General features: G+C 40.7%; 1 protein-coding gene across 1 annotated transcript; it reads left to right on the top strand.

Moving 5' to 3' along the window:
• The first annotated feature begins 21153 nt into the window (after positions 1–21153).
• On the top strand, positions 21154–22659 carry LOC141617544 (uncharacterized). The gene is made up of 3 exons (XM_074434736.1): positions 21154–21498; positions 21598–22404; positions 22465–22659. The coding sequence occupies exons 1-3, from the start codon at positions 21154–21156 to the stop codon at positions 22657–22659; spliced, it is 1347 nt and encodes a 448-aa protein (XP_074290837.1).
• The last annotated feature ends 49430 nt before the right edge of the window (positions 22660–72089 follow it).

A 72089-nucleotide genomic window follows, 5' to 3' on the forward strand; every position in this document is an offset into this window, starting at 1 on the left:
GCTCTATCGAATTGACCATTTTCAGGGCTTATCGATTGAGTTGTCCTGTACTCGATCGAGTGGAATCGAAGGGTCAAAGCCCTCGATCGAACAAACAACTGTTCTCGATCGAGGAGAATGCAAGGAGAAGGAAAGACTTCTCGATCAAGCCCTTTCAAAGACTTCGATCGAGGTAAATGGCAGAGAAAAGCTTCGATCGAGCTGATTTAAATCACTCGATCGAGTGAAAATGTTGATAATATGCAAGGGAGTGTTCTATTTCCCTTATTCTATTTCATTTCTTCTTCTTCCTTCTTCCTATTTTTTCGCGATAAACTCCTTCAAAATCCCCCAAATCCCCATTTTTCTTCCCATTTTACCAAATTAATTACCCACAAATTTTTCTTTGCATTAATTTCGACCAAAGCCCCTTATTTTCCCCTTTGAATTCGTGTTTCTAGTGGAATTTTACTCGAATTAGGGTTTGCGAAAAATCGGGATTTAATCCGATTATTTGGTGCTTGTTTGTTGATTTTAATTGCATCTCTTCTTGGGTAATTCACAAGTAAGTCCTTCTCCCTATTTCCTATCGTTTAATTGCATTTTTTTCGGCCTTAATTTCGCATTTAGGGTTTCAAAATTTTCGAACTTAGGGAAAAAATCATCTTTTGGTTGGGTTATGTTCTGACTTTAGGACTTACTTGATTCATAGGATGGATAGTAGTTCTTTGCCCGCTCCAAGTTCTACTACTGCTTCGTCTAGCTCTGAGACGGTGGTCCCTGCTGTCACCACCGTCACGACTCCTGTTGTTACTGCGACTGTCACTACTCCCGCTGTCACTGTTACAACTGCTGCTACTGTTACTACTGCCTCTGTACCCTCCGTTCCAGTCCCTTTGTCTGCTCTCGTACCTCGACCAGTTTCTGGCCACGCTCCTGGGCTAGCTGCTGCTGCCTTTGCTGCTTCACGGGCTAAGGGAGGGAGTCCTACTGCTGCTGCACGAGCCGCTGCCCGGTTCGTAGCCGATGACTCTCTGGACTCGCTTCCCGAGTTCCCTCAGGTACAATTCATTAACCCGCTTCATCGTAAGCGTTTTCTGTATTTAATGGACTGTAACATTACCTCTACAAATTTTTTGTGTCGTTCTTCATTGGATAAGTTGGGGATTTTAGAACCCGTGGCTGAACTGTTAAACGGGACTGGGATGACTGGACTGACCACGATGAGAGCGCTCACGTATGAGCAAGTGACACTAGAGTTCTTTAGCTCTTTTACGTTCTCGTCCGCTGCCTATGACACTGACCCGGGCAACTCTTGTATTTCATTTCGACTGTTCAACCAGACCTTCACTTGGACCTTAGATGAGTTTGGGAGGAGGCTAGGTTTGACTAGTGACGACCATCAGGAAGCTCTTGTCTTTACTTTGGCCCACTTTAGCACAGACTCCCTATGACTAGAGGAAGGTGGCTCACGTCCATCTTCCCCCAGCCCGTTACTTTCTTCGTCTCCTTGGGGAGACGATCTTTGGCCATCACGAGCCTAACAACGTTAATAACGTTGAGTTGTCTATTTTAGCGGGTTATTTGAACATTGACAGTGCTGGCCCCTTCGTTCTGAACATTGCTTATCTGACAGCTCAACATTTTAACGTTGTCGGGCAGAAGAGGAAGGGCACGATTTTCTGCGGAAGGTTAGCCTCCTACATTGCCCGTGGCCTCTTCACTGACTTCCCCTGTGGCCTGACACATGTAGATAAGGATGTGTACATAGATATTAACGCCATGTTGGCGATGTTTTGGTTAGCAAAGGACCAACGGACTTGGAAGATCTGTGGTTCCGAGTCCGTGACCTTACCATTTCCCGACCTACCCCGTCTTCACCTTTGACCACTGTGTCGGGTAGGTTACCTCCACCTATACCTTCTTACCTCCTTACACTTGCTCCTTCCACTTCTTCCGCTTCTAAGAAGCGGAAGCGACCTGAGACCGGAGAGAGGTCCACACCGACTCAGGCTAGGCAGACGTCCACGTCCACGACTACGCCTACACCGACCCCTATCCCTACTCCTTCTGTGCCACAGCCGGTTCTGCTGGCTAACTTTGTTCCTCCTCCACCCTTTGAGGCACCTGAGGTCATGGACCAAGGGCGTCGTGATGGTTTGCTTCTTGATATGTGCAGGAGAGTGGCCCGTATAGAGCGGGACCAGGCATTTTCCTTGTTTCCTCTATACGAGTACCACATGAGGAGAGGACGTCCCGTTCTAGATGGCTGGCCACACCCTTCTTTCTACCGGTACCCGGCGGAGGAGTACCCACAGCCGGAGAGTGAGGCGGACACAACTGAGCAGGAGGAGAGGGTCAGAGCCGACCTTGCTGTAGGTCGTCACAGGAAGAGAGACGAGGAGGAGACTGACCCCACCTACACGGTGGCTGACGAGGAGGAGGGGGCTGACGAGTAGCTGCTAGTCTACTCACTTCCCCAGTTTTCTGGCTGGTTTGGGGAAGTTCGCTTATTTTGTAAGTATTTCCGCTTTATTTATTTCCTTTTCATCTCCATTTATTTATTTATTTATTTCATTCATTTATTGGTTGTTTTTATCCCGTTCCCCGTATATTCTGCTGGTGTTTGCTGGAGGACAACGAGGGCGTTGTCCGTTTTGGTTTGGGAAGGGTATTGCATCCTTTGAATCTTCATTTGCATTTGTTTTGCATTCACGTTTATTTTTTGCTTGCATTGTTTGTTTTAATTTCAAAAAAAAAATTACAAAAAAAAAAAATAGAAAAATAAAAAAAAATTACAAAAATATCACGTTTATTTTAGCATATATGTCGAGTCGGAACAGTAGATTTCTGTGATGATATTGCACTGTAAATTGTCATTTCACTTAAGCCTTGCATTAGATTATTATTTTATTAGCTTTGTCAAGCGTATTGACTACGAGTTAACGTTAAAAATACAGCTGAACATATAGACTTGACCTGAAAAATTGGCAAACTACCTTAAAATTTCTAAATTTTTAGAGCTATATAACTGGTGTCATTTATGACCAGTTCATGTAGGAATTGAGAGTAGTATACTCCTTGCATAACATGTTCACTAATTTGCACTTTTATGAAATTTGATTGCTTTTTGCTTGCATACATTCGGGTTTGTGGTCGGGTGTCACATGCAGGGAGGCGCTTGCAATTTTCCCTTTCTTTCGTTTTCACCTATTTAGCTCCACATTAGCCAAACTTATCCTTTTTGACCCAATACTATACCCAAAATTAAGCCTGCCTGTCAAGCTAGTTTAGTGTATTTTGCGGTATATTTTCCATTGATGCGAGTTGGTTTGTTTTATATTATTTGGAGTTGGTAGAAAAGAAAAGAAAGGAGGATATGTCGGAATTGAAAAAAAAAGAGTTGAAAAAAGAAAAAAAAAAGAAGAAAAGATATGGGCAAGAAAATGAGAAAAGAATTATAAAAGAGAAAAAAAAAGAAAAAGAAAAACAGACCGTGTAAAAAAGGGAAATTTGTGACGGTCTTACTCCTATGCATTACTTATATCTTTTGAGGAGTTGTTGTGTATCGGTTAGTGAGTTTATGTGCCAAAAGAAGGGCACTTGAGTTTGATTTTATAATTGGTTAAGAATCGGATTTGCTTAGTATGGTTTTGTTTAGGTGCTAGCTTGGCGCATTACCTCCACATATCCCATAACTGTTTTGCCTTTTCTTACCCATTGCCTCACTGAACCATAACTTTTATAAGCCCTCGGCTGTGACAGACATTGTTTGGTTGGAATGTATGTATGGTGATTAGAATCGTCTATTATTTTTGTTGCAAGCATGTTTATTTGGGTCGTAGTTTAGGTGAGTGACTATTTTCTCTTATTCTCTTACACTTATATACTTACCCTTTGCTTTATGAGAGAAGAGTGACCCGTGAGAGTCCAATTTTAAAGGTCTTGCAAGGTTGACAGTTCAGCTTATTTATAGACATCATACAACTCGTTTGCGCTTGACTGCTGTAGGTTTAAATGTCAGTTTTGTTTGCATTAAACGGTTTAAGTGGACAATTTATAGCTAGCTCTGAGTTTTCTTATCCGTTCCATTAGTTTGCATTTACTTTACTCGAGGACGAGTAAATGTTCGGTTTGGGGAGATTTGATACGTGCAATTTATATAGTCTTTTTAGCCTCTTATTGCACACATTTGCATGTCGTTTCATAAGTTTTGTATTGCAAAATGCCCCGAATAGGCTACTTTGGTTTTGTTTCGTCTCATTTGCAGGAACGGATCTCAAAGTGGTGAAATCGTGCCTTATTCAGTCCCCCTAACATGCATTTATGGAGATGGAGGATTTAGAGCTGAAGTGTTGTGTCTCGGGAAGCGTGAAGGAAGTCCTTAGAAGTTGACCAAACGTGTTCAAGCCGTTTTCAGTGGCTAACCATTCGATCGAGAGCTCTTTTGGTCGATCGAGTGGTTTTGACGGTTCAAGGTGTTCGACCGAGTCCCTGCCGATCGAAGGGTGCTAATCTGGAGGCTCTCGATCGAAGGCCGTTTCTGTTCGATCGAGAGGATTTGATGGGAAGTTACTCGATCGAGAGGTCTCAAATACCTCGATCGAGTACTCTGCTTATTTACACGGGATTTTCTATTCCGTGGTTATCTTAATTAGTCTTTAGTTTGGTTAATAAACGCTTCCCTATATAAGGTGAAGACGTCATTAGGTTAAACTATCTCATATTTTATCACTTTATACTCTATTATTCTTCATTACTCTCAAAAGGCAGACTATTGCTCCTTTCTCTTTTGCTACGTTACTTTGTTCTTATTCCGGATCTCGATTTGTAATCTTTCTTTACTCTTACTTTTAATTTAATTCCTCTTGTTTTCTCTTAATTATTTGTTCCTTAATTTCTGTTTAATCATTGTTATTTAATTTATGCAATATTGTTCCCTTAATCTCTCTATGTTGTCTCTTGCTAGTTCATTCATCGTTATTATTGTTTGTTCCATTAATAGCATGAGTAACAAATTCTCTCTATGTTAGAATTAGGGGAGCCATGGTAGTGAGTTAATGATGTTGTGAATAGGTTAGATGATTAAATTGTGAGAACTGTTTCATTAACAATATAATTGTAATCGTTTAGTTGAGTGCACACTTCTAAACTCGTTAAATTGGTTAAATTCAATCCTAGATCGGAAGCACCTGTTATGAACAGTAGATTACCCTAATGAGGACGGAAGTTAAGTTAGTTGTATTTTAGGGTGGAGAGCGGACCGGAATGACCTTTCCCTTACCCTTCTCACATTAGATCGTCTGAACTATTTATGACTGAGTTATTTAACTGCCATGATGAACCGACTTCCTAGCATATTTCTCTTTATTTGATTATATCGTTTATTTCTCTTATCGCTTAATTTCTCCTGCCTTAATCACTCTTAGTTTAGAAATCAATTTAAAACCCCCATTTGTTACCAGACAGACTTAGATAACAGATAGATATAATAGCCTCCCTGTGGAGATCGACCCTACTTCCGCTAACTTTTGTTAGTTGTCTTAGGTATTTGTTTTTGGTACTAAACGACGATATCACCAGGCTGATGCTTTGGTCAGTCTTGGTTCAAATTTCACCCCTGCCATTTTTGATAAAGTACCTATTGTACATTTACTTGAACCTGCCATCAGCAAGCCTGAGCAAATAAACCCTGTCAACTCTAACAATGACTCTTGGACTAAACCTTATTATGATTGGTTCCTACGAGGTATACTACCTTAGGGCAGGCACGAAGCCAGACAATTTAAAATTAGGTCTTCTACTTATTCTATCATCAATAACACTTTGTTTAAAAGATCTCAGGCTGGACCTTACTTAAGATGTCTTGAACCACATGAAGTCAAGCAAGTACTTCAAGAAATTCATGACGGATATTGTGGCAACCATAAAGGTGGAAGAAGCATGGCAAGCAAGGTACTCAGGACTGGATATTGCTAGCCAACCCTGATGGCTGACTGTCTAGACTATTGTGCAAAATGTGAAGCGTGCCAAATATATGCTCCAATTATCAATCAACCATTAGAGCTACTGCTTTCAATTTCTTCACCTTGGCCATTCATGAAGTAGGGCATGAACATAGTAGGAAAACTCCCAATAGCTCCCAGTCAGAAGGTATTCATGTTAGCCATGACTGATTACTTCTCTAAGTGGATTGGAACATATTCTTTCAGGCAGGTTACTGAGAAGGAAGTAATATCCTTCATCAGGACAAATATCATATACAGGTATGGAGTCCCTTCAGAAATAGTTTGTGACAATGACACTCAGTTTGTTGGAAAAAGAACCAAGGTTTTCTGTGATGAATGGAATATCAACCTGGTAACTTCAACCCCCGGCTATCCAAAAGTAAACGGAGAGGCTAAATCAAGCAACAAGGTAGTTATCAGTTGCCTTAAAAAGAAGCTGAAGAGTAAACGAGGCAGATGGGCTGAAGAGCTTCCATTAGTGCTATGGGAAGACAGGACAACTCCAAAGACTTCAACAGGCCAAACACCCAATTCCTTGGTTTATGGCCGTAAAGCAGTCATTCCTACATAAGTACATGTGCCAACTTCAAGATACAACCTGAACAACATAGAAGCAAACAACAGCCTGATACAGGACAGCCTCGTCCTAACAGAAGAATTGAGAGATGCTGCTAAAATCAGGATAGCATCATATCAATAAACAGTAGCTAAAAGCTATAACAAAAATGTCAAAGTCAGAGTTTTCAAGGAAGGAGACTTAGTTCTACGGAAAGTATTCCCAAACAAAAAAAAGAAAAAACAGCAGGCAAACTAGCCCCTGTATAGGAAGGCCCATATTTAATAGACTCAATCGTCGGGCAAGGAGCATACAGACTACAAACCTTAGAGGGAGAAATGATCCCAAGATCCTGGAATGTAACTCATTTGAAATTATTTCATATATAAATACTCAGAATAATGCAGCTATACCTTGTCCTGACAAGGTAAAAATTCAATTCTACTTATACTAATTTAATATATTTAAATCCCGCATGTTCTGCCTGCCTTATGTGTCCAACATACAAATATTATGTGTATCCTGTATGTAAAACCTATGTGTGTTACCCTGCTCATATATGTCCTGATATAATATTTTAATCCTGAAAAATTATGCATGATCTATTATTACATGAATAAGTCTTCAGGATTGAGGGCTACTCTATTCTATCCCACTACTTTATTTTTTATTTTTTAGTACTCTTTATTTTTGTTGTTGCACCCTGTCGTGCCCAAACGAATGTTGGTAACCCACACCAGATACAACAAATACGGGACCAATCAGGCATAAAATAATTGCCTAACCCAGCTATTTGCTGCACACCTCTACAACGGCTGGACGCAGCACTGTGATGGGTAAGAAGGTGAAAGATCCTGACGACACGTCCAAATGTCCTCCAGACAGGCCGAATACCAAGCCCTCCAGCCAGGCAGGGTACATAAGCCCTTCAGTCAGGCCGGATCCCACCCACTTCAATCATGACAGGAAGAAAAGCTGCACATAATTGAAGATTAAACACCGAATTAAAACACAAGACAAGTTAACATGTTGAAAAATTATATGATAGGTTAACAGGTTGAAGAATTATATGACAGGTTAACAGGTTGAAAAATATTCTTAACAGGTTAACAGGTTGGAGAAAAATTTATCAGGTTAACAGGTTAAGAAGCAGTAACGTCAGAAAAATAACAAACCAGAAAATATAAGAGCAAGCCAGAAAGGCAAACTTGCTATGATTAATAAGCCCTCACCCCCTTGGGCAAAGGCAGTGAAATGTTTAACTTGTCAGGGATACCCTCCATGACAAGGGGAACCAAAATACCAAATTGTCTGATCAGGGACATCCCCCCTGGATGGGCAAAAAACTACCAAAATATTGAATTATTATTTAAAAATTACTGCTTCTCCTGGGATGCAGCATCAACAACATCTCCTTTGGCCTCCTCAACATCCTGATCTTCCTGCTCCCCTGGAGACTCCACTTCCTCCTCTTTACCGAGGTTGTGCAGGTTAGGATATCTCTTAGCAGCAAGGGCCATTTCAGCTTCAGGGTTCCATTTTGCCCTAGCCTCCACTGGTTCAGACATAGCAGCAACCTTCCCCTTGACAAAGAAATAGAAGACAACATCATCAAGCTTGCCCTCCAAGTCATCCTTTTCAAGATTGAGCTCTTCATTCCTTTCCAAAGCCTCCTGCAGCAACTGCTTGCTGGACCCAGCCTCAACCTTGGCAGCATCACGCTCAGCCTGCGCTCTCTTCAAATCAGCCTTGGCAGCAACCAGGTCAGCCTGAGCAAAGGAAAGCTCAGACTTTAACTTATCAACATTAGAGTTGAGCATATTAGTCCTAGCCACCAATGAAGAAGTCTGATAAGCAGTGACAAGACAGACTATTGCCGCCTGACCAGGAAAAAAAGAGAAATGTTAGAAAAAGAATTATAAAAATAACCAAGAAAATAACCCAAAAGAAAACTCAGGATACCTCTCCTAGGGAACCAATAGCGTCAGTCACAAGATTGACAGCATGATCCACCATAGCAACCGCCTTGGTAGAAGATTCAATAGGGTCCATTCACACCATTAGAGGAGAGTTGGAGTCAGAAAATTCCTGGATCTTTTCCTTAGCAGCTTCCAACCTACCTGCTTTAGCCTTCACCTCCCTGATAGGAGGAGGAATACCAACCTCTTCCTGCTTCCTCTTGTGAGCAACAAGACTAGCCTCAGCAGAAACATCAGGAATAACTAGAGCAGCTAGAATATCAGTCAGGTCAATCGGTTTATCAGCCTCAGTACTAGGACCACCACTACCCTGAGAGTCTTCTTCCTTAACTTGGGCAAGCCTGGCATACGACATGGTAGCTACAAAATGAGGAACTGCATGATGCGTGTCCTAAATATGATGTTTTACACCCCATTTTACACGCATTTCAGAGCTCAATTATGTAGTTTAAAGCTACTATTTGCCCCATTTCGTCTACTTTCGTATTTTTATGTAATATTGCAGATTTATGCGGAAATGAGTAGATATTGAGCTAAATCCGTCCCCGAGTATCTTGCATTGCATTTGACGTGAAGTATTTACTTAAGGAACGAGCTTGGTGCGCATTTCGAGGCCTGAAAGATAATTTTATGAAGAATTAGAAGCGGACTATTAGCTAAAGCAGTCGATCGACTGGCTTCAATGGTCGATCGACCAACCCACGACTTACAGAAGCTACTGTTCAGTGATGACCAGTCGATCGACCGGTCACAGTGGTCGATCGACCACACCGCTAATCTGCGTGAATTAAGAGATCGAGAATTAAGAAGCCCGTTGTGTATTATGTTTAAGAAAGAGTGTTACGTTATATTCCTATATAACGTAACCGGACTTTATTCAGTTTTTATCAAGTTTTACCATCAGTAATTAGGGTTCTAAAGATTATTTCGTATTCAATACAGTTTACTTTTGCATTTGGTTTTTGAATCTCTATTCTGCAATTCTTTGCTCCTGTTTCTCACGGTACTTCTTTGTTCTATTATTCAGTTTTATTGCTTTATTTCGTTCGTAGTTTAGAATTGTTAGAGTAGTTTCCCAAAAGCCAATTTATCGTCTTATGTTAATTCCTTGTTTCGTTAGTTTAATCATGCATTCAATATCTTTATTCGTTAATTTCATTGTTGTTTTCGTCGTAGTCATGAGTAGCTAAACCCCTTGTGCTAGGATGTAGGGAATCTGTAGAAGCAGGCGGCATTAGAATAGTAGACCCGAATTGCGCCTTGGTCGATCGACTGCCCATCTTGGTCGATCGACCGGCCACGTGAGATCACCTTCGTTTTAATTAATTAAATTGCTATGTTTGACGAATCGAGTGCCCGCGACTATTTGAATGCCTAGGATTTGACCGACCCGATAAAGATCGAAAGATAGGGAAGGGAGATAGCCTACCTAATTGAGACGACTAAATTAATAAGATCGAGAGATGAGTTAATTTATCCTTTTTAGTCACTTTTCAGGACGAAAGTTAGTATTAGTGATATTAGGGACCTGTAGCGAGATCGAAAGATGCTACCTGTAAGAATGGACCGAGAGGACTTCTTATTTTCCCGTCTCACGTGTTTGTTTTAGACCTACCTAGTATACTGCCGCCGAAACTATAGTGAACCGACCATCTTAGCACCCTTTTAATATTTGTTTTCATCCGTTTATTTAGTTTACTTTTCTTTTATTTCTTTAACTATAGACCAAATCAAATCAAATCCCCACACCGTTACTCTAAGACTTAAATTAGACAACTAATAATTGCATCGCCTCCCTGTGGTTCGACCTTGTTACCACTAGCTTCTGTTAGTTTAAATAGGTATTATAAATATTATCTTTGTTGCACACAACGACGGGCATCAAATTTTGGCGCCGTTGCCGGGGAGGCAATTGTTTAAAATTTTTAGTTGTTTTTATTTTTAGTCTTTCTATTAGTTTAAGGGCCATCTGTTCCTTAAACTATTCTCATATTCTTCTTGTAGTTTCTTCTTATGCGCAGGTCACAGGGTGGTGAATTACTGCCGTTTAATCCAGTGATTGAGAAGACTTTGCGTGAGTTGAGACGATCATCTAGAGTATTGCCGACAGAGGAAGAGCTGAGTACTCTGTTTAGTTACTATGAGAACGCTTTATTTGAGGAGGATCCACCTTCATCTCCTGTTTCTACTTCATCAACTGAGACCGTCACATCTCCTGACATGGCTGAAGAAGCGAGTATAGCCAGTCACTCTGAGCCGACATCTGAGAATCTCTATAAGGGATTCGCATTACCAGGGACGGACAGAAAATTCGAGCCGAAACCGTCCTATATCAACTTGGTTGAGAGAAACCAATTTGGGGAGCTGCAAATGAAGATGCAGCTAAGCATATGGAGACTTTCATTGATTATTGCTGTTCCATACCCCCACCAACCGGTGTGACCCAGGACCAGGTGAAGGAGACCATGTTCATATTCTCTCTTCGTGATGCTGCAAGGGAGTGGTACAGAGACCTGGATCGAGCTGCTAACGGGATCACTGATTGGAAGTCACTGGCCCTGGCATTCTACAAGAAATACTTCTCTGCCTCAAAGAAAAATGCCATTAGAGCTCAGATCACGAGCTTTAAACAGGGTCCGGATGAGAATTTTCATGAGTCATGGGTCCGTTTCAAGAAGCTGGTGCGAACTATTCCGCACCATGGGTTTGAGAAGTGGAGCCTATGCAATCAATTTTATAATGGGCTTTATGACGATCAGAGGGCTATCCTGGATGCGGCAGCTAATGGAAGATTCCAGGAGAATGTGTGGGAGACTAAGGGGTGGAAAATTATTGATTATTTAGCCACCCATAAAGCTGAGTATGGGAATTCCAGGGGAAATCGAAGGAGAAGTGCTGAATCCCCTTCTGTAGCTGCATTAGAAGCTCTCACGGCGAGATTTGATAAGTACGAGTTGGGAGGAGCTTCAAAAGGAGGGATCTATCATGTGAATGCTGTTTCAGACGGTCCTTTCGTCTGCAAGAGATGTGGAGGGGAAGGACATGTTTCAGACAACTGTCCTAATCCCTATGAGTTTTGTGCTGCCTTTCAACATTATAGGCAGACAAACACTTATTTTGAGCCGAATGTCCATCCAAATTTGAGGTGGAGTAGCCAAAATGTCCTAAATCCGACTCCACCTCCACAAAGAAAGAAGAAAGAATGAATTATGTGCCCCCTCATAAGCAGCAGCAGCCATATCAAAAGCCTCCGTATGTTCCTCAGCAGCAGCAGTCCCAAGGATCTGAATTTGCCGAGTTGAAAAATTTGTTGCTAAAAGAGTCTCAAGCTAGAGAGGCCGGGATGAAGATGTTAGAGATTGAAAAATTTGTTGCTAAAAGAGTCTCAAGGTAGAGAGGCCGGGATGAAGATGTTAGAGAGCCAAATTGCCCAATTGGCTAGCAAGAGTGCAACTCGAGCTCCGGGGCATTTACCGTCGCAGACGGATCAAAAGGAGACCCTTAATGCTATCAATTTGAGGAGTGGGTCCACCCTTGAAGGGCCCGCTATGGTTGAGGAAGCTACTGGAAAAGATGAGGCGGAACCAAGCAAGAAAAAGGCAGTGACGAACAATGGCAAGAAAAACACGATCAGCAGGTATGTCAGTCGATCGACTGACATACCCAGTCGATCGACCAGTCCGCGAAAAGAAACATCTACTGTTCCTGTAGACGTCAGTCGATTGATTGACATTCATGGTCGATCGACTGACGACGCTGCTGATGGTGAGTCTTTTCGTCCTCCAATGCCAAATAACTTGAGGGACCACTTGTTTCGGGGTACGACTACTCCGAAAATATTGAGGCAAGACCCAAATGCTGATGGGTCAGTTCCAGTTCCGAAGTATGACCCGATGACGATTAATGGTTCATTTTTGAGACGGTCTTAAGAAGGGTCAAGCTACAACAAGGAGAAGGTAGTGGATTTTCAGCCTAAATCCACCGATGCCGGCATGAGAGACCTAGATGAGAGGGCTAAGTTACTTCTTTCAGCCCCCTATCCGGAGAGATTGGTGCCGACGAAGGAACAGGTATCGTTTAATAAATTTGAAAATGTTATTTGTAGCTTAAACGTACATGTTCCTTTTCTTGAGTTAGTTAATCAAGTGCCTGCTTACATGAAATTTATGAAGCAACTCTTATCTAAAAAGAAGTCACTTGAAACCGTGCATTCTGTTGCACTAACTGAGGAGTCATGTTCTTATCTGACCCATACTGCACCTCATAAGCTAGAAGACCCAGGTAGCTTTTCAGTCCCATGTAGTATTGGCACCTTTTCTATAGAGAAGGCCTTGTGTGACCTAGGAGCCAGTATTAGTGTCATGCCTTTGAGTCTTGCTAGGAAGTTGAAATTGACTAGGTTTGCAGTTACCAACATGACAGTACAGATGGTTGACCGATCTGCGGTCCAGCCTATAGGAGTCTTAGAGGACATTCTTGTGCAAATAGGAAAGTTCTTTTTCCCTGTTGACTTCGTTGTACTAGATATGCCCGAGGATGCCCACATTCCCATCATATTGGGTATACCATTTATGCACACTGCTGGTGCAGTTATTGATGTTGGTTCAGGGACTCTGACCTTCAAAGTGGGGAAACATTCCATTGTCTTTGCCCAGACGGCTAAGAAGAAAGACCCCATGTGGCCAGTAACTTGTAATACGGTTTCTGAGAAGAAATGTTATTTTGTGCTTCCTGACATGCCTGTTTCTATGCCTGTTTCTGCTATAACGCCTCCGCCCCAGATTGGGAGCAAATTGGAGGACGATTCTTCTGTTTTAGATATTGCAGGAGCTGGTTTGGGGAAGGAAGAGCCACATGTTGCTCCAGCTGTGAAGGAGCCAATCGTTCAAAGAGGCGGTCTAGGATGTCTTAGCTATGACACTGATGAGGAGCCAATCAAAGTGACGGAGTCCGACTTGGATTCTGATGAGCCAGAAGAGGTCATTGATTGGGGAGATGCTGAAGCTGTTGATCCGTTGAGATCTGCGGATGTTGGAGTTGAGAAGAGTGCAGCTGAGAAGATGAGCACTGTAGAGGCTACCTCTTGTAGCCGTGAAGCGAAAGCAAGTGGGCCATTAAAGTGGCCATTCTTGATCAACTATTAGTTGATCAAGACGTTTACAAAACCATTCATTTTGTTGCTTTTGGACCTTTTTAGTGCTTTTGTGTGCGCGAGACTTCGCATTTTAATAAGTTTGCTTCGGATTTTATATACTTTAGACTATTTCTTTGGGTTTTGCGCAATTTTGGGCGCGTTATTGTGTGTATTTGCAGGTTTATAGATCTTGATAGCTCAATTTATTGAGCTAATTCGACGAAATCAGAAGTTACAGCAGGTTTTTCAGTCGATCGACCGGCCTGTGTGGTCGATCGACTGAGCTGCGACTTCCAGGAGCTTCTGTTCCTGTTCACCTTGGTCGATCGACTGGGTGATGTGGTCGATCGACCACCCCGCGCTGCTGTACTTGTTTTCGATCATTCCCCTGCTGTGTTTGATCGATTTGCGGAGTTGAGGGAGTCTTTTCTCCACTTTATTCTCCGACTCATTTCTGTTTTCTTCCGTTTCTTTATTTTACACATAATTTTGCGTTTCAATAATTGTTTTCTCGGATTTACGCATGGTACTTTTGCTTCTTTTCAGGTACTTATTGGTAGCACTGCTGGCTACTGAAACCTCCTAGCTCACGCTGGTTTGGGGTGGTTTCCTTTTGCTACGCTTAAAGTCTTGTGAGTTTTCGAGTTCTTACTTCATGTCTTATGTAGTTAATTTCACGCAAATTCCCGTTTTCCTTTTATTTCATTACATGATTTTGCACAATGGGGACATTGTGCGATTTGATTTGGGGAAGGGTTTTACGTTGCATTTCATTTGCTTGCATTCACGTTTACATTTTGTCTTGAATTGTTGTTTATTTTCTCTTATATATTATATATACAAAAAATTCAAAAAAAAAATTGAAAAAATTGAAAAAATTTCAAAAAATTGCACGTTTATTTTAGCATGTTGCACGTTTATTTTAGCATTTAGGTCGAGTCGGAACGGTAGTATTTCAATGATGACATTGCGTTTTCAGCTGTTTTATGCCTAAGCCTTGCAAATTGACATGTTATTAGTAAAATCATATATGCATAATCTACGAGTTTTCATGACCAGTTTATCTAGGATTGTGAGGAGTACTCCTTAGGAGACATGTTACATAAATGTGCATAAATATGAACTTAATCTGCTTAATACCTGTATGCATTCGGGTTTGTGGTTAGTTGACACATGTGGAAGAGGTCCCCTTTATTCATTTTACCCATAAGCTCCACACTGCAAAAAATAGCCTTTTTGTCCCGTTAACTACATCCTACATTTAGCCTGCCTTTGTCAAGCTAGTAGTTTAGTTGTTGGGATTGTCACTTCATTTTTGGCTGCAAATGCTCTTTTGAGATGATGTTGGGAAGATGAAAAAGGAAGGAAAGGAAGAAGAAAAAAATATAGAATTGAAAAGAAAGAGAAAAAGAAAGAGGAACACATGTGTACTGTAGAGGACGGTCGATCGACTGGCCTCATTGGTCGATCGACTGATGCCCGAGAAGAAAAAGAAAATCAAATCGCATAATTCAAAGTCTTTATTAAATGGCGATTTTTGCTCCCATGTTGCATTCATATCTTATGGGGAGTTGATTAACTGTGGAGGTTGTGAGATTTGTGCTTGCTATTAGCACTCGTTTTATTGGAATTTTGAGCAAGAATTGGATGTTGTTATTAATTTGGTTCCCTTAGTTACTAGCTTGGCTTTTAACTCTGTTTTTGTCCAAATTTATCTTAGCCTCTTCTTACCCATACCTCACATATCCATATTTACCTCGGCATGTGTCATGGTCCATTTGTTTGGTTGGAATGCATATGCACGGTTGTAGAGATTATTTTCATATTAGATTGCAGGCATGTTCTTATAGGTCGTAGTTAGGTGAGAGTCATTACATTTACTTCTTTCTATCTTTACATATATACACCTGTGCTATATTGTGATTTGAGCGACCCGTGAGAGTCCATAATGATGAGTCTCTACAGTTCACGGTTCAGCAGTTTTCAACGACTTCATAACTCGTTTGCATGATTCATATTGCTAATTGATTGTTGGTTATTGCATTAAATTGGTTTAGGCTTTACATGTTGCATTTCGCTCTGAGATTGAACTCGTTCCATTAGGTTTTTAGGATCGAGTCTAGTTCTTGCTTGGGGACAAGCAAGGGTTTGGTTTGGGGAAGTTTGATGCGTGTCCTAAATATGATGTTTTACACCCTATTTTACACACATTTAAAAGCTCAATTATGTAGTTTAAAGCTACTATTTGCCCCATTTCGTCTACTTTCGTATTTTTATGTAATATTGCAGATTTATGCGGAAATGAGTAGATATTGAGCTAAATCCGTCCCCGAGTATCTTGCATTGCATTTGACGTGAAGTATTTACTTAAGGAACGAGCTTGGTGCGCATTTCGAGGCCTAAAAGATAATTTTATGAAGAATTAGAAGCGGACTATCAGCTAAAGCAGTCGATCGACTGGCCTCAATGGTCGATCGACCAACCCACGACTTACAGAAGCTACTGTTCAGCGATGACCAGTCGATCGACCGGTCACAGTGGTCGATCGACCACACCGCTAATCTGCGTGAATTAAGAGATCGAGAATTAAGAAGCCTGTTGTGTATTAGGTTTAAGAAAGAGTGTTACATTATATTCCTATATAACGTAACCTGACTTTATTCAGTTTTTATCAAGTTTTACCATCAATAATTAGGGTTCTAAAGATTATTTCGTATTCAATACAGTTTACTTTTGCATTTGGTTTTTGGATCTCTATTCTGCAATTCTTTGCGCCTGTTTCTCACGGTACTTCTTTGTTCTATTATTCAGTTTTATTGCTTTATTTCGTTCGTAGTTTAGAATTGTTAGAGTAGTTTCCCAAAAGCCAATTTATCGTCTTATGTTAATTGCTTGTTTCGTTAGTTTAATCATGCATTCAATATCTTTATTCGTTAATTTCATTGTTGTTTTCATCGTAGTCATGAGTAGCTAAACTCCTTGTGTTAGGATGTAGGGAATCTGTATAAGTAGGCGGCATTAAAATAGTAGACCCGAATCGCGCCTTGGTCGATCGACTTCCCATCTTGGTCGATCGACCGGCCACGTGAGATCACCTTCGTTTTAATTAATTAAATTGCTATGTTTGACGAATCGAGTGCACGCGACTAGTTGAATGCCTAGTATTTGACCGACCCGATAAAGATCGAAAGATAGGGAAGGGAGATAGCCTACCTAATTGAGACGACTAAATTAATAAGATCGAGAGATGAGTTAATTTATCCTTTTTAGTCACTTTTCAGGACGAAAGTTAGTATTAGTGATATTAGGGACCTGTAGCGAGATCGAAAGATGCTACCTGTAAGAATGGACCAAGAGGACTTCTTATTTTCACGTCTCACGTGTTTGTTTTAGACCTACCTAGTATACTGCCGCCGAAACTATAGTGAACCGACCATCTTAGCACCCTTTTAATATTTGTTTTCATCCGTTTATTTAGTTTACTTTTCTTTTATTGTCTTTAGCTATAGACCAAATCAAATCAAATCCCCACACCGTTACTCTAAGACTTAAATTAGACAACTAATAATTGCATCGCCTCCCCGTGGTTCGACCTTGTTACCACTAGCTTCTGTTAGTTTTAATAGGTATTATAAATATTATCTTTGGTGCACACAACGACGGGCATCATTGCATTAGCAATAAAGAAGAGCCATAACAAAATTAACTAATATACAAGAGAAGCATAGAGAAAAAATTCTTACTGCCAGAAGTTGAGGCACCAAGAGCCTTAACAAACCTGGAAACCTTGGAGAGACCTTCTCCCTTCAGGCAACGAGGAAAACGTTCCACCCCAGAGCAGAATGGCCATGACCTCTGCTTAGGAGGAATGGCCATAAAAGCAGTTACCCTTTCAGAAGGATATTCAGCAGTACTCACCAAATCATCCACTACAAAAGAGGTATACCATGTTAAATATTTCCCGCTTTACTTTAAACTAAAAAAACATGTGCATGACAGGTAAAGAGTTGTAGGATACTTACCAGCAGTACAGGCATCAAAGTTGAGATACACCAGATCAGGCCCAACCGAGTTGGTCCTGATGAACATGTAACCAGCAGCCCAACTTTTATCAGTACCACTATCCAGATTTCTGAGAAGGGGATTAGTCGAAGGCCTAACCTTGAAACTAAACCTGCCAGGACTGTGTGTCCTCAGGGAATAGCAACTCTTCAAATCATCAAGAGTAAAAACCAGTTTATGTTTGTCACATAAAAACTCAATAGAATGAACCACCTTGCAAACCATAGGCATGATTTGATAAGGAGGAATACCAATTTCCTTGACCACCTCAACCATCAAAGGAGAGAATGGCAACTTACAACCAGCCCTGAAAGCCCAATCATGGATACAGAACCAACCAGGACAAGCCCAGTCAGCCCTGATAGGAGGATCCTCAGGAATCCAAACCTCGGCATCAGCAGGGATAATCCCCTTCTCCTTCAGAATTCGCTCAAACTCAGGCTTGAGACGATTGGGAAGAGAAGAATTTTCTTCAAGTGCTTTTGATGGCTTAAATTAAAATTCTTTATGGAAGATGGACACCATCTCCATAACAAGGACAGAGGAAGGATTTTTAGAAGACTCAGGTTTATTTTCAGAAGTGTGTTCAGGGTTATGGACGAAAGGTGTGCCTGGAGCAAAAACCCCTGGTTTATTTTCTTTTCACCATAGTGATAAATTTCTAGTAATTTTTGGGAGTTTGGACGAAGGTTGAAGAAGAAGATTAGAGAAGAATTAGGAGATTTACAGAGAAATTAATCGAATTTTGGTGAAGAATGAAGCAACAGTTAAATAATATTTATAATGGGTGAATATTTATAATGGGTATCTAGAGAAATTAATAATAATAATAATAATAATAGTAGTAGTAGTAGTAGTAGTAGTAGTAGTAGTAGTAGTAGTAGTAACAACAACAACAACAACAACAACAACAACAACAACAACAACAACAACAACAACAATAATAATAACAATAACAATAATAATAACAACAATTAATAACAACAATTAATAACAACAACAATAATAATAACAACAACAATAATAACAACAACAATAATAACAACAACAACAACAATAATAACAATAACAATAACAATAATAATAATAATAATAATAATAATAATAACAATAATAATAATAATAATAATAATAATAATAATAATAATAATAATAATAATAATAATAATAATAATAATAATAATAATAATAATAATAATAATAATAATAATAATAATAATAAAAGAGAGATGAACTTCCTCTCTCTATAACCGTTTTATCTGTAATTCGACGCCATTGCTGCACTTTCTTCTGCTTCCATGGCGAGGGGAAGAGGTCGCCCACCAAAAATTCGTACACCAATAGGATCCTCTCCTATTGTTGATCTCGATTTGGTGTGTAATTCTGTCAACTCTTTCGAATCCCCAAATCGCACTTCTCTTTCTCTGAATGACCTTATAGTTGATGCAATTCATACTTCTGCGATAAAACCTAAATCAGTGTTAACTCGTAGTATAAATCACCGCAATACTGCTATAAATTCTGCTAAACGGAATAATTCTTTGCTTAATAATACAACTGAAGGTACTTTGGGTGCATCCATGGTAGATAAATCTAATTCGAATGTTCCTATTTCTGTAGCTTCTCCTGGAAATGTCCCCATTGTTGTAGTTCCTGCAACTTCTACTGTGATTACTCCTGCTACTGTTGTTTCTGCGGTAACTGATGCTTCTAGTACTGTTGAACAACTTGAACCTGTTTCTGCGGTAACTGATGTTTCTGTTATAAAGTCTGGGGAGGGTAAAACACCTGCTGAACCAACTCCTAAGTTGTTAGAGGTTGTTAAACCTAAAAACCAGATTGGAATGAGCTTATTCTTTCATCAAACTAACCCAGATTCAAATGAAATTGAGGTTAAGTTAGAAGACTTCCAAGAAGAACTTAAGATTTGGCAGTTTACTCTCATGGGTCATGTGATAGGGCTCAAACCTAAATTGGACCAAATGATTGAATTTGTGAACAAAAACTGGGAACCATTGCTACACCAGTAGACCAATATTTTAAGAAGGGTTGGTTCAGTTTTAGGTTTTCAGCTGAGGACATGAATAATGTGTTGAAAAAAGGTCCATGGAAAATGGGTTCTTGTTCTCTTATCCTGAAACAGTGGTCACCATCTTTTTCTACAGTCATAGAGAAGGTCTCTTCAATCCCCATTTGGGTCATGTTCCCTGATCTGGATCCTTATCTTTGGTCTTCTGCTGTTCTCAGCAAAATGGCCAGCAAAGTTGGCAGACCCATGTTTGCTGATATCCCAACTACTTGCAAATTAAAGCTCTCATTTGCTAGAGTGATGGTTGAGGCTGATATTTCCTCACCCCGGCCTGACCTTGTCACTTTGAATACACCCTTTAGGCCATCTGAACAAAGGATTAACTATGAATGGATTCCACACTATTGTACTAAATGTGGGAAAATGGGACACCAGGTAAAATTTTGCAACAAAGGTAGGCCTGCTGGGCCTAAAAAGCCCCAAAAAATGGTCTATAAACCTAAACCTGCTGCTCCTAAACCTTGCCTGCTAGGTGGTAGCTCAGTGATTCAGACTACCAGTAAGATTTCCCCCTCTAAGGCCTCAACTCCTGGCCTGGCAACTTCTAATCAGTCTGTCTCTACTGTAAAGCATCTAGAATTTAGCAAGAAGGGTAGGGTGATGGAGTCTCAAATAGCCTTGAAGAGAGACAAATCACTACTATCACATGATCAACTTGATTCTTCTCTGATGGAAACCCACAACAAATTCTCTGTATTGGATAGCACTGGTGTTACTAAGCTTGCAGTTTCAACTAATGCTTCAAATTTGGATAGTGCCCCCTGCCTGCTAGATGGTACCTCAACTGGTCTGGGAGAAGAGCATGCACCTCTAGCTTCTTCCTCTTCTCAGACTCCTGAAATGCATCAAGAATGCAGCACAGGGGAATAGATGCTTGAGCCTCAAATAGGCTTGAAGAGAGACTCTTCATCGATTGCACAGGTAAATGGTTTGCAGGATAAGGGTGAGACTATTCTCCTTACTCCTGTTATTGCTCACACTACGGAAATTGAGCCTTCTCTGCTAGGTATTCCTTCAGCAGTTCCTAGAAAAGAGACTGCCAATCTGAATGGGTCTGCAGGCTCAAAATGTCCTGGACTAGGCTTGCAGCAACCCAATCATGTGGCAGCTCTCTCTTCTCAGGCTACTGAACTACACTCAGGATGCAGGAAGGAGGATAGGATGCTTGGGACTCAAATAGCCTTGAAGAGAGCCTCTACATCTGATTCCCAATCTGCTTTTGATGCTAGACCTAGCACTGTAGATCATGATCCTGAGCTTAGTGCAGCTGCTCTTAATATTCTGCACATTAAAGAAGAACTCACTAGGGGAATGCAAAAAGGGGACCCTGCTACTAATCTATATCAATGAAAATTGCCTCTTGGAATATTAGAGGAGGGAATGATCCTCTCAAACAAAAGAAAGTATTGGATTTACTAAAGAACCACAAATTGGATATCCTGGGAGTCTTGGAAACAAGAATAAAGAAGAATAAGGCTAATAAAATCATCACTAATAAATTCCATGCCTATAATGTCATTTGCAATTATTCTGCTCATGTTAATGGGATAATTTGGCTGGTATGGAGGCCTAACACTGTTACTATTACTCTTCTGATCATTCATACTCAATTCATTCATTGTGCTGTCTCCCATCATGCTACTTGCAACACTTTCCATCTAACCATGGTTTATGCTAGCAATAATGCCAGGGTTAGAGATGATCTCTGGGCAAATTTGTTTAATATTAGCTCTACTACTAATAGTTGGATTATGCTTGGTGATTTTAATGTTGTTCGTGATGCTCTTTAGAGGGTAAGCAATACCCCTCCTTGCCTGGCAGATATTTTGGATTTCAACTCCTGTCTTCTTAAATGTGGACTGGATGATCTTAATAGTACTGGATGTGATATGACCTGGACTAATAATCAGGATATTGTCACTCAAGTCTGGTCCAAGTTGGATCGAGCTTTAGTCAATACTCAATGGATGGCTCAATTCCCAGCTACTGCTGTTCATTTTCTCCCTTCTGGTATTTCTGACCATTCTCCTAGCCTTGTCAATGTTTTAGAGGACAAGTATGTGGGGCCTCACTCCAGTTTTCTCAACTGCTGGGTTAACCACCCTACTTACCATGATTCTGTTATGAAAGCCTGGCAAACTCCTGTTCAAGGCTCTAAAATTTTTACCTTGTTCAGAAAACTTAAGAATGTTAGAACTCAGATGAAAGTTTTGCATAAGCATAGTTTTTCACAAATTCAACAACGAGTTAAGGATAGAAAAGAGGCTCTTCATGAATGTCAAAGACAAATTCAAGCTCATCTTCATTTGCCTGAACTTTATGCACAAGAGAAGCTCCTTCTGGATAACTATATGAAACTTAAGAGAGCTGAAGGTAGCATCATCCAGCAAAAAGCAAAGGTAAACCATATCTCCTATAGTGATTCCTTTTCAAAGTACTTATTTGCTAGGATTCATGAAAGGAAGCACCAGAAAATAATTGGACAAATTAAAGATAAAGATGGCCATGATAGAGTAGGTCTTGAAAATGTGGCCTTGGGTTTTATTGATTACTACCAGCATCTGTTAGGCTCCTCTACTACTACTCAGCCTATTGATGTTCATTATATTCAATAAGGCTCATGTATTCAAGCTGAGGATTTTGATCTTTTGATAAAGCCTGTAACTGATGCTGAGATTAAAGCTGGTGTGTTTAGCATTGGCTCAGATAAGAGCCCTGGGCCTGATGGTTTCTCTTCTGCTTTTTTCAAAGCTTCTTGGGATTTGGTTGGCCCTGATTTTTGCACTGCTGTACATGTCTATTTCAGATATGGTAGGCTCAACAAGCAGGCAAATGCAACTCTTATCACTTAAATCCCAAAGAAAAAGGTTAGCAATACTGTCATGGATTTTAGGCCTATATCTTGCTTAACTACCTTTTATAAAGCCATCAGTAAGATTCTTTCTACTAGACTTCAAGCTATTCTTCCTAAGCTCATTGGTCCTGAACAAGCTGCTTTCATTAAGGGGATAAACATTCATAAAAACATCAAGATGTCCCAATCTCTGGTTAAAGTTTATGGCAGGAAGTATCTGACCCCCAGATGCTTGATTAAAGTTGATATTAGGAAGGCATTTGATTCACTTCAATGGACTTTTATCCAAGCTATCCTCAAAGCTTTGAAATTCCCTGAGGTTTTTGTGAACTGGATAATGGGTTGCATCACCAGCTCTTGGTTCTCCCTCAAGATTAATGGATCTGTACATGGATTTTTTCAAGGGAAGAGTGGTCTCAGGCATGGTGACCCTCTCTCTCCCTATATTTTTTTTTCTTGCAATGTAAGTCCTGTCAAGATACATTAGGAAGATCTGTGCCTCTCCTAATGTTTCTTATCATCCTAAGTGCACTAAGATTGGGCTCACTCATCTTATTTTTGCTGATGATCTGATGATATTTACTAGGGGTGATGTCCCTTCTGTCTCAGCTGTTTTGCAAGTCCTTGAGAGTTTCTCTGCTTGGTCTGGACTCTATGCTAACACTGAGAAAACTGAAATATATTTTGGAGGGGTCTCAGATGCTGTTAAAAAACAATTACTTCAGGATACTGGTTTCTCTGAAGGTAACTTTCCTTCCAGATATCTTGGCTTGCCCCTTGCCACTGCCAGGATCACTGTGGATAGTTATGGGGTGCTTCTCAATAAAATTCAATCTTACCTTCAGCACTGGGCAACCAGATTCTTCTCTTATGCTGGGAAAGTCCAACTTATAAATTCTGTTATTTTTGGTCTCACCAACTTTTGGTGTGCCACTGCTCTTCTCCCTAAGAACATTATCAAAGCTCTAAACAAACTCTGCAAAGATTTTTTCTGGTCTATTGAGGATGGTAAAAAAAGACTGGTTTTTAAAAGTTGGAAGAACATTTGCTCTCCCTGGCAAGAGGGAGGCTTGAACATCAAAGAACTATTATCTTGGAACAAAGCCCTATTGGCTAAATGGTTATGGATCCTTGAGGTTAAATAAAGTGGTCTTTGGTTTGAATGGACTCAAGCTTATCATCTAACTAATAGCTCCATTTGGACTTTGCAAAGTAAAAGTCACTATACTGAAAGTCTCAGAAGTATTCTCCTCATTAGAGATGAGCTTCTTGCCAAAACTGGTTCTATAACTACTGCTATTTCCCTTCTTGACTCCTGGTTTCATAATGGGAAATTCAGTCTCAGTCAGGCATATTCTTGGTTCAGAAACAGTTTCCCTTTGCTACCTTGGACTGCAGCTTTGACTCATCAGTTTATTATACCTAGTCATAGGGTTATCACATCCCTTGCTCTTCAACGTAAGCTGGCCACTCTTGATAATTTTGCAGGGAAAGGATTTCCCATTATTAATCGCTGCATTCTCTGCAAGCAGAATAATGAGACGCACGATCATCTTTTCTTCAATTGTGACTTCTCCAGCGACATTTGGGAAGGTATACAGAGGTGGTTGCAAATATCTGGCAGGAGCTCTGATGCTAAGTCTGAACTCCTATGGTGCTCTGACAGACGGCATGCTAGGCATTGGAAAAATGGTTGGGTGAGAGCTAGTATTGCTACAACCTACTACTATCTATGGGATGAAAGGAACTCTCGTGTGTTCAAAGGCCTTGAACGAACTTCTGCACAGTTGTTACATGTTATTAGAGTCACTGTTAGTAGTCACGTTCTAAGCAAAATCTATTGCTTACATTATGAGATGGCTGCTGATAGGCTAAATCTTATATAGATTTAGTGTAGCCTTAGGGGATATTACTTTATTTGGAGCCTTGTCCTTTCTTTTCCCCATGATGGATGAATAAGAATGGACTATACTTCCTTGCAAAAAAAATAAAAAATAAAAAATAAAATAAAATAATAATAATAATAATAATAATAATAATAATAATAATAATAATAATAATAATAATAATAACAATAATAATAACAACAACAATAATAACAACAACAATAATAACAACAATAAGAACAATAATAATAATAATAATAATAATATTAATAATAATAATAACAATAATAATAATAATAATAATAATAATAATAATAATAATAATAATAATAATAATAATAATAATAATAATAATAATAATAATAATAATAAGAAAGGGAAAAGAAATCTAAAGGAAGGAAATAAAGGAATTTCATATCGTATTATCGGCTCAAGGTAAGACCGTCTCATAATATAATCTATCTCGTAATTCTTTAATTTTATCATCGTATAAACCACCGTGTGACCTACCGTTGACCATGGACCTGCCATGAACCACCGTGACCCTAATGGATCCACCCTTGACCGGCGTTTTACCGACCTAGGGCTGGTTATGGGGTGTTTTTGTGGGTTGTTGTCGGGTTAGCCGTGAAGGGGAAAGACGGGTTTTAACCCTTTTCTTGTACTCGCCTTGACATGGGATTGGTAGGGTGGTTTGCTGGTGGTTGGTCGACCATGGTGGCGGCAGTGGGGTGGCTAAAGGCGACGTCTTGTGCGGTGGTTGCCGAAGTTTGCAAATTATTGTTGGTTGTGTATAATTGGGTATTGAACCGTGTTTTAGGTAGCCTTGGACCATTGTGGCTTGACCTAGACGTGACCTAGGATGAGTGGCTACAGGTGGGACCACCGTGGGTCAAGGGGGACCACGGTGGTGGCCGCTAGTAGGTGCGTGGTGTCGGGTTATGGTGTTATGCATTGTTGGTGTTATTGTTGATGTCGTGAGCAAGGGAGCTAGGGCGTGACCTTATCGGCTATGGGTGGTGGCTAGACTGTTGTTTGGGGTGACTATGGGTGTAAGGTGGTGGAGGCTTGTGGTGGTAGTGCTGGTTGGTATTAGCGGAGGCCGTGGGAAGGTGTTTCACGTGGGTTTTGGGGTGGTGTATGACACCGTGATTGGCCATGGGTGTTTGTGGGTTTTGACACGGGTTTGGTGACGGGTTGGTTGGTAATTGGGTTTGTTAAAGACGAGTTTGTATTATTAATTACATAGAAAAATATAGTTAAAGTAATTGGATTATAATTAGTTTAATTATTTAAATGAATTGAGTAATTAGTAATTAGTAATTATAATTATTGTTTGTATTAGGTGACGAATTTATGGAGGAATACTTTTAGTTGATTTTATTGGATTGCTTACTTTATTGGATTGTTGAAAAGGTAGAATAACAATTCTACTTGACTGTCTTATTTATTCTATTTTGACTATATGAGCTTATGCGTAATTGATTAATTGGTTGAGTTGGATTATTGTTTTTACGATTGGTTAATGATTGTTATAATCATGGTTGCATTCAATGGCATGAGATATGCATTGGTCATTTGAGTTACTGGCAGACATCATGGTAAGAGCCTTCGGGTGATGTATTCTAAACTTATTAGCCGACGTCGTGGTAAGAGCCTTCAGGTGACGTATTTAGATTTATTCTGGCAGACACCGTTTATATACCTTCGTGGTGGTGTAAGGCCCCATGCGAGTACTGCAGTCCTTTCTCTGGTGTGTCTACTAAACTTGAGGTTGAGGGTTATGAGCTCGGTTGCATTAGTATTGCACTGCATAAATTACATCGTCATATTGTCTTTACTTATTGTCTTGAGATTGTTATTCCTGCTCAACCGTTTGGTTGATAGTGTATTCGTTAAACACCTGTGATGAACCAATTATTAGAGAGCTGATTGACTGATAGGTAATTGAACTGACTTAGACTGGATCATGGACGAGCGTGAGGCTAGACGGACACCTAAGAGTCTAGATCACCTAGCTTGGATAAACATTATTTTATTATTCGTTTAATTTATTTTCCGCTGCAGTTGTATTTAATTTACTTTATAATTATTAGTTGGAACAATGTAATAAGCCCATTAAACGTTATTTATTTAAAGTATTGTGGTTTCGTTTATCAGTGTAATCACTACCTCAGCAATTGAGATGGTAACACTTTCATTTTTCTAGGAATTCCTAGTGAAGGCTCTTAAATAAATAGGGGTGTTACCAAGTGGTATCAGAGCCAACGTTCCTCGGGCCTAAAACAAATGAACCCAATGAACTTAGGATGAGTCTAATAAAATGAACCCCGTAGAAACTGTTAGGAGCCCCCTCACACCAAACTTCTTGCCCTTTCAGTTTTGAACCGGTCACCTTAAGAGAATTTGAACGAGTGGGGTAATTAGAAAGTACTTTATGTCTTAAGGGTCAATTTTTTGCCTTAAGATAGAAATTTCTAACTTTGTTGCAGGACGCGGATAGAGGTAAGTAATATGTGGTGATATTTGGGGCCTAGGGCCGTGTGATATATAGTGTTATTATTGGAATTTTCGTAAATTGGATGATCATATGTATCAAGTGGTGAATTGCATTGTTGAATTAATTTATATATATAAGCATGAATATGTTAATGATATGAACTATGTATTTTACATGAATGGATGTTATATGAAGTAGAAATATCATGTCTAGTAATATGCGGTTTACCATGATTAATTGTAGAAATTGATGATAAAAGTGATAATTTTCGTTTTTGCGGGCGATGTGAATCATGGCTAGGCCGTGGGAGTGGAAGGCCGTGTTGGCCGTGGATGGGTCACCATGGTTGGCTGGTCTTAGGCCAGTCCAGTCAACCATATGTTGTTTTGTTTGCAGTGATAATATTTAAAAACCTTATGCCTGAATTCCTAAGCATAAACTTATGTGTTTCATTTTATTTTTATATCAGAATCATGCCTCCAAAGAAATCTACATCTACACCTACCACTATGTCTCAAGAGGATATTGATCGTCTGATTGTATAAATGAAGCTTTGACTACTGTACTAAAGCCAAAGAGGTCAGCTCAGGATTCAGCTAAGGTGAGTGCTTCTATTGCGAGGCACAATCTGACGAAGTATGATGGATTAGGTGAACCATCTTTACTGGGAGATTGGCACAGGGAGTTTGACAACCTTTTTGAGCTACTAAAGTGTCCTGCGAAGCTGCAAGTAGATCAAGGTGCTTATTATCTTGGGGGGGGGGGGGGGGAACTGGTTTATGGTGGACCTGTAGCATGGAGGCTGTAAGAGAAGCTGCTGCAAATAATGGGAGTGATTATGTGAAGTGTTCAGGACTCAAGAAGGTGATGAGAGCTGTATTTGTTCCTGAGCATATCAGGAGCAAAATGAGGGCATAATTTGATTCCTTTAAGATGACCGATGAGATGACAGTGGAGCCTTATCATAACAGGTTTATGGAGCTGTCAGAATATGTAGCTGACTTGAATTTTAGTGATGAGATGTTGGCACTCAGATTTGAAAAGGGATTAACAACAACAATCAAGAAGAGGTTGGCAGCTGGTCAGTCAAGTAACATGGATGATGTATATCAGAGAGCTGGGCTCGCTGAGAGAATTGCATATATGCTTAAGGAGGAGAAGAAAGAGAAGTGTGAGAAGAGGAAGGCTGAGGCTACGAGTGATAGTGCAGGAGGAGGTAAGAAACAAATACAAATCAATTTCAATCCTTTTTCTCAAGTGGCGCGGTGTCAGGCGATGGGAAACGTGCCAGTGGCGAATGGTCCGGGCGGAGTGGAGCAACTAATATGACTTGTTTCAGGTGTGGAAGGATGGGTCACAAGAAGTTTGATTGTAGCATTAATTTGGAGAAGCAGGGAGGAGGATTTGGAAATGGAAATTAGGGTGGAAGTTACCGTACTCCTACATTAGGCTATGGGAATAATCAAAGATGAGGAGGTTGGAGAAATCAAAGAAATTTCAACAATTATTCTAATCAGATTCACTTCAACAAAAACCAAGGTAATGGGAGTGAAAATTTTCAAAAGATAATGAACAGTGGAAATCAGCAGAATGGGTTAACATCAGCTAGCCAGGGAGGAGCTAAGAGTAGAGGGAAATTATTTATGATTGGAAATGAAGCTGCTGAGGAGGATGCTCATGTTGTCACGGGTACCTTTCTCGTTAATTTTGTGCCTACCTTTGTTTTATTTGATTCGGGGGCTACCCATTCTTTTATTTCAAGTGAGCATGCTAGGACTTTAAAATTAGAAGTATTTGATGAGATAAAAAACCTAGTTGATATACCTTCGGGGGATTCTATACCTTATAATCGTATATATAAAAAGGTTTCCGTTAAAATAGGGGAAGTTGTCTTTTTTACCAACTTAATTGAATTTCCCTTGGGAGGTTTTGAGGTAATTTTAGGGATGGATTGGTTAGGTAAATATAAAGCCTTTATAGATTGTCATCAAAAGAAGGTCACCATGAGTGGACCTAAGGGAGTAAAAGTGTCTTATAAGGGATTTGTGGTTAAACCTAAAATAAAACTTATCTCAACAATTACCTTAAAATCTTGTTTGAAGAAGGGAGGACAGTTGTTTTTATGTCATGTGAGGGACACAAGGGAGGAGGTGACAGGGGCGGCATTCATACCTGTAGTGAGAGACTTCCCAGACGTATTTCTAGAGGAGATTCCGGGGTTACCATCTAAGAGGGATATTGATTTTGGCATTTACTTGAAACCGGGGTCGGGACTATTTCTAAAGCACCTTATAGGATGGGACCTAAAGAGTTGGAGGAACTTAAAATGCAGCTGGAGGACTTGTTGGATAAGGGCTATGTGAGACCAAGTGTGTCACCTTAGGGAGCACCTGTGTTATTTGTTAAGAAGAAGGATGTGAGTATGAGGTTGTGCATTGATTACAAAGAGTTAAATAATGTGACCATAAAGAATCGATACCCTTTGCCTCGAATTGATGATTTGTTTGACCAGTTGAGTAGGGTTGGAATATCTTCTAAAATTGATTTGAGGTCAGGATACCATCAGTTGAGAATTAAGGATGAATATATTTCAAAGACTGCATTCAGGACTAGATACAGACACTATGAGTTTGTTGTTATGCCATTTGGGTGAACTAATGCACCGGCAGTCTTCATGGACTTAATGAACCGCGTGTGTAGTCCCTATTTAGATCAGTTCATAGTTGTCTTTATCGATGATATCCTAGTGTATTCTAAGGATAAGGAGGAACATGAGAAGCATTTGAGGATTATGTTGCAGACTCTGAGGGAGAATAACCTTTATGCTAAGCTGAGTAAATGTGAGTTTTAGTTGGAGAAAGTTGCCTTTCTGGGGCATGTGGTGTCTAAGGAGGGAGTGTCGGTGGATCCAAGTAAGATTGAAGCTGTTTCTAAGTGGGAGAGACCGAAGAATATGGATGATATTCGAAGTTTTCTGGGGTTGGCTGGCTATTATAGGAGATTTGGAAAAGACTTCTCAAAAATAGCTAAGCCTTTGACTACCTTGATGAAGAAGGAGAATAAGTTTAAGTAGGATGAGAGTTGTGAGACGGCATTTTTAACCTTGAAGGAGCGCCTGACTACAGCTCCTATTCTAGCTTTACCTGAAGGGAGTGAGAATTTTGAGGCATACACTGATGCCTTGAAGAATGGATTGGGGTGTGTGCTGATGAAGAATGGGAAGGTGATAACATATGCTTCGAGACAGCTGAAACCGTATGAGGCGAAGTATCCTACCCATGATTTAGAGTTGGGAGCAGTGGTGTTTGCATTAAAATTATGGCCTCATTACCTTTACGGAGCTACTTTTAAGGTATTTTCTGATCACAAGAGCTTAAAGTACATTTATACTCAAAAGGAGCTAAATATGAGACAGAGGGGGTGTATAGAGTTGATTGGAGATTATGATATGGAGATAGTTTATCACAAAGGGAAGGCTAATGTGGTGGCAGATGTACTAAGTAGGAAGTCTGTTCATGCTTTGTGTACTGCCATGTGAAGGGTGACATTGCATGAAGAGGTGAAAAAGTTGGGCATTTCTATGATTAAGAAGGGAGATATAATTGGAGATTTGACCATTGAACCAGAGTTGTATGTTGACATCAGGGAGAAGGAAGAGGGGGACTCATGGGTGACACGGTGGAAGACGGCCGTGGGTGACGTCGTGGAAGGAGAAGTGGGGTCGCGGTTTTCCGTGGCCAGTGATGGTAGTCTGAGATTTGATAGGAGATGGTGTGTGCCTGATGATGAAGAATTAAAAAGGAATATTTTAACTGAAGCTCATTCTACTACATATTCTGTTCGTCCTAGAGGAGATAAGCTATATAAAGATTTGAAGAAAGACTTTCAGGTGGCCTAGGATGGAGAAAGAGGTTGCTGAGTTCGTTGCAAGATGTTTGGTTTGTCAAAGAGTAAAGGGAGAGCATAAGAGACCACAAGGTAATGTTCAATCATTAGATGTACCTGAGTGGAAGTGGGAGAGCATTTCAGTGAACTTCATTGTGGGGTTGCCTAGAACTCAAAAAGGGAATAATATGATATGGGTTATAGTGGATCGATTGACTAAGTCAGCTCGCTTCATTCCTATGAAAGATACTTGAAGTAAAGCTAAGTTGGCTAAAGCTTATGTCAAGTATCTGGTGAAGCTGCATGGTGTGCCTAAGGATAATATTTCTGATTGTGATTCAAGGTTTATATATATAAGTTCTGGCAGGAGTTGCAATCTTTGATGGGGGACTCAGCTGAAGATGAGCACAACATTTCATCCAGCTACTGACGGTCAGACGGAGAGAACAATTCAAACATTGGAGGATGTGCTGTGAGTTTCTGTGGTGGAGTTTGGTGGATCTTGGGAGGAGAGGTTGGATTTGATAGAGTTTTCATATAATAATAGTTACCATGCTAGTATTGGCATGAGACCTTTTGAGGCTTTGTATGGAAGGAAGTGCAGGAGTCCAGTTTGTTGGGATGACAGAGCAGATGCGGTTGTGTTAGGACCTGAGATGATACAAGAAATGGTGGAGCAAGTGCACATTATTCGACAGAAGATGCGTGCGACGCAGGATAGGCAGAAAAGCTATGCAGATTTGAAAAAAAGTGAGATAGAATTTGCTGTCGGGAAAAAATAGGATGAGAGAGAAAGAAGTGAGAGAAAATTCTCCCTTTTTCTAAAAACAAGCTTGAACCGCAAGCAATGGCACGTTTCAAGGTTGTTGCAAAGAATCCTACGTTCAATTCATCACAAAAATCCCAAAAATCCCAAAAAAATGTTGCTAGTACTTCTCGATCAAATAATAATAAAGGAATTCATCTAAACATTGAATCCCCTAAGCATAATCGTAAACTTAGTTTTACTACTTTGGAGTATGAAGCTGATCTCGATAGTATTGTTGAAGGAGAGGAAGAACAGGTGGAATTGGTGGAGGAAACTACAACTCCGAAACCGATTCTCCAACTGGATAAAGCGGATGTTGAAGGTGAGATCGAATACTGGTCATCCTCTGTTTTCTGTTACATACTGGGTGCAAACCCTCCAAGCAAGGTAATATCTGGCTTTGTGAAGAGAGTATGGCAGGGATATGGTGTTGATAAGCTTTCGTTCTTGCCTAATGGCATATTTTTAGTAAGATTTAAGACAAAGGAACAACAACAACTGGTTTTGAATAATGGGAATTTGATTTTTGACAATAAACCGGTTATAATTAAGGAATGGAAGCCTAATTCTGAATTAATTAAGCATGATGTTCAAAAGGTTCCTATATGGATTAAGATGTATGGTTTAGATGTTAAGTTCTGGGGTGCAGGTTGCCTGGGGAAAATAAGTGGTGAGGTTGGTAAATACATCAAAAGTGATGATGCCACCTCCCACAAAATGTTTCTGGGCTTTGCGCGTACCATGGTGGAAGTTGATATAGGTCAGAATTTCCCTAAGGAAATTCATTTTCTGGACGAAACTGGTAAATCGCAGATTGTTAGGGTTGAATATGACTGGTTGCCTTTGTCTTGTTCGGCGTGTAAAGGCATGGGTCATGTTGCAGACCAGTGCAGGAAGGGTAAAACTCGTATGGAGCCAAAAAAGGTGTGGAAACCAAAGGTTCAGGCCCCTGTGCTTGTGCAAACTAAGGTTGTGCCAGGGAAGGTGAGGCCTCAACAGCCTAAACCTCATGCCACCCCTAAGATTGTGACTGAGGTTGTCACGCCAGTGGTGAGATCAAAACCTGCTGAAGTGGATGTTTCTTTACCTAGAAGAATACTGTCTCGAATGATGAGGACTGATAGTGAGGGACCTCGTGTGGTTACTCCAGAGGGATTCTCTTTTATGGATGCCCTAAGTCATTCCATCCAAAAGCAGAAAGCTAATTTTGTGTTGAATAGAAGTAATGGAAAGGGTGAAGCCAGTAGCAGCAGGATTGAAAATGGGCAGCTGCGGTTTCTGGAATGTGCGGGGTATGAATAATCCTAACAAACAAAATGAAATAAAGTGGTTCTTGAATCATAATAAGTTGGGATTATTTGGTTTATTAGAAACAAAGATTAATAGTAGTAATTGGAATAAAGTTAAGAATAATCTCTGTGATAGCTGGTGTGTTTGCACTAACATTAGTTATCTTAAGGGAGGAAGAATTTGGCTCATTTGGGACCCTAATTTGTTTGATGTTGACATTAAAAGTGTGAATGCTCAGTTCATTCATACTGAAGTGTTTGATAAAGTTAGAAATAAATCTTTATTTTTCACCATTGTGTACGGGTTTAATAAAGCTGCTGATCGTGAGAGTTTATGGATGAAGCTTAGAAGTATTCATCTTAGGGTTAATGCTCCTTGGCTTGTATGTGGTGATTTCAATGCTATTTGCAATGTGGGAGAAAGAATTGGAGGTAATACAGTGTCTAGAGCTGACATCCTTCCTATGCAACAATTTCTTCATGATAGTAATATGCATGATATGAAAGCAACTGACTCCTTCTTTACTTGGACAAACAAGCATGAAGTTGGTGACAAGGTATATAACAGGATTGATAGGGCCTTTAGCTGAGTGGCTTGATCAGTATCCTGGAGGGTATGCAAATTTCCTCCCTGAAGGGCTATTTGATCATTGCCCTTGTGTGATTCATTTTGAGGAGCAGTTTGTTAACAGGAATTGACCCTTTAAATACTTCAACATGTGGTCTATGGCGCCTGATTTTGATCAGATTGTGAAGAGTGGTTGGTCTGGTACTGTCAAGGGAACTCCTATGTTCCAAGTTGTGACTAAATTGAAGATGATGAAGAAAGGTCTCAAAAAGCTCAATAGAGATAAGTTCAGTGATGTGGGGAACCCTACTCATGTCACTGAATTGTCTCTAAAACATTTTCAATCTTTACTAAGTTCTGATCCTTTGAATGAGGATCTTATAATTGCTGAGAAGGAATGTTCTCAGGATCTGAGGTTTCTGAAGGAAGCTAGAGCCAAGTTTCTTACTCAGAAATATAAAGAGAAATGGATAAAATATGGGGATGAGAACACTGCTTATTTCCATACAAGTATTAAGAGGAGAAGGGCCAGGAATAGAGTGTACCAGATTAGGGATATGCATAACAATTTATGTACTTCCCATGAGGAGATTAAAAGAGCATTTGAGCTGTACTATCAGCATATTTTGGGGTCGTCCAATTCTGCGCAGAGGCTGAATGCAGGCATTGTTAGAGCTGGGAAATGTTTAGAGCCACAGCATGTTTCTTCCGTGATGGCTCCTTTAACTGATGCAGAAATTAAGGCTGGTATGTTTTATATACCAGGAGATAAGGCCCCTGGCCCTGATGGGTTTAGTAGTCAATTCTACAAGGATACATGGCATATCACTGGGAAATCAATCATTAATGCTGTGAGAGATGTGTATCATACTGGAAATTTGCTAAAGCAGAGTAATAATACCATAATTACTCTGGTGCCAAAGGTTGACATTCCTGATAATGTGATGCAGTATCGACCTATTGCTTGTTGTAATACATTATACAAATGTATTTCCAAGGTTATCTGTAATAGACTGAGTACAATTTTGCCTGATATTGTGAGTCCTTCTCAAGGAGCCTTCATCAAAGGAAGGGATATAGTGGGAAACATTCTTATCTGTCAGGACTTGGTTAGATTGTACAAAAGGAAGACATGTTCTCCTAGAGTGCTCATGAAGATTGATTTGCAAAAAGCTTATGATTCGGTTGAATGGGCTTTTGTGGGTGATCTGCTGAATACACTAGGCTTCCCTGCTCAATTTGTCAAGCTAGTTATGAATTGTGTGACTTCCCCATCTTATTCCATTGCCTTAAATGGGGAGGTGTTTGGTTTTTTCAAAGGCAGGAGAGGTTTAAGGCAGGGTGATCCCTTATCCCCCCTCCTTTTTACCTTATGCTTGGATTATTTAAGTAGAATTCTTTGGGTGACTCAGAAGCATGCCAGATTCAGATACCATCCACTTTGCAAGAATGTCCAGTTAAGTCATATGTGCTTTGCAGATGACTTAGTTATGTTTTGTAAAGGAGATAAGGGGTCTGTGGAGCTTATGATTCATGCTTATGAGATGTTTTCTAGGGCCTCCGGTCTTGTGATGAACAAAGGCAAGTCTAACATATACTTTAATGGAGTAAGTGAAGGGATTATGGCAGATATAGAAGCTTTATCCGGTATGAAAAGGGGTGCTATTCCTTTTAGGTATCTGGGGGTGACAGTTTCCCCTAAAAGATTATCAGTCATGGATTGCAACTGCCTTGTTGAGAAAGTTGTGGAGAGAATTAGAGGGCTTGGTACTAGGAACCTTTCGTATGCTGGGCGCCTGGTGTTGATCACTTCTGTCCTTCATACTTTACACTCCTACTGGGCTCAGATTTTTATTCTTCCCAAGACTGTTATCCATAGGATTGATGCAATTTGTAGAAAATTTCTATGGCATGGCAAGGAAACCAAAGAGAGTCTTGCTCTTGTATCCTGGGACATCATTTGCAGGCCAAAAAAGAATGGAGGTCTGGGATTGAAAAACCTGCAATTATGGAATATAGCGGCCATAGGAAAGTATGTTTGGTGGATTGAGAGCAAAGCTGATCATCTGTGGGTTAAATGGGTGCATGCTGTGTATATAAAAGATCAGGATTGGATGAGCTATGAACCTACTATCTCCTCTAGCTGGGCTTGGAGGAAGATATGTCAAACTAAATCTATTCTGAAACCTTTTATTACTTCTGGTATTGCGTCTTATTCTATCAGGGATGGTTATAGGTGTTTGCAGCCTGCTCTTGCAAATGTCAGATGGGCTCCGTGGGTGGGAATTAAGTTTATGCTTCCTAAGGAAAAGTTCTTTGCTTGGCTTGTTTCTCAGCAAAGATTACTCACTCATGACAGGTTGATAAAGATGAAGATTGTTTCAGAAAATCAGTGTTACTTGTGCGGTTTACATGAGGAATCTCATCAGCACCTGTTTTTTGAATGTGCATATAGTTCTCAGTGCTTGTGCTTGATTTCACTATGGGTAGGGGTCCAACTTCCTGAGCAGAATGTGATTCAATGGTGGCTCAGGCTAAGGGATCGTTCTTTACTGAAGAAGCAGGCGTTAGCCACAGTGGTGTGCAGTCTGATGTACTCTCTCTGGGACTGTCGAAATAAGTGCAGAATAGAACATAGTTTAATCAGGCCTGAAGTGTTATGTAGGCGGATTAAAAGCCAAATCAGTGATAGATTACGGTGTATTAACGTAGTCAGTAAGTGTCGAGCAACCACTGTTTGGATGGAGGGCTTGCAATAAGTCCACATCTGAGTAGATGGAAGCCTGAGGTTGTATGATGGAATTTGAGATTAATATCAACTTACATTTTCCCAAAAAAAAAAAAAAAGAATTTGCTGTCGGAGATAAAGTGTTGTTGAAAGTGTCTCCTATGAAAGGAGTGATGAGATTTGGGAAGAGAGGGAAGCTGAGTTAGAAGTTTATTGGACCATATGAGATCTTAGACAAAGTTGGAGAGGTAGCTTACCGTTTAGCATTACCTCCAGCTTTGGATAGAGTCCGTAATGTGTTCCATATTTCGCGGTTGAGAAGGTATGTGAGTGATCCTACTCATGTACTAGAGACTGAGTATGTTGAGATTGATGAGCAGTTGTCTTATGTTGAGGAGCCTAAAGAAATCTTGGATAGAAAAGTGAGGAATACTCGTAATGGTGAGACAACATTGGTGAAAGTTTTATGGTCTAATCATAAGGTAGAGGAAACTACATGGGAAGCTGAAGCTGTAATGCGGGACAAGTATCCTAGTCTTTTTGCTTAACTAAGTTTGTTACGGGGACGTAACCCTTTTATAGGGGGGATAGGATGTAACATCTCGTATTTTGTGACATTTTAAAAATAGTTTGATAATAAAAATATCTATTGAAAGATTTAAATTGGTTAATTTAAGTGATTTATTCGGCCAATTGGATGATTTGGGTGAACTTCGGGGACGAAGTTCTTTTTAAGGAGGGAAGACTGTAATACCCCGTATTTAAGGCAAGGTTAATGGTTAGTCAGACGGTGGAATTATATTAAAATGTATTTGAAAATGTATTTAATAATTATATTAATTAGATAATTATGTTGTGAGACGAAAATAAAATAATAAAATAATAGTGAGTCGGGATTTATTGTATGGGGCGTGTGGTAGCCGTGTATGGCTCGTGTGGAACCGATGGTACGGTGATGTTAATATAAATAATATTATATTAATAATAATAAGTAATAGTAATAATATGTAATAATAATAATAATATTGGAATTAGGAAGTTTCCTTCCACCTTCCTTATCACTACTATAAAAGCAAGGTAAGACCCACCAATAAACTTTATACAATTCATAAACACAATAATTCACTAATAAGAAAAGGAGAAGAGATCTAAAGGGATAAAATAAAGGAATTTCATATCGTATTTGTTGTGCCAAGATTTACACTGCCTGGTCAGACAAATATCAGGAGACAACCATCAGGCCAGGCCAGACAGGGGCAACCTAGAGTCAAGTACCTATCACAGATATTGACACCAGCCAGGAGGGAAGAGTAGGTCAGGGATCTATAACATGCCTGCCCAGAAGGAATACATGTCTAGCATGATCAGAAACCGTTTACACAAATCAAGCAATGGTCAGGGTACAAGAAGACGGTTCCTACTTTTATGGAAGAATCATTCCACCAACCCATAAAAGGAGAAGAACCAGTCAACCAAGCAAAACGTGCGGATAGGCAGTTGCAAGGTCAATATCCACTTCCGGGTTAATAGGGCACAAGGCCTATTAATCAGGAACGGTCATATTGAACGTTGGAGCCTACTATAAATAGTTAAAGGAAAGAAGAAACAAGGGGATCAATCACTTACTCACTTACTCTCACTCTATAGTATACACTCTACTCAATTCAGCATTAGTTCTCTTATATTATCATTGGCCCGACGAACTTATATCCTGTCAGCATATATCAATTATAGAAAAATCCCTCCTGGCTTGGTGCCCGTGGTTTTTCCCTTATTCCCAGGGTTTTCCACGTATAAATCTTGTGTCTTTTTCTATTACTTACTCTTTACTTACTTATTATACTAATCAAGCATTTTTTATTGAGTTAGATCACCCTGGAAAATATTCCCCTGGAAAGACCATACATTCGTGTAAAATCTTTCTAAAATAATTGGCGCCTACCGTGGGACATCTAGCTCAAAAATAACCAAAATCCAACCTTAAACAAACAAAATACTTTTACAAAAATGACTGAAGACAACGTTGAACAACAGTTGGCTGCCGCGAAGCAACAACTACTGGAAATGGAACAACTGAAACAAAAACTGGCTCAGGCTGAAGCCGAAGTCCAAAAGTTGAGGGAGTCAGAGTCCAATCTGAAACAAAAGCTGGAGAATAAAGCCTCAGGCTCAAAGTTAAAGATCCAGCATGGAACTCCATTTTCCTCAATCATCAGGAATATCGATTTCTCCAACTTTGGTACTCCAACTCCATCAAAAACCAAGGCAGGAGATCTTGATTCTGACTCAGAAGAGATCCCAAATGAAGAAACTGGTCCAGATCAAACCAATGTAGCCATAATGATGGCAATGGTCCAGGAGATCCAAAAACTTCATGAGAAATTCGAAAGATCCCTGGATTACCTACCAGCATCGAGGAGGCCAAGCCTGAAAGCTATGCTGACTTTCCCTTCGTGGATGAGATAACCAAAATAAACCTACCCAAAACAAATGTGGTACCATCAATGAGGACCTATGATGGAACTGCATATCCATAAAACCATGTAGCCTACTACAAGTAGAGGATGTTGTCAGCCTCTATACCTAATGAACTAGGACAAGTATGCATGTGTAAGGGCTTTGGAACAACCCTGGTCGAGCCCGCCTTACAATGGTACATAGACCTGCCAAATGGAAGCATCAGATCCTTTGCAAACCTGATAAATTCATTCAACCATCAGTTTGCCAGCAGCAAGGAGTTCGAGAAAAGATCCAGTGACTTGTATCGAATCAAGCAAAAGCCTGACGAAACAATCAGAGCATTCTTGACCAGATTCAATAGGAAGAAAGTTTCAATCCCTAGATGTGACGTTGGAACAGCTGTGGAAGCATTCAGGCAAGGGCTACCACTGGATCGTGATTTCTACGATGAGCTGACCATGAACCCTTGCCACACTTTTGAAGACGTGCAGGTAAAAGCACTTGGCTATATCAGGCTAGAAGATGATAAAAACTTCAAAGCAGAAACCCTAAACAGTGTGGCAGGCTATGAAAGGTCTAGCAGGAAAAGCTCCAACCATAGAGGAAGTAGCTCCAGGCCATCTCCCTATACTAGACCTGACAGATCATAAGGTAACTATGCTCATGAGCAACGAGGTAACTCCTATACTTATCAACCTATTCAGGAATATAACTTCTCTGTTGATACTGCAGGACTCAGCAAGAGGCTTAACAACATGGGAGACATCGTCAAATGGTCCAAAAAGACAGACAACACTAACTCAGGAAAGATACAACCAGATGGTGTGAATTCCATATGGACATAGGGCACACCACAGAAGAATGCCTGAGCCTACGCAGACAAGTGACTTACCTCCTAAAGAAAGGATACCTGAAATATTTAATGGTGTCAAAGAACAAGGATGACAATGGATCAAGAAAGGATCAGGAAAGACTAAAACGTGATCTGCCTTCAGCGCCATCAATCTATGAAGTCAAATTCATCAATGTAGGTTCAGAAATTTGTGGCCTGACTAGCTCGACTGCAAAGAAAATAGCCAGGGAGTCCAAAATGAAATCTCCTTTTAAACCTAGAAATTTACCTCAAATTACTTTTGACGACACTGATATGCAGAGAATTTCATATTTACAACATGATGGCCTGGTCATCACCATGCAAATCGGTACTTCCCGTGTCCTGAGGATTCTAGTAGATGGTGGCAGCTCAGACAACCTGATCATGCTTGATATCCTAAAAGCCATGAAGATTGACGATGATCAGATCATAAAAAGTCAAATGTCCTAGTAGGATTCAGTGGTGAAACCAAGAACACTCTAGGGGAAATCTAGCTACCAACCTACGTTGAAGGAGTCTCATCATATGAAAGATTTGGAGTCCTAGACTGCCTTTCATCCTATAACGTAATCCTGGGCATGCCTTGGATCCATAATATCAGAGCCATTCCTTCAACCTACCACCAGCGTGTCAAAATTCCAACAGAATGGGGAATAGCAACAATCAAAGGTGAACAAAAATCCGCCCAACAATGCTACATAGAGTCATTAAAACCTTCCAAGGCAGGTAAGTCACTCGCCTAGCAATTACAGTACCCAGTCAGGAGCACTTATGTGGCACAGACTCAAATGGAAACAGCTCAAGTAATCCCAGACCTTAAGTATCCTAACAGGTATGTACTGGTAGGATCTGATGTTCCTAATAATGTCAGGTCAGAACATGTAAGTTTTCTTAAAAGTAAATATACATGTTTTGTCTGGTCACATTTTGATATGACTGACATAGATGCTAATGTGATTACCCATAAGCTCAATATTGACACTTCTTTCAAGCCTATGCAGCAGAAAAGGGGGAAATTTGCCCCTGAATGCAACACAATCATTAATGAAGAGGTGGACAAACTTTTGGACATGGGAATGATCAGTAAAGTAATGTACCCTGAATGGCTCGCTAATGTGGTTGTGGTGCAAAAGAAAAATGGCAAATGGAGAGTCTGTGTAGACAACAGAGACCTAAACAAAGCCTACCCAAAAGATCCATTTCCACTCCCTCATATTGATGCAATGGTGGATGCTACAGCTGGACATGAACTGCTGACATTCATGGATGCCTCAAGTGGATTCAATCAAATCAAAATGCATCCAGCTGATCAAGAGAACACTACACTCATCACGGAAAGAGGCATATATTGCTACACTGCAATGCCCTTTGGCCTGAAGAATGTAGGGGCAACCTATCAACGCCTGGTAAATATGATGTTCAAAGATCAAATTGGTTACATAATGGAAGTCTACATAGATGACATGGTGGTCAAATAAAAAAAGGCTGAAGATTATGTGAAGGACCTGGAAGTAGCATTCAAATTCTGGAGGAATTCAACATGAAACTCAAGCCCTCTAAATTCCACTTCAGAGTCTCGTCAGGCAAGTTCCTAGGATACATGGTGACAAAGAGATGAATTGAAGCCAATTCAGAACAAATAAAAGCCATCCTGGAACTAGAGTCACCTAAATCAGTCAAGGATATCCAGAGGTTGACAGGAAGAGTTGCAACCCTGAACATATTCAAATCCAGGTCATCCAAAAGATGCAAGTCATTCTATAACCTGCTCAGGAAGAATAAGTCATTCCAATGGATGCCTGAACACAAAAAGCCTTCCAGGAATTAAAAACCTACCTGGCCACTCCACCATTACTGGCCAAACCAAACAAAAGAGAACCCCTGACAGTTTACCTGTCAGTCACTGAAACAGTAGTAAGTGGAGTCCCGGTCAAAGAAATTGAATGCCAATAGCACCCCGTCTATTATGTAAGTAAATGCCTTATGGATGCAGAAATAAGGTACGGATTGCTTGAAAAATATGTACTTGCAATAATTGTATCTTGCACAAAACTCAGACCTTACTTTGAGAGTCACCCAATAATAGTCCGGACCAATTTACCTATTAAATCCGTCCAGAGAAAACCTGAATTATCAGGCAGAATGGCAAAATGGTCAGTCCAACTTAGTACTTGTGATGTCACATTTGAACCTAGGACAACAATAAAATCCCAGGCCTTAGCAGACTTTGTGGCTGATTTCAGTCCCAACCTAGAACCAGACCTAATAAAAGAGGTCAACACCCAAAAATCAGACCAGGATTGGATCCTGCATGTGGATGGAGCAACCAATATGAAAGGAACTGGCTTAGGGTTAGTACTAAAATCACCACTAGGAGATATAATAGCTCAGGCTGTTAGTTGTGAATTTAAAGCAACAAACAATGAAGCTGAATATGAAGCCCTGATAGCTGGACTCAAGGTATGTATAGATCTTGGCGTGCAAAATCTCAAGGTAAAAACTGACTCATTTTTAATTTCAAATCAAGTCAAAGGAACCTATGCTGCAAAGGATTCAAAAATGATTCTATATCTAGAATATGTTAAAAACCTTTGCACAAAGTTTAGTTCATTTGACATTGATCAAATATCAAGGGACTTAAATACCCAGGCTGATGACCTAGCCAACCTGGGATCAAATTTCAGCCATGTTGTATTCAACAAGATACCCATTGTTCACCTGCTTGAACCGGCCATTACAAAGCCTGACCAAACTTGTCCCATCATTGAGGACACAAAATCCTGGACCAAACCATTCTACAATTGGTTCTTGCACGGGATATTACCCCAAGACAGGCATGAAGCAAGAGCCCTAAGAATTAAAGCTTCCACCTACACCATCATCAGTAACACATTGTTTAAAAAGTCTCAAGCTGGACCTTACCTGCGATGCCTGGAACCACAGGAGGCCAAATAAGTCATTGAGGACATACATGACGGATACTGTGGAAATCACAAAGGAGGCAGGAGCCTGGCAAGCAAAGTTCTAAGGACAGGCTACTTCTGGCCAACCTTAAGGGCTGATTCCCTGGCTTATAGATCGAAGTGCGAAGCATGTCAGCTTCACTCCCCATTCATTCATCAACCACCTGAACTACTACATTCCATCTCAGTCCCCTGGCCATTCATGAAGTGGGAGATGGATATTGTAGGCAAGTTACCACAAGCCCCTGGGCAAAAAGCTTATATGCTAGCTATGACTAATTACTTTTCCAAGTGGATAAAAGCTGACTCATACAGGCAAATCAAAGAGAAGGACGTCATATCATTCATCAAAAGAAATATCATATGTCGTTATAGCATCCCCTCAGAAATAGTTTGTGACAATGGCACACAATTTGTGGGAAAGAGAACAATGGCCTTTTGTGCACAATGGAACATCAACCTGATGACCTCGACATCAGGCTATCCAAAAGCTAATGGCCAAGCCGAATCCAGCAACAAAGTGGTGATTAATTTCCTGAAAAAGAAACTGAATGAAAGAAAAGGCAGATGGGCCGAAGAACTCCCTCTAGTCCTCTGGGCTGACAGAACTACACCCTAAACATCAACTGACCAGACACCTTACTCCCTGGTCTATGGCTGTGAGGCAGTAATTCCAGCGAAAATCCACGTGCCCACTTCCAGATGCAGCCTGAATACTATTGAGGAAAATCAGCCTTTGATGCAAGACAGCCTGACCTTGGCTGAAAAGCTAAGAGATGCAGCCAAGATTAGAATAACATCCTACCAGCAAACGGTAGCCAGAAGCTACATTAAAAATTTTCATATCAGGGTATTCAGGGAAGGGGACCTAGTCCTACGAAAGGTCTTTCCAAATACAAAGGACAAGAATGCAGGCACGCTTGCCCCTACATGGGAAGATCCCTACCCGATCGATTCAATATTAGGTCAGGGAGCTTACAAACTTCAGATCCTGGACGGAGAAATGATCCCCAGATCCTAGAATGTCTCTCACTTAAAACTATTTTATGTATAAGCACTTTTAGTTTTTGCCTGAACCAGGTAAGGCTATCAACCCTATCTCTTACCTGGCATGCTTCTACGTGTAATTGTCCTGAATAAAATGATCCATGTTTTTTGCTATGTGATTTATTGCTACTTGAAATTGCCTGACAACCTGAACTTCCCAATTATTTATACATTTCAAGTCATTATATTGAATCCTGAAAACTTGTGTTACGCTTTCCTGCAACTATTCAGCATCATATACTTGTCTGCTTAAACAAATATTCAGGATTGAGGGCCACTCCATCTGAATAAGCATCTCAGAAATGCCTCACAAACTATGACAAATAGAGATCACTAAAATCTCAACATTTTGTCACATCCAAAAATACATAAAAAAAACTGAGCTCAGTACAAAAGACAGGTAAGATGGTGAAATAAATCCGGACAACTTGTCTTAAGCCCTCCTGACAGGTTGAGGGCCATAAGCCCTCCTGAAAGGCAACTTCCCCTCGTTCCCAAAAAGCCCTCCAGACAGGCTGAGGGCCATAAGCCCCTAAACAGGTTGAGGGCCATAAGCCCTCCTGACAGGAGTCATCTTAACAAGTACAAAATTTCAAGTCATGCAAATAGAGGAAATCAAAAGAGCTGCTTCAAATTGCATACTCATTCACAGCACGTAAAAATCAAACGCAAAGTTTTGTCCAGGGAACATCCCCCTTGGATGGGCCAAAAGCTAGCTAAATATTCAAAGTTTTGTCCAGGGAACATCCCCCCTGGATGGGCCAAAAACTTATCCTAAACAAAAGATTTAGCCTTCCTTGGAGGCGGTAGCAGAACCAATTCCTTCATCATCAATCTCTTCCTCATCATCATCCTCATCAGCTTCACCTCCGCCAGAATCACTCCTGTCCTTAGTAGGAGGAGAGTCAACCTCATCATCAGCATGCAGTTTGTGGAGATCAGGGTAGGCAGTATTAAGGTTAGCCATCTCTTGCTCAGGATTCATTACGGCCTGACTTCAACAGGCTCTTTCACAACATCAACCCGACCTTTGCCAAAGAAGTACAGGGCAGCATCCTTATACCTGCTTTGCACCGTATTCCTTTTAACAGCCAGCTCCTTATTTGCTTTCAGAAGATCCTGCATAGCCTGCTTTTCAGCTTTGAGCTCATCCTGGACAGCAACAAGTTTTGCCTGGACAGATTTCACTGCATTCTGAGCAGACCACAGCTTGGACCTTTCAACAACCAACTTTGCTTTGCCTGCCTCGTTATCCTTCTTTAAAGCTTCATTTTCCTCTTTTAATGCTTCCAAGTCAGTCTTCAAAGCTTCAACATCCTTCTTCAAACACTGCACCTCCTAGTCTAGGAGATTATTCTTGGCATTAGAGGATTTTAATTTACAAGCACCCCTCAACATGTCATTCACATTTTGCAACGAAATCACGAGCATGTAAGAAAGAGCAGGACTAAAAATCGAAAAACAAAAATGAAGACCGGGAAAAAGGAGTTATACCCCCTGCAGCATGACAACCAAGTTGACAGCACAATCCCTGGAATGATACATGGCAGCCATAACCTGGGCGGACGATTCCTCAGCCTGGTACATGGAGTAAGGATCATCAACCAAGAAGGAATGAGCTTGGATCTGCTCCTTGGCAAACTTTACATCACTAAGCCTGGCCCTGACTTCCCTAACCTTGCTTACACCATCACCAACAGCCACAACCCCTTCAGAAACCTCTTCCTGCCTTTTCCTTTTGATAGCCTGCCTGGATTCATCAAGATCACCCACAGCCTGCGGAGGGGACACCAGTTGAGTCTGATGAGTAGGAACCTGAATTTGAAGAGTACTATCACTTCTAGTAGCCTCACTGCTCCGAGACTTCTCCCCAGTAATTTGGGAAATCCCTGCCTTCACTATAGACAGGCCAAAACCAGCAATCCTTGCAGAAGCCCTGGTAGCTACACGACCAAATCCTATATCAGCAATACTAACGTATGCTCAAGCATAAATATCAACACATGAGGATGAAACTTACTTCCAGATGTTGATGCCCCTAAAGCCTTAACACCCTTAGCAGCCTTGTAAGTACTCAATTTAGCCTTCTTAAAATGAGGCAGAGGCTCTTGGCCAAGGCAAGTAGGCCAAGTCCTCTCCTCCTCTGACAGGGCCATGAAGGATGCAATACGATCAGCCGACCCTTCAGCATCAGGATCATAAGCCCAATCAACCACTGAAGTACAATACAGGTAAATTTGTATTAATTTTTTTTTTTGTATAAATCACTATGTTCTAAATTGTATGTAGGGAAATACTTACCATCCTCCACAGCTGGTTAACTGAGATAGTCCAGGTCAGGGGCAATAGATTCTGCCCTGACAAACATATAAGTTGTGGCCCAACCCTTGTCATCGCCTGAATCAAAATTGGTTATCAAGTGAGCCATCTTCGCCCGGACGTGAAAATTGAAACACCCAGTAGTATTACTCTTCAGGTGCTAGACATTTTTGAAATCTTCAACAGTAATCACCAAGTTATGCTTGGCATACAAATGTTCAACGGATTGAACAATTTTCCAAACCATAGCCATGAGTTGGAAATGGGCAACCTTAATAGCCCTCATAATATCAATCATGAATGGAGTAAAAGGAAGCTTACAACCCCCCTTGAACGGCCATTTAAAAATGCAAAACCAGCCAGGACTGCACCAATTGGCACTGATTGGACTACTTTTTGGAACCCAAACCTCAGCCTCACTAGGAAGGAGACCTCTAACCTTCAAATGATGCTTGTTAGGCCTGGAAATCCGCAGACCTTCCTGATGAGTATCTCACCTGAACCTGACTGCCAGGCTGTCAGGGTGCTAGGCTATCAGGGCACATGAAGATAGGCGCCAGGCCATGGAGAGGACAACGGTCAAAATATCAGGACGATATTAGACCATATACGCGTGTTATAAAGGAATTATATACGCAGCATTAAATGTGAAGATTATGCGGTAAATGCGATAATTAAGGGGGAGATATTTAGCAATTATTACTGGTAATTATGGAGAATATTCTGCCTTTAATACCAGATCAAGCAGCCGTTCAGGGAAGAAGACAATATAAGGAACACTTTGAAGATTTCAGAAGGGATCTCATTCATACGCAAGAAGAAACATACGAAATACATAGAGAAATATAAACATTGTTATTATCATATAATTATTCTCCCAAATTACATAGTGAAATCCTCTCCTGGCTTGGTGCCCGTGGTTTTTTCCCATTCAAGGGTTTTCCACGTACAAAATTGCTTGTCTTGTTATTATTATTATTTCTTTTACAGCTTGTTATTATACCCTGACGACCTGACCAACAAACTACCTAGAGCTAGTTGACCCTACACAGTTTCACCCTGACCTGATTTGGCCCTGCGCAAAATCCACACAAAACAATTGGCTACGGCCTAACCCACCGTGGGGCATCTAGCTCTTTAAATCCTTTTTTCTTATCTTACAAAAACTCAAAAACCTACAAAAATGGCCTAACCCACCGTTGAAGAACAATTGAATGCAGCTCTCCAAAAAATCGCTGAATTGGAAAGCCTGAAAGAAAAAGTGGCCCAAATCAAGCAGTAAATCCCGCAACCGAAAGAATCGAGTCGGCCTGAAGCAAAAATTGGAAAAAACCCAAGGGGCAGGCTCTAGATTCCAACCAGGAACCCCGTTTTCATTAATCATTAAGAACATTGATTTTCCAGCTTTGGGAGCCCAAGTATTCCTAAAGTCATTAACGTAGATGGTGATGATGAACCAAAAGATGATGATAAAGAGAAACCTGATGAATCTGCAGCAGCCATCATGATGGCAGTAGTTCAGGAGATTAAGAAACTTAATGAAAAATTCGATAAAATACCAGGAGTACCTGCCAGCATGGAAGAAGCTGCCCCTGATAGCTATGCTGATTCGCCTTTCATAGACGAAATAGCAAAAGTAGACCTACCAAAAAAATTCACAATTCCATCCATGAGGGTCTATGATAGAACCACGAATCCACAAAATCACGTGGCTCTTTACAAGCAGAAAATGTTGGCTGCATCTATTCCCAGCGAGTTCAGATAAGTTTGCATGTGCAAGGGATTTGGAACGACCCTGACTGGCCCTGCCCTGCAATGGTACATCAACCTGCCAACTGGCAGCATCCATTCCCTTGCCAACCTGATCAACAATTTCAACCAGAAGTTTGTAAGTAGCAGGGAGTTGGAGAAACGATCCAGTGACCTTTACCGAGTTACACAGAAGCCTGATGAAACTCTCAGGACAATCCTTGCAAGATTCAACCAAGAGAAAGTGTCTATACCCAGGTGTGACGTTGAACAAAGAAAGTGGAGGCATTCGAGACGGGGGTTACTACCATACAGTGACTTATACAGCGAACTCACTAAGTATCCCTACCACACCTTCGAAGATGTTCAGGCCAAGACTCTTGCTTTCATCAGGCTGGAAGAAGATAAAAGCTACAAACTTGGATCACTCAGTAGACCAAGGGATCATGAAAGGAGCAATAGGAAAACCAACAAAGGGAACAACTTTAGACCTACTCCATATTCCAGGCCAGATCAGTCAGAAGTCAACCTGGCTTATGAATATCAAGGTAAGGTTAAAGTTTATCCACTTATCTCCGAACATAACTTCAGTGTTGATATTGCAGGATTAATCCAGAGACTTGACAACATGGGATCATCTGTTAGATGGGCCAGGAAGTCAGAAAATCCAAATCCCAGAAGAGACAATTCAAAATGGTGCGAATTTCACATGGATATTGGACACACCACGGATGATTGTTTCACCCTAAGGAAGGAAGTAGCCTACCTGCTGAAGTCAAGATACTTGAAAGATCTGATCAAGACAAAAGGCAGGAACGCAAACCAAGATAAGGAAAGTCAGGAGCATAAGCAGGATCGTAATCTCCCTCCACCACCACCACTCTATGAAGTAAAATTCATATCTGGCGGTTCACAGATTTGCGGCCTGACAAGTTCAAAGAAGAAAGAAGATAGCCAGGACACCAAGGATCGTATCACCCCTGGCAAGCGGATCTTGTCTCAACAATCACTTTCAATGATTGTGACCTGGTGGGCATACCTGATGTCCATCATGATGGCCTGGTAATTTCTATGCAGATTGGAACAACCACAGTAAGAAGGATCCTGGTAGATGGAGACAGCTCAGTGAACCTGATCATGCTTGACGTACTGAAAGCCATGAAGATAAACGAGGATCAAATCACCAAGAAATCTAGCGTCCTAGTAGGATTCAGCGGTGAAACCAGGAGCACCTTAGGAGAAATACACCTCCCAACCTACGTGGAAGGAGTCTCATCTTATGAGAAATTTGGAGTCCTTGACTGCCTGTCATCCTACAACGCTATCCTGGGTAGACCCTGGATTCACAATGTCAAGGCCGTACCATCAACCTATCACCAGTGTATCAAGATACCAACAGACTAGGGCATAGCCATAATCAAAGGGGATCACAAGATGCCCAGAATGCTACACAGCTGAGCCTTGAAGCCTTCCAAGGCGGGTTCCCTGGCATAGCAATTACAGTACCCTGTCAGAGCACTTATGTAGCACCTCCCAGAATGGAAATAGATGAGGTAATCCTAGACCCTAAGTACCCTGACAGGTATGTTTTGATAGGTTCTGACGCACCAGATAGTGTCAGGCCTGAATTGGTAAAATTCCTTAAAAATAAATCATCTTGGTTTGCTTGGTCACATTTTGACATGACTGGAATTAGTGCTGATATAATTACTCATAAGCTCAATGTTGACCCATCTTTTAAGCCTGTACAGCAGAAAAGACGCAAATTTGCAGCTGAAAGAAACACCATAATAAATGAAGAAGTAGAAAAACTCTTGGATATGGGGATGATCAGGGAAGTAATGTACCCTGAATGACTGGCTAACGTAGTCGTTGTGCAGAAAAAGAATGGAAAGTGGAGAGTCTGTGTAGACTACACTGACTTGAACAAAGCTTGTCCTAAAGATCCATTCCCCCTGCCTCATATTGATGCCATGGTAGACGCAATAGCAGGCCACGAAATGCTGACATTCATGGATGCTTCCAGTGGATTCAATCAAATAAAGATGCACCCTGCTGACCAGGAGAGTACTGCATTCATTAGGCATCGAGGCATATATCTTGTTACATGCCATGCCTTTCGGCCTGAAGAATGCAAGGGCAACGTACCAGCGCCTGGTCAACATGATGTTTAAAGACCAAATAGGTGACATCATGGAAGTATACATAAACGACATTGTGGTGAAATCCAAGAATGCAGAAGATCATGTGAAGCATCTAGAAATAGCATTTGAGATATTAGAAAAGTATAACATGAAGCTAAACCCTGCAAAGTGCCACTTTGGAGTCTCTGCAGGCAAATTTCTTGGATATATGGTCACAAAGAGAGGCATAGAAGCCAGCCCTGAACAGATAAAGGCTATCCTGGAACTACAGTCACCCAAGTCTGTCAAGGATATCCAAAAATTGACAGGCCGGGTAGCTGCCCTGAACCGCTTCACATCAAGACCTTCTGAGAGATGTAAAACATTCTACAAACTCCTCAGGAAGAATAAACAATTCCAGTTGACGGATGAGCATGAGGCAGCCTTTCAGGATCTAAAATCCTATTTGTCATCTCCACCCCATCGGCTATGCCGTAAAAGGGAGAACCTCTGTCAAGATATACCTATCATCACGACAAAGCCGATCGCGCGATCGATGAAAGAACAAGACGGGCAAAGCAACATCCGTCTACTATGTAAGTAAAAGCCTCGCTAGATCTTTGAGTTGAGGTATGGACTACTTGAAAAATACGTTCTAGCTTTAATTATGTCATGTACCAAGTTGAGACCCTATTTTGAAAGTCACCCCATTATAGTCAGGACCAACCTGCCCATAAAATCTGTCCTGCGTAAACCTGAACTTTCAGGCAGGATGGCCAAATGGTCAGTACAGATTAGCACATATGACATCTATTTTGAACCCAGGGCAGTGATCAAATCGCATGCCCTAGCAGACTTTGTGGTTGATTTCAGCCCTAACCTCGAACCAGGCCTAATAAAAGAGGTCAACCAACTAGAAAATAAAACCCTAGACCAAGAATGGACCCTATTCATAGATGGGGCATCCAACGCCAGGGGGACAGGGTTATGACTAGTACTTAAATCACCACAGGGAGACGTGATAGCCCAGGCTGTAAGCTGTGAGTTCAAAGCTACCAACAATGAAGCATAATATGAAGCCCTGATAGCAGGCTTAAAGGTATGTCTAGACCTCGGTGTTCAAAACCTCAAGGTAAAAACTGACTCACTATTAATTGCTAATCAAATAAAGGGAATTTATACGGCTAAGGATGCAAAAATGATTTCGTATTTAGAATATGCAAAAAACCTTACCGCTAAATTTGCTTTATTTGACATAGATCAAATATCAAGAGAGACTGAATACCTGGTGATGCTCGCCAGCCTAGGTTCAAATTTCACCCCCACTGTTTTTCGACAAAATACCAATTGTGCACTTATTAGAGCCAACCATCAAGAAAAAACAACAGTCAATCTTGTCAATCAGACAATAACTCTTGGACTAAACCCTATTATGATTGGTTTCTCCGAGGAATACCGCCTCAGGGGAGACATGAAGCAAGGGCTTTTAAAATTAGAGCTTCAACTTATGCTATCATCAATAACACCTTGTTCAAGAGATCGCAGTCGGACCCTACCCGAGATGCTTGGAGCCCGACGAAGCCAAACTAGTACTTCAAGAAATGCATGATGGACATTGTGGCAACCACAAAGGAGGAAAGAGCCTGGCAAGCAAAGTTCTCGTGACAAAGCACATCTTGGCCTACACCGAGGGCCGACCGCCGGAATACTCTTCAAAATGCGAAGCCTGCCAAATTCATGCACCAATCATACATCAGCGATCTGAATTCCTTCATTCAATTTCCGCACCCTGGCCATTCATAAAGTGGGGCATGGATATTGTGGGAAAATTGCCTGTAGCTCCAGGACAAAAAGTCTTCATGCTAGCTATGACTGATTATTTCTCCAAATGGATTGAGGCTGATTCTTTCAGGCAAGTAACCGAAAAAGAAGTAATATCCTTTATCAGGACAAACATTATTTGCAGATATGGAGTCCCATCAGAAATAGTATGTGACAACGGAACTCAATTCGTGGGGAAAAGGACCCAAGCATTCTGCCAAGAATGGAATATCAACCTGGTAACATCAACCCCTGGATATCCAAAAGCTAATGGCCAGGCGGAGTCAAGCAACAAGGTAGTCATAAGCTGCCTAAAAAAGAAGCTAAAAAGAAGACGAGGCGGATGGGTCAAGAACTTCCATTATTATTATGGGCGACATGACAACTCCAAAAACGCAATGTGCCAAACACCTTACTCCCTGGTGTATGGTCGTGAAGTCGCTCATCCCCGCGGAAGTAAGAGTACCAACATCCAGATGCAGCCTGAACAACGTTGAAGCAAACAAAGACCTGATGCAAGACAACTTGGTCCTGACAGAAGAATTAAGATATGCTGCCAAAATCAGGATGGCATCATATCAACAAGCAGTCGCCAGGACTTACAATAAAAACGTCAGGGTCAGGGTCTTTAAAGAAGGAGACTTTGTCCTACGCAAAGTATTCCCAAATAAAAAAGAAAAATCAGCAGGCAAACTGGCTCCCACATGGGAAGGCCCTTACTTAATTGATTCAATTGTTGGACAAGGAGCATACAGGCTCCAAACGCTAGAAGGGGAAATGATCCCAAGATCCTGGAATGTAACTCATTTAAAATTATTCCATATGTAAAGATCAGGCTACAATCAGGTATAAATTCAATCACCACTCAACCCAACATGCTATGTGATGAACTACATGTTTTACATGCCTTGTCTGTATTTTATATCTGATCAACTAACCCATCTATTTACTTTTTGAATCTTGAACAATTATACATAATGGAAGATTATATGAATAAATATTCAGGATTGAGGGCTACTCTACTGTATATTCCTGAAACAAAAATTCCGTACTTAACCGTGCCTGACGAGTTGGTAACCACTACCAGATACAGTAAAGAGTCAGGACCAATCAGGCATGAAATAATTGCGTGACCTGACTAGGTTTGCTGCCACAGATTACAACCGGCTAGACACAGCAAGACAGGTGCAAGGGTGTTTTATCCCGACCATCAGTCTAAATGCCCTCTTGACAGGCCGAATACCAACTCCTCCAGCTAGGCAGGGGATATAAGCCCTCCTGACAGGCCGGATTTTCCACCCCTTCAACCATTATAGCAAAAAACTATACTTGGTTGAAATACTCATAACAAATTAAAACAAAAATAATGTGCAGGTGCCTATATTAATAAAAAACTTTACCCCCTGGGGCAAAGGTGCCAAAATATTCATAAAAGCCAGGGACAACCTCCCTGACCCAAAACAGGAAAAGAAGAAAAATAAATGTTTGTCCATGGACATCCCCCCTAGATGGGCCAAAATACCAACTGAAAATATTTATCACTGTTTCTCCTTAGAAACAGCAGCAACATCAACAACCTGCTCCTCACTCTTAGCCAGATCAGCGCCAACATCCTGCTCCCTGTGGACAATGGGCCACGGGGGCGCTTGGGAACAAGCGTTTGCATTTGTGGAGTCGCCACCAATTTTTATGGGAAATTGGAACCGTTCGAATACCTCGTGTCATGTCAAGACACAAAGTAGAGACATGAACACCAAGAACTCGTTACCCTTAGCATTCTATGTCTAGAATGACTCTCGTGGATGCCAATGAACACGGATGTTCGCAGAGATCTGGAGTAAGGGGTGAGGGTACGTATTAGGAAGCTCTTTTGATAGAACACCTAATCCCGCCCGCCTCGATAGCGGCCTCTACTAATGATTAGGGAAGTTGTTCGTACTCGATATATCGTCGATTATATGCATGCAATGCAACATCCAAGTTTTGATCCTAACATATGAATTAATGTTAAGTCGGTGAACAATTAATTTAGCAAACAATTAGGTCGAAGTAGGATTTAATGCTCAATTACATGTGAAGACACACAAATGATACAATAAATACAATGAAGAAAATGGCAATAAAGAAAATTACAATAATTACAATGGATTAGGCGATTTATGTCGAAAATACCTTTAAAACGGATAATTTGGGAGAACGAATAAAAGAATAAATCAACGATCAAATCAGAAGGTGATAATACGAATAATAGTTAATTATACGTAAGCTAAATAACTAAAAGTCAAGGCAAAAACGGAGTTCGGGGAGTAATTCAACCGAACAAAGTGGTGAGCCGTCTCTTGGAATAAGCGCAGCGATTCTTTGCGTCTGTTCTCGACTCAATTCGTGTAGTTTTTAATTACGTGTTGTTAACACTTATTGGTAAATTTAACGATTGATTAAATTATTTACTCGGATGAAAGTGATTAGTGGATTAATTACATGTGATTAAGGGTCATAAAACAATAAAACACGGATAAGACGGAATTAAGACGGATTATTACATGAAAGAATGATGGATTAATGACATGGGGTGAATGAAATAAACTAAACATGATGAATTAATGACAAATTAATGACGAACATGCATAATAGACAGATGAGAATATATCAAAGGATCGAATTACAGAAACTCAATATGAACAAATCGAATTTCTACAACCCGGATTGATTTTAAAGACGAAAACCCGCAAATATGAGATTATTTGGGATTTAAGTCGGATTTATGGTGAATAAAACGTGTTAAAGATGATAAACGATATACATGTGAGGTTATTAGGCTATTGTATCAAAGAATTGACGAAAACAAATAAAACAAAACGAACAACGAATTACAGAGGACGAAGGAAGAAGAAAGGAAGCAGGAACTGCGGCAGCCTCACGAAGAGGCGCAAAGAGAATGCGCTTCTTCAAGAGGCGCAACGATTCTTTGCGTCCTTTCTCGACGGTTTGTCTACTGGAAATCCGTAAAAAGAGGTTTTAAACAAGGCTTTAGAAATCGGTTTTAATTGGTATTTTCGACATAAACCTTACAAAATGATACAAAAAGTAAATAACAATAATAAAAGAGAGAATTTACACCCTCAGACTTACATGTTGACGAAACGAGAAGGACTAAGATATCGATTAGTGATGCTCGACGCGAATGCAAAGAAAGTGCCCTCGTAAGAGGAAAACGATTAATTAATTAAGTTGATTATTGTGTAGTTGGTCAAATTGGTCGGTCATGCAAACGAGGCTGGTACTCAGAAGGATCCGAGCTTACGTGGTCGAAAGTTCAAGCACGTAGACGCCAAAAAGTAAGAACAAAAGTCTAGAATGCAAAGGGAGAAAAGAAGGGCGGACACTCGCGTGAGAAATATGAGGAACGAAGCTCCCTATTTATACTAATCACACGACGGAAATATGGTAAGAGTAGGATACGGAAGGAAAGATCCGGAAATAACCGACTTAGGTTAAAACACGGAAACTTGGACAAAAAGAAAACCCTGGGAAAAGGCGCAGCAGGTGCTGTGTCACTTGGAAGAGGCGCAAAGACTTGTCGCGTCCTTTCCCGGTAGGTTTCCTCGCGCGTAGAAAACGCGTTTGACAGCCTGTCGTATTTTAGGCATAACTTTCTCTACAAGACTCGGATTAAGGTGATTTCGGTGGCGTTGGAAAGCTAAGAAAGAGATCTAGAACTTTCTATGAAATAGGCCTGACCCAACAAAGTTGTTATCACCTCGAAAAGTGGGCCTAAAGGTCGGGTTGTCAATTTGACTAAATGAAATGCACATTTTGTAATGTAAACTTTTAGTTTAGCCTAATGAAGTGACATGTGACTCAAAATGAGATATAATCTCAACATTGTATTACACCCTAACCTTAGGTAGACAAGCCCATTGCTTTGACTCGGGATTTTGACGGTTTATAGAAATAAAGACGGTTTTTGACCCGGACTCCAAATGTACTCTAATTACTGCCAAAACGACCGTACCGGCACGTAGATGATAACTATGAGGTAGACATTAATGTTTGAGCAATCACTTGACGATAAACTTACGAACTGTCACAAATCGTTCCGCGTACCAAACATGCGGCCCAATCATCACCGGGTGGTTTGCGGGAGGTGCAGAAATGAGGTATCTACAGAGCCCCCACTTTGACTGAGGCTTGGACAAGGCGAAAGTCAAAGTATAGCCATCAGGTCAATCGAAGATTACAACCTGACGACTATGGCGACGCGAGGTGGCTCAAGGGGTCTGAGCCAAGGACCTGTCGTCGGGAACATTTTAGAGTCTGTCGACTATCGGGGAGGGTCGTTTAAAGTCCATTAGACTACGTAAGGAGGCTCGCACTTGACCATAAGAAGAGACCATACCTGAGATACCCCTGGGTGAAACGGAACTGAAGACGCTTCGGCAAAACTCTTTGGTCTGAAGATAACTTGGTGTCTGAAGGCATTAGGGATCACAAGGATTATGAAGAAACTTCTTAATACTTCTCAAGGCTAACTCTGAAGGCTATCTCTCTCTAAAGGGAAGGCTGAAGGATAATTCTCTCTAAAGGGAAGGCTGAAGGATAATTCTCTCTAAAGGGAAGGACTGAAGGGATAGTTCTCTCTAAAGGGAAGGCTGAAAGGGGACTTAACTGAAAAGGGGTTATTTGAAGGTTACTGAAAGGATTAACATATGAAAGTTTATCTTGAAGGGATAAGGCTGAAGGAAGGATTATCCTGAAAGGGATATCTAAGGAGTTATCTGAAGGGTATCTGAAGGTTATCTGAATATAGGAAGGTTATCTGAAGGGATAAGGCTGAAGGAAGGATTATCCTGAAAGGTTATCTAAGGAGTTGTCTGAAAGATTAAGGTAAGTTTCTGAAAGATCTGAAGGGTTTATCCAGTTGTATGAACCTGGGTATATGAAAGGCTTGTATGAGAACTTAAAGGCTTGTGAACCTAAGAGGATTTGGGATCCTAGGGTTAAGTTTAGGAACTTACTGGGTTACTAATTCTTGTTTTGAACGCATGCACTTAAGCTTTCTGAGGGGTACGAGAACTCCAAAAGGATTTATGGGTTTATGAACCTAAGGACGTTTGGTATGGGATCTTAAAGGTTTATGAACCTAAAGGAGGCCATTTGGGATCTAAGAATCTAGGGGTAAGAATCCTAACTTTGGGTTTACGAACCTAAGGAAGGAGGCCTGGGAACTTTTGGAGAACGACACCTTTGCCGAACTCTATGAGGAAACAAAAATGTCAAGGGTAGCAGGACACAACTGGGAACTGCTGGGGAAGCTGCTTGGGTCGTCTTCAAACAAACCTCAGAAGAATGTAGGGTCGATGGTGATCTCCATGTCTCGAGAGGAAGTGACTGTCGGTCGTGAACTCTCGTTGGGGAACATAATCGGGATTTTATTTCCATGTCTTGAGAGAGATTGTCTATCCGCTTACTCTCGCTTGGGGAAATATAATGAAGGCGTGTCGAAACACCTGTCGGGAAATACTCGCTCGTTGTGACAAGCAAGGTCTTGGTAAAGTACTGCTTCTAATACTTACCTGCATGGTTAGTAGCCACACAAGAATGCAATCTAATATATGCACGTAAGCGATTATCACATGGACCTCGAATGAGGAAACACATAGGTTTTCAAAAGTTGTTTCTTTTTAAAAGTTATTTAAAACTTGTTCGAAGAAATTTGTCGTTTGTAATGCGTTATGCATATTCAATGGGCTTTAGACATAAGACTTGACATGACATAAACCTCATATGGATGTGACGCGAAATGTAGACTTAGGTTGGACTGACGCGAAATGTAGACTTAGGTTGGACTGACGCGACACTAACCTAGATTTGACGCGACACAGGGATAACTTTGACAGACTTTGTTTAAGTATGCGCAACCTCTAGCCAAGTGTAGGTGACAATGCGTATCAGTTTCAAAGGTATAAGAATTGCAAGAATGATGAAGGCATATAAAGGCAAGGCATGAGCCATGGATCAGCTGTCTACTTGGACTTCTTTTACCACCGTTTGCTGTAAAAGAGACCTCTCTTGAGGCACGATGACTTGGAGAATTGATCTAAGATCTTTGTCATTGTCCGGACCGAGTACTAGCTAGACTTAGAGGAATAAAGGAAGGGTGGAATCTTGGAAGAGAAGCCTCCAGGATGAGAAGATGACTCTGGAATTTGGTAAAAAAGAGGCTGGGCGGCAATAAGGAGCCCCCAGTATAGAGGTGTTGGTTGTGGAAGGGATGTTAATTGAGGTTGGAAGGTTGTAAAATGGAAAGGGATGGTATTTGAGGTTGAAAGTTGAGAGTGAGGATGGTTGTGTCCTTGAGGACTGCCTACGTATTCACGTGAAGTGAAATCAAACCAGATCGTAGTTCTGAGGTTTGGTTAATTTTGTTTGGGTGTTGCGGTTGTATCCTTCTTGTGTAAGAAAGGACTGCCTACGTATCCACCTGAAATAGGTGAAATCAAACCATGCTCGTAGTTCAGGTGTGTGCCTAAGCTATGTTGTCAGGGCCTTAAAGTGCATAGGTCACAAGGGTAATATTCCTTTGGTGACTCGAAGAATCGATTTGAGATAGCTCCCTCTGATCATAGACCAAAGAGGTATAATTAAGTTTGTAAAAAAAATTCCTGTCATGTGAGCCCACCTAAGAATGGACCCTAAGGATGAATTGGGTTCGTCCCGTCCTGGGTAGCAAAGTATTTGAATACTCCGTGTATGGGTCAAGGTGAAACTAGATTGGATATTTGGAATGTGGAGCTCGGTAATAAGAGGCTTTGATGAAACAAATATCTGGAGCTTGATTTTTGTGGAGTTAAGGCTTCATGGGGTTATGGCTTGTAATATAGCTTGGAAATGGAGTCTCTTGGCTTGATGTAGCCTGAGCACATAAAGGTAGGTTAATTGACGTGGGATCAAGTTTCCATGTCTTGGCCCTAAAGGATGGGTATACTTGACAAGCTTGAGAGGATTCTCAAAATTCCTAACTATCTCCCTGTAACGGTCTCGAGAAGGACTTAGGGTGTGTGATGTGTGAAAGGCTAAGTGAGGGTGCTAGTTGACCATCTTCGTTGACGTCTTGATTCTACCATGTAACTTGATTTTATATAGACTTCAGGAGTATTCCGTTTAGTATTTGATTTCAGGCTTGTTCTTGATTCAAATTCAGATTCTTCGTCTAGAATATATCTCTGCTTATTGCTCAGATTTTTGATTCGGGTTTTTTGAAGATAACGTTGTCTTTGGATATTGACTTTGCTTGATTGAGCCTTCTTCTTTTGACCTATTTGTGTTGGATATTGATCTTGGTTTCTCTTGATTGAGCCTTTTGTCTTTCATCATGGCTCGTATCGTCTTGGATGGACTTGGGTCAGACTAGCACCTTTGGTGTGAAAGGGGTTGGTCTTTAGTAACACGGGTTGTTTATTGTGGGGAATGGGCTTGCCTTCCGTCATGGACCGTTAAAAAGGGAGATGGTCTGGATTTGTCCTAGAATCTCTTGAGATAGGCTCGTCCTAAACTGGGGTATATTGTGGTTTCTATTGCCAGACATGGAATAGGTAAAGAAAAATGAACACGGAGTTTCGGATCCTTTACAACTTAGAATGGAACATCATCTAAGTGCACTCACATTCATTTGTTGTTCATTTTTAAATATCTCAAATCAATTCTTGTTGTCACAGGAAAAGGGATGAAGGAAGAGATATGATAGAAGAATATGTGGATTGAAAATTATACCTTTATTGAAATGAAATATATTTAACATAGACTCGAGAAGACATGTGACTCGTGGGACAGCCCCCAGGTTGTCACTAAGAATGAAAATGGAGAAAGATACTAGAACAAATATGAGATAGAAAGCCTAAGACTCGGACTCGGAGTTTGACTCGATTTCAGATCTAGACTCGTAATCATCGGCCCACGCTTGAACGTTTACTCTTCCAGCAACTGGCTTTGGCATCTGACTTTGAGCACCTCATCCTCATCATTGGGAACTTTGGAAGGATAACAATCAAGAAGAGTTTCTTGATAGGTGGTGCATCCATGAGGATTGCCTAAGTTGTCTTGTGAATTAAAAGTTGAGAGGGATAACTTCCCGCTTTCAATCATATCCTGAATGGCGTTTTTTAATTTGTAACATTTCTCTGTATCATGCCCTTTGCCTCTATGGTATTTGCAGTACGAATTCTCATCCCAGAATTTGGATTTCCTTTCTGGTTCGGGTGTAGGTCCTATAGGCTTCAACATTCGTTGTTCCATGAGTCTCCGAAGGGCATCCGTGTATCTAATACCGATGTTGGTAAATTTCCTAGGAGGTGTGCCCTTATTTTCGGAAGCCTTTGTAAATGACCTTGGAGGGTTGTTAGGTTTCTTTGACGAAGGATTCATGAGGATGCCTTTATTGATTTTGATTCCCGGATGAGAAGAACTAAGAATAGATTGTCCATTTGTTGCTTTCTCCTTAAGACTGTCAAGTTGAGGGTTTGTCTGGACACTTTTCATTTTGAGAGGTTGGGCATCAAGCTTCTTACCCATTTCGGTAAACTGGTTTTCTATGTTGGAAAGTCGAGAGTTTAGGCTATCAATGGCTCCCTCTATTGTGGAAAATTTGTTGTTGAAGGCAATGGAGAGCATGAGCATTCCATTTTGGATATCTTCGTTTTCGAGGACATTTATTTCTTCACTACCATGTGGAGCGAGGAGGTGAGAGCAATCTAGAGATGGTTCTTTATCATGCTTAATGATATTAGACCCAAGAGGGTCGATTTTCTTGGATTTCTTGGCGGAAGGTGGCACAGGAAGCTTGCGATCCTCGATCATATCCTGAATAATATGCTTTAGACAAAAGCATTCCTCCGTATCATGTCCCCTACCTTGATGGTACTGATAAAATGAATCGCCCTTCCATCTAGGGAATATCTTTTCAAGGTCTGAGGTTGGTCCGATTGGACGAAGTTTTCCCTGGGAAACCAGTCTTCGTAGAGCTACTTCATATGTGGTTCCGAGGTCAACGAATTCCCTATAAGCTCGTCCCAGCCTTCTGGGTGGAGTTTCCAAGAGGTTAACTCCCTTGTCTTCATTGGCCTTCTTAGATGGGTTAGTTGTGTTGAAGCTATGCCCTGGCCTTGGGGTATGAGAAGATGGTAAATGTTTCATCATATCTATCTTGTTTTCCATATTGATGACACGAGCACTCAAGTCTTCGATGGTGGCCTGGAGCTTAATAACTGCAGTACTTAGTCCCTCGATGACGATAGATAAACGTTCTTGAATACTTTCATTGGAAATTGCAGAATTCCTACCGAGAAGAAAATGATACGCATTACGACTTGATTTAACATAGGATCACGCATACTAGAGCAACAAACAAAGGATACATGACGCGACGAGATGACTAGACTCTTGACTTGTGAATCCAGGAAATGTCGTGAGTGACTTCTCGTGTTTGGATTCACGGTGTTTGACTTTGACCTTTAGACTCGAGTGTTGACTTTGACAGAGTGACATTTATGTGGTTGACTTGATTGACGGGATTGGCGACACGTGTTAATTCCAATTCGTGTGTTTAAGACAGACTTGACTCGAGGTTCGGGTATGTGTGTCCCAAACGTGTACTAGGAGAATTCAAGAAACGGATATGGGAATGACTCGATGTGTTAGCCACGAGTGTGTGAGTCGAGGTGTGGAAACGTTTAGCCCCTAATTGAATTGGGGTAGGGGGTCCAAAATGACGGCGTGACGCCTTAGGACTTGACTTGAATTGGAAAAGACCCAAAATGTAAAGGAAGACGGGTTTATGACTCGACAGAGTTCCGACTAGGACATAGTCGGTTTGAACTTTGACTCTAACTTAGCCCAATTGAATTTACATACTTACATTTACACGATTTGAAAATCTTTTGATTTAAGAAAATGTTTTTGGTTTTTTTGTTTTTTTTTGTTTTTTTTTTGTTTTTTTTTTAAGTTTTTTTTTTGAAATGGGTTTTAGGCCCGACGTTTGACTCGACATATGGACAGAGTTTAGGCTTATTTTGCGCTATTTTATGGGCCTCTTCGAAATTTTCATTTAAAAAAGGATTTTTGATTTTTTTTGTTTATAAAAAGATGTCATGGTTTTGTTTAGAAATGGTGATCATGTAAGGTACAAACATTTATACAAGCATTATAACGGGATGCTGAATGCATTTAAAAGGGTTTTGGTTTAAAGGGTGGGTTGCCATACCGAACCATCAAACCCGAAGTCTGTGGAGAGGCTCGTACCAAACAAGAGTAAGGCCGATTCCTAGTCCATTTCCTCAAGTAGTGAAGGCCCTTGATACAAACAAGAGTAAGTACCATGGTATGGATGACGTCAATCGCTATCCATCCTTCGGCCCAAATAAGAATTAGGACCATTTAGACGGGACGATTGGTCGAATGGGTTGGGTTGGGCCTAGGAAGGCCGAATAAAACGGTCTAAGAAGACCGAGTTATGAAAACCGACAATTGTCTTGTACAAACTATTCCCTAACCTTGTTCAAGTTTCACCCTTTTGGCTACACGTAAGTGTATTATCCCCCAGCGGAGTCGCCAAACTGTGGACAATGGGCCACGGGGGCGCTTGGGAACAAGCGTTTGCATTTGTGGAGTCGCCACCAATTTTTATGGGAAATTGGAACCGTTCGAATACCTCGTGTCATGTCAAGACACAAAGTAGAGACATGAACACCAAGAACTCGTTACCCTTAGCATTCTATGTCTAGAATGACTCTCGTGGATGCCAATGAACACGGATGTTCGCAGAGATCTGGAGTAAGGGGTGAGGGTACGTATTAGGAAGCTCTTTTGATAGAACACCTAATCCCGCCCGCCTCGATAGCGGCCTCTACTAATGATTAGGGAAGTTGTTCGTACTCGATATATCGTCGATTATATGCATGCAATGCAACATCCAAGTTTTGATCCTAACATATGAATTAATGCTAAGTCAGTGAACAATTAATTTAGCAAACAATTAGGTCGAAGTAGGATTTAATGCTCAATTACATGTGAAGACACACAAATGATACAATAAATACAATGAAGAAAATGGCAATAAAGAAAATTACAATAATTACAATGGATTAGGCGATTTATGTCGAAAATACCTTTAAAACGGATAATTTGGGAGAACGAATAAAAGAATAAATCAACGATCAAATCAGAAGGTGATAATACGAATAATAGTTAATTATACGTAAGCTAAATAACTAAGTCAAGGCAAAAACGGAGTTCAGGGACAGAATTCAACCCGGAACAGGCGCAGCTGAGCTGCGTCTCTTGGAATAGGCGCAGCAGTTGCTGCGTATGTTCCTGACCTGAATTCTGGCTGTGAAGCCGGAATTGCGTGTTGTTAACACTTATTGGTAAATTTAACGATTGATTAAATTATTTACTCGGATGAAAGTGATTAGTGGATTAATTACATGTGATTAAGGGTCATAAAACAATAAAACACGGATAAGACGGAATATTACATGAAAGAATGATGGATTAATGACATGGGTGAATGAAATAAACTAAACATGATGAATTAATGACAAATTAATGACGAACATGCATAATAGACATATGAGAATATATCAAAGGATCGAATTACAGAAACTCAATATGAACAAATCGAATTTCTACAACCCGGATTGATTTTAAAGACGAAAACCCGCAAATATGAGATTATTTGGGATTTAAGTCGGATTTATGGTGAATAAAACGTGTTAAAGATGATAAACGATATACATGTGAGGTTATTAGGCTATTGTATCAAAGAATTGACGAAAACAAATAAAACAAAACGAACAACGAATTACAGAGGACGAAGGAAGAAGAAAGGAAGCAGGAACTGCGGCAGCCTCACGAAGAGGCGTAGTAGGAACTGCGCTACTTCGAAGAGGCGCAGCAGTTGCTGCGTCCTTTCTCGACGGTTTGTCTACTGGAAATCCGTAAAAAGAGGTTTTAAACAAGGCTTTAGAAATCGGTTTTAATTGGTATTTTCGACATAAACCTTACAAAATGATACAAAAAGTAAATAACAATAATAAAAGAGAGAATTTACACCCTCAGACTTACATGTTGACGAAACGAGAAGGACTAAGATATCGATTAGTGATGCTCGACGCGAATGCAAAGAAAGTGCCCTCGTAAGAGGAAAACGGTTAATTAATTAAGTTGATTATTGTGTAGTTGGTCAAATTGGTCGGTCATGCAAACGAGGCTGGTACTCAGAAGGATCCGAGCTTACGTGGTCGAAAGTTCAAGCACGTAGACGCCAAAAAGTAAGAACAAAAGTCTAGAATGCAAAGGGAGAAGAGAAGGGCGGACACTCGCGTGAGAAATATGAGGAACGAAGCTCCCTATTTATACTAATCACACGACGGAAATATGGTAAGAGTAGGATACAGAAGGAAAGATCCGGAAATAACCGACTTAGGTTAAAACACGGAAACTTGGACAAAAAGAAAACCCTGGGAAAAGGCGCAGCAGGTGCTGCGTCCCTTGGAACAGGCGCAACACTTGTCTTTGCGTCCTTTCCGGGTAGGTTCCTCGCGCGTAGAAAACGCGTTTGACAGCCTGTCGTATTTTAGGCATAACTTTCTCTACAAGACTCGGATTAAGGTGATTTCGGTGGCGTTGGAAAGCTAAGAAAGAGATCTAGAACTTTCTATGAAATAGGCCTGACCCAACAAAGTTTTTATCACCTCGAAAAGTGAGCCTAAAGGTCGGGTTGTCAATTTGACTAAATGAAATGCACATTTTGTAATGTAAACTTTTAGTTTAGCCTAATGAAGTGACATGTGACTCAAAATGAGATATAATCTCAACATTTTATGACACCCTAACCTTAGGTAGACAAGCCATTGCTTTGACTCGGGATTTTGACGGTTTATAGAAATGAAGACGGTTTTTGACCCGGAGTCCAAATGTACTCTAATTACTGCCAAAACGACCGTACCGGCACGTAGATGACAACTATGAGGTAGACATTAATGTTTGAGCAATCACTTGATGATAAACTTACGAACTGTCACAAATCGTTCCGCGTACCAAACATGCGGCCCAATCATCACCGGGTGGTTTGCGGGAGGTGCAGAAATGAGGTATCTACACTCCCCTGGAGAGTCGACCTCCTGCTCATTTTCCAAATTGTGCAGGTCAGGATACTTTGAGGCAGCAAAAGCCATCTCAGCTGCAGGATCCCATTTGGCCCTGGCCTGACAGGCTCTGACATAACAGCCGCTCTTCCTTTGATATAGAAATAGAGGGAAGCATCATCCAGCTTAAACTCCAAGTCATCCCTCTCTTGGGTGAGTTCCTCATTCCTATCCAAGGCCTCCTGCAACAGCCGCTTGCTTGAAACTGCCTCAGTCTTAGCAGCATCCCTCTCAGCCTACACCCTGGTCAAGTCAGCAGCTTTAGCAGCCAGGTCAGTTCGTGCAAAATCCAGCTCAGACTTTAGCCTATCATAATCTGATCTCATCAGATCAATTATGGCTACCAAAGAAGTAGCCTGATAGGCATTATGGAGACAGGTCGCAGCACCCTGGTAAAAAACAAGAAAAGTACGAGTAATTTATACCAACAATAGAAAACTACCAAAACAAAACACATATAGAAATTATGCCAACCTACCTCCCTCATAGCAGCCAGGGCACCAGCCAAGAGGCTGACTGAATGATCCATTGAAGCAACCGCCTGAGTAGCAGTCTCAGCAGGGTCAAGGGTGAGCATGACATCCGATTTAGAAGCTGCATAATCATTGATCTTCACCCTAGCAGCCTCCATATTATCCAACCTGACTCTCACCTCCCTGACCGGGGCAGAAACATCAACATCTTCAATTCTCCTTTTTTGGCTCTCGAACTTGTTTCGGAGGGGCGGAAGGTGCAAAGCAGTGACCTTGCGCATCATCGACTCGTCAAGTCAATAACAGGCTCAGTATCCCCACTTCCCTGGGGACCTTCCTCCTTGAACTTAGCCAGCCTGGCTGAAAGGTTAGCCATGCTAAACCTGGCAAGGCGAACAGATGACCTAGTAGCTGCAACACGAAATACTGTATCAGCAATATAAACCAAACATTATCAGGAAACCCAGGTAAAAAGAAAGGAAAGATTAAGATGAACTTACTGCCTGAAGTAGTGGCACTAGCAGCCCCTGAAGCTTTAGCTGCCCTGGGAGCACCGTCAGCCTTCAAACAGCGTGGAAGGTGACCAACCCCACAACAAAGAGGCCAGGACCTCTCCAAAGGAGGAATAGCAAGGAAAGCAGAAACATTGGGAGTGGGATACTCAGTTTCAGTAACCCAGTCATCAACTGCACACATAGGAGGTATGATTTATTATAAATTTCATTTCATTTTTTACTAACAGATAAAACATGCAGGGCAAAGAAAGAAACCAAAAGACTCACAAGCCACGCAGGCCTCATGATTTAAATACGCCAGGTCAGGACCCACAGAATTGGTCTTGACAAACATGTAGCCAGCAGCCCAGCCCTTATCATGGACTCAGAAGAGGAGTAGTAGACGCCCTGACCTTAAAACTTATACGGCCAGGAATGTTTGTTTTAACAGAATAACAAGTCTTCAAGTCATCAAGAGAAAAAGAAATATTGTGTTTTTTTACAGAGGTTCTCAATAGAACATACAACCTTCCACACCATTGGCATTAATTGATAAGATGGAACACCGATATCCTTAATAACCTCAACCATAAGAGGAGAAAAAGGAAGCTTACAGCCTGCCCTGAAAGCCCAGTCATGGATGCAGAACCAACCAGGACAAGCCCAGTCGGCCCTGATAGGAGAATCCTCAGGAATCCAGACTTCAGCATCAGCAGGGATGATCCCCTTATGCTTCAAAATCTTCTCAAACTCAGGCTTCAAACGGTTTGCAGGAGACTGATCCTCATTTAAAGCCTTCATAGGATTGAATTGAAAAGCGCTATGAGATATTGAGATCAACTCGGCTTATTTACTATGGGAGATGGAGCAGCAGAAGAAGCAAACAAGGTTTCAGAAGAAATTTCCTCAGGATTCTGAGGAGGAGGAGTTGCAGGAACCACTGCCCTGGTAGATTTTTTCTTTGCAGACATTATTTGAAGAATTATGGAAAATTGATTAAAGATTAAGGAAGTTGGAAATTAAGAAAACTGAAGAAAAGGATTGTTGAATAGAGAAGATAAGAAGAAATTGCGTTGATGAGTTCAACTTAATGAAGCACACAAGTATTTATAGTGAAGAACATTAGGGTTTCAGCCGCAAAATCATTAAGGAAGTTGCAGTAAATAACCACGCGTCAGCAACTGCAGTAAAAGAGCCGTTACAGGAAACTGATCAGGAAAAACTTAATCGTTGGGTAATCTTACCAATAATAAAGTTATCTCCTCATTTTTTCATCCTGGCACACTGCAAATGAGGAGATAAGGGGCAATTGTTAGGCCTGGAAATCCGCAGACCTTCCTGATGAGTATCTCACCTGAACCTGACTGCCAGGCTGTCAGGGCACATGAAGATAGGCGCCAGGCCATGGAGAGGACAACGGTCAAAATATCAGGACGATATTAGACCATATACGCGTGTTATAAAGGAATTATATACGCAACATTAAATGTGAAGATTATGCGGTAAATGCGATAATTAAGGGGGAGATATTTAGCAATTATTACTGGTAATTATGGAGAATATTCTGCCTTTAATACCATATCAAGCAGCCGTTCAGGGAAGAAGACTATATAAGGAACACTTTGAAGATTTCAGAAGGGATCTCATTCATACGCAAGAAGAAACATACGAAATACATAGAGAAATATAAACATTGTTATTATCATATAATTATTCTCCCAAATTACATAGTGAAATCCTCTCCTGGCTTGGTGCCCGTGATTTGTTCCCATTCAAGGGTTTTCCATGTACAAAATTGCTTGTCTTGTTATTGTTATTATTTCTTTTACAGCTTGTTATTATACCCTGACGACCTGACCAATAAACTACCTAGAGCTAGTTGACCCTACACAGTTTCACCCTGACCTGATTTGGCCCTGCGCAAAATCCACACAAAACAATGCTCAACAGAAGGTTTAAGTTGATTGGCCTCAAGAAATGAAGCAGGCAACGACTTTACAGGGGTAAAGCTGACACCTTTATGCATAATAGCCAGAATTTTCGCAGGAGCAGAAACTTCAATGACTTCATCCTCAGGAATGACATCAGGGACGTCAACCACCACCGGAGGTTGCACAGCTTCAAAATTTTTTGGTGCAGCAGTTCTCCATCTCCCACCAACCATTTTTTGGAGATTAGTATGAAGTTCTTTGAGAAACGGAGTTTATCTTGCAAAGAAATCAAAGAAAGAAGAAAAAAATATTGGAAATTTGGAGAAATGAAAGTAAGGAAAGAATAATTGATGGCTCAAATCAATTTATAGGCAATAAGCACACTAACGGATAACACAAGTGGATGAGTTCAATCATGACTCTCCTAGGGTTTGATGAACCTACCTCATTTAATGAATAATAGTCGTTAGGAAGTTGAATAGAACTCAAACTTTAAATTCTTTTCCGGAAAGCCTCTCATTTTTGCTTGGCTCAATTTTTTATCTCCTCATCCCTGGCAGAACCAGTGGAAGTAAGGAGATAAGGGGCAATTGTTGAGCCAAGATTTACCCTGCCTGGTCAGACAAATATCAGGAGACAACCATCAGGCCAGGCCAGACAGGGGCAACCCAGAGTCAAGAACCTATCACAGATATTGACACCAGCCAGGAGGGAAGAGCAGGTCAGGGATCTATATCATACCTGCCCAGAAGGGATACATGTCTTGCATGATCAGATACCGTTTACACACATCAAGCAATGGTCAGGGTACAGGAATACGATTCCTACTTTCATGGAATAATCATTCCACCAACCCATAAAAGGAGAAGAAACAGTCAACCAAGAAAAACGTGCGGATAGGCAGTTGCAAGGTCAATACTCACTTCCGGGTTAATAGGGTACAAGGCCTATTAATTAGGAACGGTCATATTGAACGTTGGAGCCTACTATAAATAGTTAAAGGAAAGATGAAACAAGGGGATCAATCACTTACTCACTTACTTCACTCTATTGTATACACTCTACTCAATTCAACATTAGTTCTCTTATATTATCAGTAGCCTGACGAACTTATATCCTGCCAGCATATATCAATTATAGAAAAATCCCTCCTGGCTTGGTGCTCGTGGTTTTTCCTCTTATTCCTAGGGTTTTCCACGTATAAATCTTGTGTCTTTTTCTATTACTCACTATTTACTTACTTATTATACTAATCAGGCATTTTTTATTGAGTTAGATCACCCTGCAAAATATTCCCCATGCAAGACAATACATTTGTGTAAAATCTTGCTAAAACAGTATTATCGCCTCAAGGTAAGACCGTCTCATAATATAATCTATCTCGTAATTCTTTAATTTAATCATCGTATAAACCACCGTGTGACCTACCGTTGACCATGGACATGCCATGAACCATAGTGACCCAAATGGACCCACCCTTGACCAACGTTTGACCGACCTAGGGTTGGTTATGGGGTGTTTTTGTGGGTTGTTGTCGGGTTAGCCGTGAAGGGGAAAGACGGGTTTTAATGATTTTCTTATACTCGCCTTAACATGGGATTGGTAGGGTGGTCTCCTGGTGGTTGGTTAACCATGGTGGTGGCAGTGGGGTGGCTAAAGGCGACGCCTTGTGTGGTGGTTGCCGGAATTTGCAAATTATTGGTGGTTGTGTATAATTGGGTATTGAACCGTGTTTTAGCTTCCTCGGACCATTGTGGCTTGACCTAGACGTGACCCAGGATGTGTGGCTATAGGTGGGACCACCGTGGGTCAAGGGAGACCACGGTGGTGGCCGCTAGTAGGTGCGTGGTGGCGGGTTATGGTGTTGTGCATTGTTGGGGTTGTTGTTGGTGTCGTGAGAAGGGGAGCTAGGGCGTGACCTTACCGGTTATGGGTGGTGGCTAGGCTGGTGTTTGGGGTGAGTATGGGTGCAAGGTGGTGGAGGCTTGCGGTGGTAGTGCTGGTTGGTGTTTGTGGAGGCCGTGAGAAGGTGTTTCACGCAGGTTTTGGGGTGGTGTATGACACGAGTTTGGTGACGGGTTGGTTGGTAATTGGGTTTCTTAAAGACAGGTTTGTATTATTAATTATACGAAAAAATATAATTAAAGTAATTGGATTATAATTAGTTTAATTATTTAAATGAATTGAGTAATTAGTAATTATAATTATTTTTTGTATTAGGTGACGGATTTACAGAGGAATACTTTTAGTTGATTATATTGGATTGCTTGCTCTATTGGATTGCTAAAAAGGTAGGTTAACAATTCTACTTGACTTTCTTATTTGTTCTACTTTGACTATATGAGCTTATGCGTAATTGATTAATTGGTTGAGTTGGATTATTGTTTGTACGATTGGTTAATGATTGTTATAATCATGGTTGCATTCATTGGCATGAGATATGCATTGGTCATTTGAGTTCCTGGCAGACATCATGGTAAGAGCCTACGGGTGTTGTATTCTAACTTACTAGCAGAAGTCGTGGTAAGAACCTTCAGGTGACGTATTTAGATTTATTCTGACAGACACCATTTGGTTGACAGTGTATATGTAATGAAAGAATGTTTTAGGTATTACCTTATTTAGCTAGATGCTTTTTGGAGGGATTCCAACTCAACCGTTTGGTTGACAGTGTATATGTTAAACACCTGCGATGAACCAATTATTGGGGAGTAGATTGAGTGACAGGTAATTGAGCTGGATTAGACTGGAGCATGGACTGGCGTGAGGCTAGACGGACACCTAGGAGTTTAGATCACCTAGCTTGGATAAACATTATTTTATTATTCACTTAATTTAGTTTCCGCTGCAGTTGTAATTAATTTACTTTACAATTATTAGTTGGAACAATGTAATAAGGCCATTAAACGTTATATTTATTTAAACTACTGTGGTTTCGTTTATCTTTGTAATCACTACCTCAGACAACTGAGATGGTAACACTTTCATTTATCTAGGAATGCCTAGTGAAGGCTCTTAAATAAATGGAGGTGTTATAATTTTATCCTGTCAAGTCTGCATTTACTGTCCAAGTTTATTGTAACACTGCCTTCTTACCCGGCCAAGGTAATGGGAGGATCTTACCATCTCGGTTTCCCGAGGCAGTGTTTCAAAGCCCCAATTAAATAAAAACTTAAATAAATAACAAGTTTAGTGATTTACAAATGATTAAATAAATGAAAGATAAATGTGAACTAGACATGATACACTTGTCTATCATCTAAGTTATCTATCTATGCCACTCGACTCTAAGTCCGATGCTCGTCCCATCTCCCACTTGACATCAAACCAACCTGTACTTAACCTGCTTCCCATATGATCGGAAATATCATATGGATCGACACAGGCCACCCCAGAAATAGGTGACAATTTACACAGACACACACCCGCCAGTTTCAATAAATAAATATAAGACACAACATGATAGATAAATATGTAACATGCCAATAATATGAATGAGACATTATTATACAATCCCCACGCCGGTAACGGGACACGCCCTGATGTACCCATAACCACCGGTGTCAGGGACACGCCCATGACACCACATCTCATAAATAGGTACTCGGAACACGTCCGTGGTACCGGACCCGAAAGCCAACCGGATCCCCTGCCAGACGTCGTGCTTAAACGATACGAATCTCTCCGTACTCAAGTCATTAATTTGCACATACCTCTTGAAGTGGGAAGCTCCAAGAGGCGACTCAAGCGTAAGACGGTCTCCCAACCGTCTTACGTCTCCTCAACAACAACCATATCCTCAACATATACAATAACAATAATGATATAATATGCGACACAACACATTAAAGTAAGACTAATTATGAGATGCACTTTCCAACATGTCATGGACATCCATTACTCAATTATCGCGACTCCTTGAGTCATTATAAACTAATATGATGTTATAATGCATTTCCAACAACATAAGAGACTCACCAAGATCCTCAAATATCACCATGTGACAATACGACTCATGATATGCAAATGATGTAAAAGATACACAAGTATATACACACATTATTGAAACTGAGTAGGATAAACCTACATTTTAACATATCTTCATATTAGCTACTCGAATCGGACCCGATTCTGTCTCATGTGACCGTCTCATCCTATACAACCCACACAATACAATCACAAATATATCCTACACTATTGTATATTATAAAACCCCTTATTATCACCCATCAATTACTCATATTATATACACTAATTACAAATTAATTAACCAAAAAGGAACCCCCAAAAGTTAGAGTTTAAACTAAT

This window comes from Silene latifolia, chromosome X (assembly GCF_048544455.1).
Source record: "Silene latifolia isolate original U9 population chromosome X, ASM4854445v1, whole genome shotgun sequence".
Lineage (NCBI taxonomy): Eukaryota > Viridiplantae > Streptophyta > Magnoliopsida > Caryophyllales > Caryophyllaceae > Silene > Silene latifolia.

Bases quoted from the DNA above. Each gene is read 5' to 3' on its own strand.
- LOC141617544 (XM_074434736.1), top strand. From the start codon at position 21,154: ATGAAAATTGCCTCTTGGAATATTAGAGGAGGGAATGATCCTCTCAAA. The intron at 21,499-21,597 runs GTTAGAGATGAT...GATGCTCTTTAG, and splicing joins ATGCTAGCAATAATGCCAGG to AGGGTAAGCAATACCCCTCC. The intron at 22,405-22,464 runs GTTCATTATATT...CTTTTGATAAAG, and splicing joins CTACTACTCAGCCTATTGAT to CCTGTAACTGATGCTGAGAT.